The sequence below is a fragment of the Hemitrygon akajei genome, chromosome 1 (genome assembly GCF_048418815.1).
Source record: "Hemitrygon akajei chromosome 1, sHemAka1.3, whole genome shotgun sequence".
NCBI classification, from domain to species: domain Eukaryota; kingdom Metazoa; phylum Chordata; class Chondrichthyes; order Myliobatiformes; family Dasyatidae; genus Hemitrygon; species Hemitrygon akajei.
The window spans coordinates 201570521-201642609 of NC_133124.1; the positions used below are offsets into that span (position 1 = coordinate 201570521).

Sequence of the window (72089 nt, forward strand, 5' to 3'; positions counted from 1 at the left end):
AGGAGGGTCCCAGCATTTGGAGGGTCCCCGACTCTCCATTTCCACGGATGCTGCCCGACCTGCTGCATTCCTCCAGCATTTTGTGCTTTGTCTCTTTGTTTAACTTGTCTCTTAGATGAAGGAATTTCAAGAGCATTAAACAAAGCAAAACAGTGTGAAAGCACTGAGTGAGCTCCCAAACAAATGACGCTCCATCACGCCAGTCACATTGTTGTTAATTTATGAAGATTTTATTCAACTGCATTCTTTTAAAAATAGCTAACATGTTTCAGCTACTGAAATGTGTGTGAAACGGCAGTGACAGAAAAATATAGACTTTTCTATTTACAATTGTTTGCAGCGTAGGTAGAATTGATGACCGGGAATGTGTTAGCACCGAGACCAGGGCAACTGGGCGATGAATTGTTCGCCCAAGATTCAGAATGACCCTACTTCAGACAAGGAGTGCAGCCGATGACCGGGAGGACAGCCAGCGGCAGTGTCCTTGGAAAGGCAGCAGTCTGAAGAAAGAGCAGCTGCAGTGAATTCAACAAGGGTTGCTAGGAACTTGCAGGCTCTACATCGAACTAAGGCCTCGGCTTGATCACTTCTCCCACCTTCTGATCCAGTGACAGACTCCCTTCATCTCAGGAAACGCTTAGGTCATTAACATTTGTGCCTGTCAGGATCAAGGATAACACTCTTTTTTAAAAAAGTGTCTGTCCTGTTAGTCCATACCCTCATTACACCACGTACCATATTTACCACAATCACATTCTGCAGAAACTTACTGCCTTGTTAACATTTAAAAAACTCTAAATATACCTTGCAAAATACATCCTTCCAAAGCAAAAAATGTGATTTGTAACAAGTGAAAACCATCTTCCTCCAAGAGGACCATAATCTCATCATAGTGTTTGGCGGCTTGTGTGCCTCAGTGACCTGGAGAGTTACACTGGCTGGAGTCAGGGCCTTGTGCTTTGGCTCTTGATAGGGTCAGCCATGCCAAACAGATCAAAGAGTAGAGGTCAGACCACTGGTCCTCCAGACTCGGGGGTTAACGTCAGGGCTAATGACCCTGACTAGTCAAAAAAACAATTGCTACAAAAATAGCAATGAAGAATTCTCTTATACAGAGATGGAGGACCTTCACCGCTGCCCTAAATGCCAGCAGCATAACAGACAGCAAGAAAGAAAACTTACTGCCTGTTAAACTGGTCTTGTTTCTGCAAGCCAGTTTAAAACTGGAGAACCTGAATAAAGTCAAGTACCGGTATATAGCCGAATTTTACCTCCAAAATTGTATTACATACATCGAAAGTGCAATTATTTTCTGAATGAGACATTGTGTGCTTTCTGCATAAGTGAGATAGCCAGTGGTCAAAATCTTAATGTTCATATTCTTGACCAAAATGTAGGTTATTTCTGTTACACATTGTGCTAAGTGCCAGTGGCAATGTCGTCCATTTATTACACCCCTGCATCTTTAATAATATGACTATATGGCAACCAAGGAGTATGCACTATACTGGTCAGCAGAAGGAAGGTTTTCTCAGGTAGCTATTTTAGACCTTGTTGCAATGTGATAAAACAATTATGTACAAAAAGGGTTTTGTTAAAAGGATTAAAGACATCAAAACCAGTAGGGCATTGAGTTCCGATGGAAGAACTCATCCCAGGAGGGGTTTGTGAACTTTCCTGGAAGCCGTTTGGAAGTAGTGTGGACAAGCCTATGTCAGTAATCGTTGAGACAGTGGTAGATTGTTCTGGAAGGGAAGGCAATTAGTCTCTTTCATGTAGAGCTGTTTACATTAACACATCAAGTTCAGTCAAAGCTTGAGTCAAGGAAAATACCCATTCCTTCCAGTTTACTCTGACAAGGTACGATACCTTTAGGTAGGAAAGATTGATGGCAGCCAGCTTTCTCACCAGGAGCCAGCAGTGCTCCAGGTTCACCCAGGAACTCAAGAGAAGATGAAAGATCCACATGATCCTGTCACCTGAAGATCCCCCTCGTGTAACAAGTAGTGCTTCAAACATGGCCGGTGTGAGAAACAAGCCAGGGGACAAAATATCTTCAGCATGTTGAAGGGTTACTATGTGGGAAGACTGAGCAGTTTGATTCAAGGGAACAGGTGTTCTAATATGTGACATGCAAAACTGCGTGCATTTGGAATCACCGGTTCATTTCTATATCATAACGTCCACATGATAGGAAAGTCTACATGTTTAAACATAAACTTGGCTCCACGAAAGCCTACCAGTGAGCTGCAATCCCCAACAAGTTGGGCCAGATGTGCTCTTGAGAAGTGGTTGGGTAATGGGATAACATCTTGTGCATTACAGCCAAGGGGACATAGTGTCCATGGAGGTGGTAGTGTGTTGGGAACCGTGCACTAAAGTCCTTGAAATGACCCATGCAAGATGACTAAACACCATCAGAGATGGAGAGCCAGGTTCCCACTTCAGCCCAGTTACAGAGCAGCTCCTGACACACACACACACACACACACACACACACACACACACACACACACACACACACACACACACACACACACACACACACACACACACACACACACACACACACACACACACACACACACACACACACACACACACACACACACACACACACACACACACACCCTTCAACCTTTGGCTTTCTTCCTCGAATGTTCATGTTACTAGCTTTATAAATGTGACAGTCACTGTGTGATTGCCATCTAAGCCCTGCACAACTGCATCTTAACCTCAGAAGGTTGAATCAGTGTTTCCTAGAACAGTGTTGCGTTTATCTGTAAACTTTTACCGAAGAATTTCATCTGAAACAATCCCTTCGTGCTCACATCCAATCAAGCCCAATGATCTTAGACCATAAAACCATAAGACATAAGAGCAGAATTGATGCATTTGACCAATCAAGTATGCTTTCACATCCAAATTCAATGCAGATGAGAGGGATAAAAATCAGCCAGGATTTAAAGATTAGATCCTGTCTGATTTTTTTTAAAACCCTCTAACCACATTCTCCTGCCTTCTCCCCATAACCGTTGATACCCGTACTTAAAAATAACCCATCAACCTCTGCTTTAAATATACCCAATGATTTGGTTCCCACAGCTGTCTGTGGCAACGAATTCACCACCCTCTGGCTGAAGAAAGTCTACCTCATCTGTTGTAAGTGACATGTTTGTATTCTGAGGCTGTGCCCTCTGATCCTTCAGAAACTGTGCTGGATAAACGTGGTAAGCAATCTTCAGCAGCCAGTCTACCTTTGGGGAAATCTATGTGCAATGGTGAGGACTACACTGGTGCTTCATACAGTGGATCAACTGTGGCCAACAGGTTGTTGGAACCCCTAACTGGTTTTAACAGGGTATAGGAGATTTGTAACTGTCACAACCTTGAGCTATCACTAACCAGTTGTATACAGTTGAATACAGAAACAAACTGTACTGAAATGCAATGAAATCCATGTTGGTGACCTTGAGTGAGGGGTAAGCACTGATCTCAGATGCAAGAGAACACCTTTGGCAGAGTTGTGGATAGTGTGGAGGGTGGCGGTAGTTTGCAATGTGACATAGACAGGATGCCGAACTGGACTGAAAACTTGCGGATGGAGTTCAGCCCAGGAAAGTGTGAAGTTGTTCATTTTGCAAGGTAATATTGAAAGGCAGAATAAAGAGTTAATGGGAGGATTCTTAACAGTGTAGAGTAACAGAGTGATCTACGTCCATAATAGATCCCTCTAAGTTGCCATGCAAGTTGATAAAGGTGTTAAGGTGTGTTGTATGCTGGCCGTCATTAATCAGGGGACTGAGTTGAAGAGCCACAAGGTAATATTTATGTTGCAGCCTGGTTAGTTCACACTTAGAGTATTCTGTTCAGCTCTAGTGACCTCATTATATGAGGGACATGGAAACTTTAGAGAGGGTGCAGAGGAGATTTACTAGTATGTTGCTGATCTAGAGGGTGTGTCTTATGAAGATGGGTTACGTGAGCTGGAGCTTTTCTCTTTGGAGTGAAGGATAATGAGAAGTAACTTGACAGAGCTTTATAAGATGAGGCATAGATATATATTAGCTAGCCGGCGACTTTTCCCCAGGGTGGAAATGGTTAATATCAGGGAGCATAATTTTAAGGTGATTAGAGGGAAGTATCTGGGGGTTGCAGGGGAACATCAGAGTTCCTTACACAGAGTGGTGGGTGCATGGAATGCCCTGCTAGTGATGGTGCAAATACTTTAGGGGCATTTAAGAAACTCAAATCGGCACATGAATGATAGAAAAGGAGGGTTATGCAAAAGAGAAAAGTTAGATTGATCTTATAATAGGGTAAAAGGACAGCACAACATTGTGGGCCAAAGGGCCTGTACTGTGCTGTAATCTACTATGTTCACAACCATACCATCCAATCTTTTACATCTTCCCAAGAGCAGTGTTCTTCCATCTAGCAGCATCATCTGCTATCTAGTCTGCGAAAAGTCCATGGCCTGAACAAAGGTCAACTGGACAACAGGGAGTCCTAGGAATGAAGAGAGCGTGAAGGACTGAGAAGCCAACTAAACTTTTCAACAACAGACTTACAAGCTCCAAGGCAAAGCCAAGAGCATCATGTCATGACCGCATGTGCTGTTGCTGTAAAGGATTCCTCAATCCTGTCTGTGCTTCTGTTTAATAAAACACCTTGCATTCCTGTTGCAATAAAACACTCCTCACGTGTGAGTCACAATTGGCTGTGCTCCAAGGAACCGCAGGCATCTAGTCTTCCCCAGGTCACCACAAGTCAATCAGCAGCTGTATTCCTCAGAAGTAAAATCTGGGAAGTTTCAGAGTTGCCAGTGACTGGGATGTCTCACTGGATGTTCCATCACAATGGAGGTGAAGAGTTTGAATTGTCCTGCACTTTACTCAATATGTCCATCCTCCTAGCTCCCTACACGCCAAGAGCAACTTCAAATCAGGACTTAATTTGTTTCAGTCTTTTCTCAACAGCCCACAACTTCTATGCTTCTTTGCCTAATAAAAAGTGTTTTAAAAAAACCGGAAAAAAAATATTTTCTTAAAAAAATGTCCATGATTAGTTCTGTTGCTTTCCTGGGTCTCACTCACAGCAGAGTCTCGTAGCTTGATCCAATTGCAGGAGACTCCAAGGCAGTCCAGGATGATTAGCAATGTCATTCAGGAACCCTCAATGTATTGTGGCAAGGGCGATTCAGAATGGTGCAGGGACACGTTACTCAAGGGCAAGCACAGGAAAGCATCGTCTCTGCATGATCATCCAGGTGCCAACAGCAACAAACATCTTCCCAAAGCTATTTTGTAGCAGTCACTCCATCAGTTAGAATGAATCTCACATCTGTGCCCAGGACTCTGTCAGTTCCTGTACGCGGGTCTCGATAATGGCTCGCATCACTGAGTATCTGTGAAGAAAAGTATCATCTTAAATCTCAATTTTACTCAAAGACCAGTGTTGGGGGGGGGGGGTAGGAAAGACTCTAGCATAGGAGGAATGTTTAACTGAATACTCATGATTCTGGAGTCATATACCCAAACATCACAACTATTTGGATTGTTTTCTGTGAAGAGGATTTATACTTCTACCCCACTTTTTTTTTTATTAAAGGGAGCTCCTGACCTCTACCACACATCCCGTATGGGTGAAAAATAAAATTCTCACTTTCCTTCTACCAATTGCTTCAAATCCCAGACTTTTGGATTTTGACTCCCACCGCTAAGGGAAATAATCTGTCATTAACTCCAAGATTCTTAAATGTTATATAGTTCAATTAATTTTCTTGCCGGCATCTCCTCTTCCAAAAACCCATCTCCTGTTTTAGTCTTTCCTTAACCCTTACAGCTTTTCCATTCTGAGGACATATATATCTCCTCTCCCACCTTAAATGAATGCAAACTTAATGGCAGATCAGCATGCACAAACCTAGGGACTATCAACTTATTCACAAGGTGTAAATGACAGATAGATGGCACTTATTGACCATCACAAATCCATTGATTTGGGGGACATGCTAGACCATTTCACTCAACCATATCACAGTGGTTCTGGAGCTGCAGAGACCAGACCAGGCAAACATGTCTGAGCAACACGTTCAACACGCTGGAGGAACTCAGCAGGTCGGACAGCATCCGTGGAAATGAGCAGTCAACGTTTCAGGCCGAGACCCTTCATCAGGACTGAAGAGGGAGGGGGCAGGGGCCCTATAAAGAAGGTAGGGGGAGGTTGGGAAGGAGAAGGCTGGTAGGTGCCAGGTGAAAAACCAGTCAGATGAAAGAGCAAGGGGTGGGGGAAGGGAAGCAGGGAGGGGATGGGCAGGAAAGGTGAAGAATGAATGTAAGGGGAAAGCACTGTGTAGTAGAAAAAGGCAGAATCATGAGAGAGGTGATAGACAGCTGGAGGAGGAGGCAGAGTGAAACTGGGATGGGGGAAGGGAGAGGGAGGGAATTACCAGAAGTTGGAGAATTCAATGTTCAAACATGACTGATTTCCTTCCCTGAAAGAGATGGACTTAAAAAAAAAAAGATGCCAACAATCCGGTAATCAAATGTGACCCACATCTGCTTCTTACATTGCAGATTTAGTTAATTGTACAAGTACACACAGTTTGGATTTGAGCTCTTGCCTCATTTAATTTCTCCAGAGCTCAACATTATCAGCTTGTCATCAATCACCATAGATTGATATGTGAAAACAACCAGGTAACTTTGATGAGGCTATACAAAAAGACATATGGGTTTCTGGGTTCATAATTGTGTCATTGCTTACAAAAGCAAGAATGTCCATCTTTAATATTTAGGAAACATGGCAGATAGGAGAATGGTGGAGCAGACTTCAGGGTACATGTAGCCTTCTGCATTTCATCATCAAACTGTTCCAGCTGGTCGGGAAAGAACTATCCCCAGCCCAGTGAAACAAATGTTGTCCAAAATCCATAAATTTATTTTGGCTCAACGAGTCCACATCAAACTTGAGCACCCAGTTACACAAATCTTAAAATAGTTCCATTTTTTTCTCCCAACTTTCCCAACAACTCTCCCCAGGTTACATGATTCGTCTACACACGAGGGCAATAAACTAATCAACCTACGGAAAAAGAGAGCAGTCAAGCACAAACCATTTTGGTCACAGGAAGAACATGCAAACTCCACACCGACAGCACTGGAGGGCAGAATTGAGGCAGCAGCTCTTCTCACTGCACCACCCACTAGCTATCCCTCTAAATTATTCAGTGAATATCAACCTGCAGTTCAAACCAGCCTTCTTTCACTAATCCTTTGTTTTAATTTCATGTATAATATTTCCTGTGTCAATATGCCACACTAGTGGTGCTTACAACTTAATAACATTTAGCCAATTTATTATCAGTTTTAAAATATTATCAACTACTTCAAATTCTTCAGCACCCGTAGAATGAAATTATCTTTAAAAAAAAGCATGCATTCATTTCTCCATTTCTAGAATACCATCTCCATCGCTTAGAAAAGTAATATTAATAGTTTCTACAGGAACTTACTTGCGTGTTAACTTTTTCACTTCGCGATCTTCCTCTTCTTTCAACTTTACAATAAAACTTTGAAGCACTGGCATCTCAAACTTGATGTACTGGGCAACCTAAACAAGGATGGAGAAAAGAAATATCTAAAACCACCTCCAATGAATTAGCAATATTTCCAGAACGTTGGTGGCAATATCACCGAATGCAGTCAACCAGCCTTAAGGAGAGACAGAAGAGATTCTGCAGGCGCCGGAGGTCTGGAGCAGGACACGCACAAAGATTCAGGAGGAACTCAGCAGGTCAGGCGATCTTTGGAGGAAAATAAGCAGTTCAGGTTTTTGGGTCAAGTCCTGATAAATGGTCTCGACCCAAGATGTCAATGTATAGACCCCTTCATAGATGCTGCCTAAGCTGCCTGAACCTACTAAGTTATGAACATAGGCCCTTCAGCCTATGACGTTACACTGACCCTTTCACCTATTTAAAGATCAATCCAAACCTTCCATCGCACATAACCCTCCATTTTTCTTTCATCTATGTGCTTATCTAAGAGTCTCTTAAATGTCCCCAATTTATCTACCTCTATCACCACCCCCAGCAGGCACTCTATGCAGTTCCTCCAGCATCCTGTCTGCCTCACTCAATGAGGTCAGGACTTACACTGAGGTACAAGTACTTGTCCCACTTCAGAGACTTGAGCACAAAATTCATTGATTGAGTTGTAGAATAATAATAAAAAACTATATACATACATCGTAAGTGACTTCTTCTCCCAGGTCCTTCTCCATGAGGAAGATTTTGGCTATGGCCTCACAAGGTCCCTGAAGAATCCGGGTGATGAGAGGGTAGTCCGAATCCTTCAGTTTTGTTCTCTCTGTGAAATTTGTGGAAATGAGTTGCGAAACTGACTGGGGCTTTGAGATTTTCTTTTCAAAATTATGCTAGTCATGAAAATGTATACTGGAACTACAAAACAATTAGTGCATTTTTTACATTCCTTCTGCCATCAACACAATACAAAGCAAAGCCAGTCATGTTTCCCCTTTCAGCCATATATCACAAAGTGGGTCAGCTGCTTTTGTACAGAGCACAGCCTCCCAGCATTCAGTGGCAGCAAGACCTTAACCATTGTGCTTACAATGCCCAGGGCCATACAGCATGGGAGCAAGCCCTTCAGCCAACTGGCTTCATGCCAACCAAGTACCCATTTAAAATAATTCCACTTCAATCACCCAGCAGTTCCATTAACCACTCACCCACACACTTAGGGCAACTTTCAGCTGCTAATTCACCTACCAACATGTCGGTATTTGGGTTAAAAGAGGAAATTGGAGCATTTGAAGGGAAATCCAGGCAGTCACAGGAAGAGGGGTGGCACTGTAGCATAGTGGTTAGTGCAATCGCATTACGGTGCCGGCAACCGTGCTCTGTTGGCACAGGAAGCATGGCGACAGCTGTGGGCTGCCTCCAGTGCAATCCTTTGACTTGCGTTGGTCGTTGATGCAAAATGACGAATTTCACTCTGTGTTTTGATGTACATTGAAACAGTGTGAAACATAGGGAGGAAGGTAGCATAGTGGTTAGCGCAACACTTGCCAGTACTGGCGACACAGGTTCAATTCCTGCCACTGCCTGTACGGACTCTGTATGTTCTCCCCATGACCATGTGGGTTTCCTCCCACAGTGCAAAGACGTGCAAAGGTAGGTTAATTGGTCATTGTAAATTGTCCCGTGGTTCGGGAGTTTGCGAGGCAGCATGGCTTGAAGGGGTGGAAGGGCCTATTCCAAATGGTATCTCAATAAATAAATAAACATTTGACAAATAAAGCTAATATTTAAAATCTTGCAGTCTCCACACAGACAGCACCTGTGGTCAGGGTTGAACCGGAGTCTTGAGCTGCAACCCTGTGGTCTTACCAGCTGCACCACTGGGCAATGTGTTGAGAGTTATCCACCTGCTTTACTCCAAACTTGTGACATCAGCTGCAAAGGGGCTGAAACTGTACAGTTTGTAGCAATTTCTTCTGAGGGTAATGAACCTTCGGAATTCTCAGTGCCTGGTGAGTTGGACCCCAGATATTTCAATATTTAAGGAGACCAGAATCCAGAGGGTTTGGGGACAAAGGTTCAGAAGTGTTCTTGTGGCCAGCATGGAGCAGCCATGAAATAAAGAACACAGCGGGTGTGAGGACACAGAGGGTTCCTCCTGCTTCTTCTTTCTTTGCTCTTGTGATTCATTTTACACTTGATTGTCCTTGGACTCGTTTACTGGCATAACCATATGTTGCAAAGTCAAAATCTTTGTTCAGTCTGAGCAACCACTCACCTCCACTGGTGTGGACAATGTAAAGTGCAAACTCATCTGAGCTGTTTTCAATCTGGAAGGGAATAGAGAAACCTTTAGTTCCAAGTGAAAGAGTTACTCTTGACCCATTTCCTTGTTTACTGAAAGACTTGCATTGTGTAGGGACTTAGTAAGACAGCACTTGGGCTTTTTCCATCTCCTTGCTTAAAAGTACAATCCAGACTCCCAACTTGCAGGTTTTGCAGCGGAGAACAGAATAGGCAAGGCCAGTTTTCCCAGAATTTGAAGACTGAGAAATACCCACTTGAAGTTTATAAATTGGCTTGCAAGAAAGAAAAGACCCAACCGGACTGGAGCAGGAAAGATGGTTCCCTGGCTTGGAAGTCCAGATCTGGAGGATCAATTTCAAAATAAGGGGCAGGCCATTTAAGAAGGATGTCAAGTCACACAGTTATCAGACAGAAACAGGCCATTTGGCCCAAAGTATGCATGCTGACTCTCTAGTATCTAACTATACTCATCCCATTTATCAACATTCAGACTGCAGCTTCCTCTGCACTGATGATTTAAGTGCTCATCTTACAGTGAAGAAGAAGAAAGCCCTTAACTCCGAGTGGAGTCATCGGGACGCCGTCGTGACGGCATTTTTTTTTAAGCAGGCTTTCTTGTTTTTAATGAGGCCAAGTTGCTAGCTTGACGCTCAACCCAGCATGGATGGAAAGCGTGCAAGGGAGCCGGCTGGATTTGAACTCAGGAGCCTTCGCTCAGAAGTCTGGCGCTGATGCCACTCTGTCATCAGCCGGCCATCTTACAGTAAATACTTTAATTATTCTGAGAGTACCTTCCTCCAGAACATTCTCAGATGGTACATTCCAGGTTACAGCTTCCCCTGGAGTGAATTTTCCACCCTCACCCATCAACAACAATTTCCTCCAACTCTTTCTCCTCATCTTAAGCCTACACCCTGTTACGTACCCCGTAACTGGGTCACTTACCAGCAAAGATAGAGAGGTCCGTTGAAGTCTGATGGTACTATTTTTAACAGTATTTATTGATAAAAATACACAAAAATAATATCAATGCAAACACACAGATATGTTGTCAATACTAAATCTAAAAGCGCGGGTATAATAATAATCAATAAGAAATAGCTCTATCGTTGTTTAGGGGATAATGTATTGTCCGATGGAAATATAAAAGTCACTTTAGTTCATTCCAGCTGCAGCTCTTTGGTTGGAGAGAAAGACGGGTTAAAACTTGCCCATTCCTTTTATGATGTCAATCCTTCAAGAGTCGTTGGGAGTTGATTTCCCCATTGTTAGCTGAAAACCGTTCTTCCGTGGTAAAGGCCACCGATTCCGGGGCAAATGGAAACAGACGCACGTGGCCCTCCCACTGGCTTTTGCTATTACGGGATCGCTAGCGTTTCTTCTGGTGCGTCTGAGGGGCTGTTTCCACAGACCCTCTTTTTATCCTGACTCACAGGGTCTCAGATGTCAATCAGGTTGGGATGATGCAATCCCTCCACCAACCTCCCCCTCGGTTCATTGTCTGGGGCTTTGATGCATCGTACAGGATGCAATACACAAGTCCGTCTCCAAGAGACCATAGCCGGTATCAATGGGTCCGCCTTTCGGAGGCCAGGACGCATTCCAACTCTTTGTGGATTCTGCATGTCTTTCTCTCATTTCCTGGGTCTCCCGAACTGACATAATAGTGATCTTGCGATTCTCACAAAGGAGGGGGCTCCCCTGCACCCTTCGGCCCCTCAGAGCTGTGGCACATTCGTAACAACCCTCTGGTGTCAGATATCTCTCTCTCTCTCATGGGAGATAAAGTTTCTCACACTCCACTCTACTGTGCCCCACAAACTTTGTCTCTCATCCTAATGCAGGTTTATTGTCCACAGTAAACTGCTACAGTATAGGTGAGGGTTAGAATCTAGAGGATGAGCAGAGAGGTTTGACAATTCATTGATCTGGAACGTTGACTCTGTTTCCTCCCCACAGATGCAATCTGATCTGCTGAGTGTTTCTAGCAATCGAAACCCAGGAATCAAACCCAGTGTCCTTCTCTCAGTCACGTCCCTATAACGACTCAGTGGGCCTGTGTTCATGCTGTACGATTGCACGTTTCATTTAACGTAACGGAAGAAGGGTCAAAAACATGACTGGGGAAAGAGTTTAAAGAAAGGCAGCAAGCTTGGGAGGGAACAGCAGACCACAGCGTTTAGTTGACTGATGTATCAGCATTTCAAATGGGAAGAGCTTTAGAAGTGACTGGTGCAGGCAGCTTTAGGAGAGCAGATGGGATGGATACAGACAGTGGCATTCTGAATAGACTGGAGCTGAAGGAGGATGGAGGCAGGTGGTGTCCCGTAGCCAACAATGCCCTCATGAGTAGGCAGAAGATGAGGGGAGTGGGTCTTGCCAATCCAGAAAAGAGTTGTGGGACTTACCAATGCAGAGGGAAGTGCAATCGAGTCAGGTCAATAGGAGTGAGAAAAATAATTACAGCAGCTACCAAGCAGTAACGTCATGCATCTCACACAGAGGCCAGAAACAGTGACGGTGGAGAGATGTGACAAGTGCCTTCCCAGAGCAGCTCCAATCCGAGTGCCCTCAGAGTGACTGGGCAGATTGAAGTGTCATGCACATCCAAGGACACGTTCCCCAACATCAGCCCCTTGGGACATCAGTTGCTTACCTTAAACTTGTTGAGGAGCAGGTTGAGAACCTGAATAGTGCTCATGGTGCTGTTTACTCGGACGTTCGTGATGGAGCCAAAGGCTGGAGTGAAGACGGACGTCTGCAAAAGAAAGTTACAAAGCTTTTTGTGCAAAAGGTATGGAGGGAAATCAAACATCGCAAAGCCCCCAGCTCCATCTTACCATCAGCTACCACGGTCACACAAAGCACCCAGTCACCGACGAGTCTCTGGAAATATCACAAACTATGTGGAAGCAGGTAGTCTTCCTAAAGGCAATGCAGAAGAACCCCATTTACATTGACAAGTAAAACCCGAGGATGCTGGACTTCTGAAATGAAATGGCCACTTTATTAGCTACTGCTGCTCATTAATGCAAATACCTAATCAGCCAATCATGCGGCAGCAACTTACTGCATGAAAGCATGCAGGGATGGTCAAGAGGTTAGGTTGTTGTTCAAACCAAACATCAGAATGGGGAAGGAATGTGATCTAAGTGACTTTGACTGTGGAATGATTGTTGGTGCCTGATGGGGTTGTTTGAGTATCTCAGAAACTGTCTAGAATTTAGAGAGAATGATGTGAGAAATAAAAAAAAACATCCAGCAAGTGGCAGTTTTGTGGACAAAAAAAACACCTTGTTAATGAGAGAGCTCAGAGGAGAATTGCCAGACTGATTCAAGCTGACAGGAAGGCAACAGTTACTTAAATAACCATACACTACAACAGTGGTGTGCAGAAGAGCATCTCTGAACACACCACGGGTCAGACGAAGTCAATGTGCTACAGCAGCAGAAGGCCAGAAACATACACTTGGTAACTACTTTGTTAGGTATAGGAGGTACCTATTAAAGTGGCCAATGAGCATCTGCAGAGAGGAATCCAGTTAACATTTCAAGTCAGTGATTTCAAAAACTGGAAACTTTAACCAAGCTTCTCTCTCCAAAGATGCTGCTTGTCCTGCAAAGTATTTACAGCTTCTGTTTTCACATGTTTTAATGGAATATCTTTGTTGGAACAAGACATCCCAAAAGCCCTATAGGACACTGGTAAAACAAAACTTAATCATCATGGCCATAGTTCACAGAGCATAGTTCAACAACACCCAACCTGAAGCCATATCAGTTATCAAGCATCCATTTTAAACTAAACCACTTTAATTCATCCTACCAGCTAACCCCAGAGTCTGTTTACCCACACACCAGGGCCAATTTACAATAGCTATTTAGCCTACCAACCCACGTCTTTGAAATGTGGGAGGACAGCCAAGTGTCCAGGGTTAACCCATACGTTCACAGGGAGTATATGCAAACTCCATGTTGACAGCACTGGAGACCAGGATCGAATCTTGGTCACTGTAGTCACAACTGAGCAGAGCCCAGCAAGAAGGGTAGGTTTGAGGATGGAGAGGTACAGGGAATGGCAACACTCAGAAGTTTCAGCAGCTGAAGGGTTAATGGCAGGACCATCAAAGTACAGCACAGGCAAGATGCCAGATTTGAAGGAATGTAAAATTGCAGGGCTGGAGGAGTTTACTAATGAGGAAGGGAACGAACATGAGGCATTTGCAAACAGAGAATGGATTTTTCTTTTTTTTAAAAAAAAGCTTAAATGAAGAGTTGCATCACAGATCATAAACAGAAAGGTTATCACGATTAGGCCAGTGCTGTTTAGGATGCAGGCAGTATTAGTGCATGGTCACAGTTTATTGTGTGTTAGGGAGGGAAGGAGAAGGCAACTGTCATGAATAAAAATTTCCACCTGACTGAAGCAGGGGAGGGTCCAGCATTATTAATGAGGTGAAAATAGCCCCTAATTTTAGTGATGCCACATTGAGATAAGGGGCTGCAAACCCTCTGGTTCAGTGACAGGCAGTCTCTGGGGACAAGGGTGGAGTCAAAATCTGGGCAAAAGTTTATCATGGAAGAAAGAGCATGCACTCATTATGCTGTTGGTGAAAATTTCCTTCTCAGCTTGTGCAGAGCGAGGGAGGGGAGAGCAAGAGAGGTGAGGGGGTGGGGCCAGGGAAACAAACAGCTGGAGGAACCCAGCAGGACAGGCAGCATCTGTAGAGACAGATGTGGGTTCAGTCCAGACCCTCACTGGGGCACAGAACAGGAAGAACAGAAGATCTGGAGCTGGATGACCTTCGAACTTGCTCTGCCATTCATCAACCGCAAGGTTAACCTATCTATCACAGTATTATTTTCCGTCTATCCCTCTGTTCTCTTAAATGACAAAAATCTACCCAGGTTTTCAATGAACACAAGAGTTGAACCTCAGCAGTTCTATTGTGGAGAGAATTCCAAAGGTTCATTGACCTGTGAAGAAATTTATCCTCATTTCATTCCTCAGTCCCATTATTCTCACCCAGTGCCCCCAGTCCTGGAAGACACAGTTTCCATCTGGCCTGTCAAACCTTGACAAATTTTGTAAATGAGTGACAGTTGCTGAGCGCAGAGCAACAGGGCAAAGGCAGGAAACCTGTATCCACCCTGCAGACTCCGCTGAGGGAGCTAATACATCATCTGTGGTGTCAAGGTCTGACTGAGTCTTATAAAGGGTAATAGAGAAAAAAAAGGAGCTGTACTGTTCCCAGTTAAAACAAAAAATGGTTGATTGAAAAGGCAAAGATAAGACTCCAAGTGCTGGAATCTGAAATAAAAAGATTCTAACCATAGTGTAGTGGATGGTATAATGCCATTACAGCACCAGCAATCCCACTTCAGTGGTCACTGCTGTCTGTAAGGAGTTTGTATATTCTCCCTGTGACTGTGTGAGTTTCCTCCAACTGTCCAAAGAGGTACGGGTGAGCATGTTAATCGTTCGTGTGGGTGTGATTTTCATTGTGCCAGTAGGGTCTGTTATCCTGTTGTGTCTCTAAGTAAAACCCGGAGATAATAAATGCTGCCTGGCCTGCTGAGATTCTGTTCATTATGAGATTGGCTACTACTTTTGAGCAATTACGTTCCCCACATCAAATCCCAAATCAAAAATTGTGTTTCAGAACCGGAAAACAGTTCCGGCATTGATGCTTTCCAGAAGCATGGCCACAGTTGTTGTACCAGCTTCCACATGAAGGTGCAAGCACTTCCCAGGAATACCATCCCCATCAGTGAACCACATGCCCTCAACCTATTGACATTGACTCAGTGACAGAAGCTTTCCCCATTGGTTAGCACCAGAACAAGACAGCACAGTAGAAAATGAAGTGCAACACAGCTGGTTAGGAAATGGAGGATGATGGAAATCTTGAACACTTTCACAACTAGAAATGATGGCAAAACTTGAATGGATCGAGTTTGGTTAACCAAGGACGTTGGGTGATATGGGACAAAGAAAAGCATGCTGGGTAGAACGGCTTGGAGGGGGACAAATAGCATCATCCTGTTCTAGTATCAACACACTGACTGAACATCCTTCTAGGTGAACTTTCCACAATGAGCACTGATCAGGAATACAAGCCCAGGTACGATTTTACCTTCTAAAGAACTTAACCTCCAAGCCTTTCCCATTAGGGATGGCAGAGGCATAGTGTGTAGCATAACACTTTTACAATGACAGTGACCCAGGTTCAATTCCTGCTCTTTGTGGGTTTCCTCCTGGTGCTCCAGTTTCCTCCCACATTCCAAAGACATGCAGGTTAATTAGTCATGTGGGTGTTATTGGTGGCACATGGTTCCGAGCTAGATCTCTAAATTTAAAAAAAACCGATGTCCTGAAACACTGAGCTGAGGAGACCTACACTGAGAAATTGTCCGGGAATTTCCAGAAACTGAAGTTTCTGTACACTACATTTTGGGAAAAAAAATCTTGTTAAATGATAACCCCAAGAGATTCTGCAGATGCTGAAATTTTATTTACGTATTTATTTATTGAGCTGCGGTACAGAATAGGTCCTTGCCCTTTGAGTCTCACCACCCAGTAATCCCCTGATTTTACCTGAGCCTAATAATGGGACAATTTACAATGACCAATTAATCTAGGAAACTGGTGTACTCTGGGGAAACCCATAAGGTTACAGGGAGAACGTACAAAATTTTACAGGCAGTGATGAGAATTGAACCCGAGTTGTCTGCACCACAAATCGCTGTACTAACCACTGCACTACCATGCCGTCATCTTGATGCAACACTCACAAAATGCTGGAGGAAGTTAGCAAATCAGGCAGCATCTATGCGGGGTGGGGAGAAGGGAAGGAACAGTCGATGTTCATCAGGACTGTTCAGACCCTTCATCAGGACCTGATCAGAATAACTTAATCTGTCCTAAAGAAGGGTCTCGGCCTGAAATATCAACTGTTTATTCCCCTCCGTAGATGCTGCCTGACTTTGAGTTCCTCCAACATTTTGTGTGCGTTGCTTCCTGTTTCACTAAGCAGGGAGAGAGGGTTAAAAAAAAAGCAGAAAATCCTGAGTTCAGGCAACACCTGTAGAAAGGCAAATTAATATTGCAGTTTAAAGACCATTTTGCTCGACAATCAAAGGGACACAGGAGGTTGTATGATAAAAGCTCTAGAAAACGTGTCACACCAGCCCAGGAAATCCAAGGGTTAGCTCAGCTGAGGGTGGATTCCTGCTCAGCCAACACGTGTGCTGAATTACAGCCTTAACTTTTCATGGAGCTGCACTCTTACCTTGTGGTTGTAGAAGTGACCATTGATGGAGAAGCGGTGGCGTCTGATTCGCCGCTGGTCGCTTGGCGACCGCAACTTGTCTCTGCGAAGAACTCCAGCGTCACTCTTTGTCCGCATTAGCTGTGAGCTGCCCGGGTCAGTGGAGCCACCATCCTGTGCCTCTGGAGGAACACCAGAGCAGGCCACAATGTCACTTTCTTATCACTGACTGTGCCAACTTCCCTATCCAAGGAGGATTTGAGGCCCTCCACCCACTCCTCCAATGGCCACTGTACATGTGCAAGCCCAACCTAGACCACCATTGGTAGAAACCCACGCTTTCTCCCCATTGCTGCCACAGCAGAGATACTGCGTGTGTATTGGAACTCCAAATCATAGAGAGTAAAGCTGCTGCCTCACTCCAATGATTTGGGTTCAAACCTGACCTCCACTGTTGTCTATGTTGACTTTCATATACTTCTCACCATACAAGTTTCCCTCGGGTGCTCTGATTTCCAGCCAACATCCCAAAGACTAAAAGATCAATTGGCCCCATGGTGTGGGTGAGTGGTAGAATCCAGGGAAAATTGATGGGAATGTTGGGAGAATAAAAATAGGAAAGGGTAAGATTAACATAAATGGGTGCTGGATGATTAGTACAGCTTTGTTGGGTTGCTGGCCTTCTTTCTATGCTGTACAACTTTGGCTAACCATTGAGCTATTCCTCCATGGATGGCATTCCTCTCAACAGGTGCCCTTTCCAAAAGGAGTGCAAATTCCCTTCTTCCCCTACACACCAGCAGCAGTAGCCAAGTAAGCATTTCAGGGATCAGTTCAAATCTAACCACAACAGCTAGGCTATTTAAAATGTTAGTGAGATAAATCAGGATTCAAAAGTTAGGATTGGTGAATTATAGGATTAAGAAAGCAACCTTCTGACCCACCTATGCCACCAGACCATGGCAGGGTCATTGACTCTCATCTGTCCCCTGAAATGATCCCTGTTCAAGCAGAGCCAACAGTTAGTTTGCCAGTGAAGTGACACAGTTTACAAATTAACAGGATCCTTTTAAAGGCTGCCTCAGCATTTACTGCCCTTTATGACCATTGGACAAAGCTAAGCCTCCCCTAAGCAGTGCCAACTGACCAGAGCCACACAAGAGACCACAAGAGAGGGGACATTGACAGAAAGCCCTGCTCATGGCCTCGTGCTTCTCTGAGACAGATGTGAGCTCTGGTCTGAACTCAGATCACCCTCTCATCAACAAAGTCAGTACCTGCAGTTGGATTTGATGAAGGCACAGGGCCAGGGTATCCCAGCCTATCCAACCCCAGTTTGTAGGACTTTGGAGATAATTGGATTCCTAACTATTGTCCAAGACCACTCAGTTTTGGTTTTCATAACCAGTGACCCAGTTACATTCAAGTCAAGGAGACCTTCATAAATTCAGGGATGTCTTGGTCAAGGTGACAGGATACATGTCATCACACCTAGCTGATGAACATGGCATCTTGCTCACAGAACAATGGTATAAAATGGCAGGTATGGTTCAAGGCAGGGATTTAAAGCTGATCTGGACCATGGCAATTGTTCTACCATTGACAGAGCAGTTTTATCAGATAAAACCAAATAAAATATGAAAGCACCATTCTCTTGCAGAATCTGTTAATTCCGTTTTGTAAGTTAATGAGGCAAGGCCGCTAGCAAAGTTGGGAACGACATGCAAATTAGCTGTGATGCCCAAGAGCAGGCAGACATCATAGAAGGGATCCTCCTCTAAACATTAAGGTGACCCCGTAAGTCCATTATGTGTTGAGAGTAGCCTTACTAGTGTCACTGGGAGCGGCTGAAGCACTGGTCTCAGGTGGACTCTCTGACTCTTCCACCTTGATGTCTGGCAGCACCCACGTCAGTTTAGACGGCCTGAGGAAGAGGAAGTCATTGGAAAGCAACAATGAAGACAGCAGTTACACCAACATAGAACAGTACAGCACAGGAACAGGCCCTTCAGCCCACAATGCCTGTGACAAATACTAAACTAAATTAAACTAAAGCTCTTCTGCGTGATCAATATCTCTCCATTCCCTGCTTGCTCATGTCTATCTACCATTCCATATAGCAGAACATTCCAGGGACCCACCAGTATGTGGGGGGAAATATTCAAAACTTACCCTGGACGTCTTTAAAGTTTCCCCCACCCCTTGCTGTAAATGCACGCCCTCTGGTATTTGACATTTCCAACCTGGAAAAAGGATTCTGACTGTCTACTCAATTTATGACTCAATTTAAAAATCTTTTATCAGGTCTCCCCTCAATCTTTGATGCTTCAGAGAAATCTAACCCAAGTTTGTCCAACCTCTCCATTTAGCTCATACCCAGGCAACAGCTTGGTCATCTTCTTCTGCACTCTCTCCAAAGCGTCCTGCAATAGGACAACTAGAACTGCAAACTAAACAGTTAACCAAGACATTCAACTCAAAGATGGATTACGTTATGATAACCATATATTATTTCAACAAGCCCACCACTCCCATTTCCTGTTGCCGCCCTCTCAGGTCTAGGAGGGATGGCCAGCCCCTTACCTCTGTGCTTCCACACTGCATCCGGAGTGCCAGGAGGTTGAAGAGGGAGGCGGCCGGATACGCTCGTTGTCATCCTGCATCTGTAACCGGATTGGTCGTCGCAGCCCCCAGGAGATGTTCAGGAGACCTTCGATGATCAGCTCCTCCTCCTCCTGCAGTGGAAGAGCACGTGTTCTCAGCCAGTGAGGAGGGAGATTCGGGCTACACAGCGCACACTCAGCGAAAGTGGGAGGGAGCAAATACAAGCCAAATCAGGAGTGAATCCTTCAGCCACTTCCACCAGCTCCACCACTCAGCACGTTCTCAGTTGATCCTTCACTTCAATAACATCTCCTTGCACCAACACACTTCCATTGAATCCCTCAACATCGGAAGCTATCAAACTGTCTTGAAAACACTTGGCAGCTGAGTTTCCACAACTCTGGGCAGATAATTCCAAATAGCTACTTCCCCAGTGAAGAAATTTCTGCCTCGTTGTAGATGACCAATTCCTCATTCTGAGGCTGAGAGAAACAGGCCAAGGCAACCCATCCCCATATCAATCTTGTCAAGCCTCCCTCGAACTTTGCAAGCTCAAGCAAGATCACTTCTCTTTTTCCTAAACTCAGAGCACAAGTGCAGTTGAAGTGAAAATCTGACTATCTCAACTAGCAAATTGTGATAGAGGTGTGGGGGTAAGGACATAGATGGGAGGTTGAGGAGATGCAGAGAGGTAACTGATACTGGTGCCAGGTAAGCAAGAGGTGATTGATGCTCGTGGCGGGTGAAGCTGTATGGATTCAATTTGGGCAAAATTGTCTGTGCTTGGAACAGCTTGTTCTGCTTTTAACCACATGCGATAAAAGCTTAAAATAGAAACCACCAAACTTACAGCAAAATGTGTCAGCAACAAAGTGAGGAACAGGAAGCTTTTTTATTGCTCAGTTCACCAGCTGTCAATGCTCTGTAACCCTTCCTTTGGACCCTTGCTCAACACTGAAGGCATGCCAGCTCAGTGCAAGAGTTAAGCCAGCTTAGTCCACATGTTCACCACAGTTCTGCAGTCTTTCAAGTGTCAATTTGGCTTTTGAAAGGCAAAATTAAAATTGCTTTCACGGCCATTGTCCTAACCCCTGACTGTCTGCTGAATTCTAACCATTTACCATGTAAAGAGCTTTTGCAAATTGTATTTCTTTGATATCTGCTGCAATCAGTAACAACACATCAAATGCTGAGCTCCTCCAGTGTTTTTTGTGTCATTACAAGGTAGTCATGACTTGTGCAATCAAAGACTAGTTGCAACTTCCTTGCTCTTGCCTCTATTCTTAAAGACCAGGATGCTTTTACTTCTTAAAACTATTTCAATAATCAATTTACATATACACCCTTCTATCATATTTAGAACTGAGCCCTCTAGTTTCTCCCCTACCCATTCCTCCCACAGAAATACCATATTTATATCTCCACCTCAACCAATCCCAACTGCCATTCCACCAGTATGCCAATACAGGTCCTTCCCAGCTTCCAAACACATGACTTATGTACACATAAACTAATACTTGGGAGACCAATGAGATGGGTTTTCCAGCTGCCAAGGGGTGACAGACATCTTCTGCCATGTGGCAACTCAGTATTTGGCTGCCTTTCCAACTGATAATGAACTGTTATGAACAGATCACATAAACTGAATCCTGTTGTATCATGAGAAGGACGCGTACTCTGTCCTTTATCCATTCCCATGCACTGGCAATGTCCATCCAAAGGTGCTTCTGGACTGAAGAGACAATTAAAATGCACCATTGGTGGGTCATGAGTTGTACATGAAGCAAAAAGGATAAGGGTAGCAAATTTCCTTCTCTAAATGAAACAATCCAGCAATTATGTATTTAAAAACAATGCAGGATTTATTCAATTACTGTAACATTTGCAGCTACCATGCGGGATTTGAACTCCTCTCTGAACCAATAGCCCTAATCCTACTTTCCAGTAACTTAACCAATGCATCAGAGTTCCCGTAACTACTGTTAATCCTTAGAGTTCACTGACAAGTTTTGCAGTGCCTTCAGATTTGAAATTTGAGCTTTGTACATTCAAGTCATTGATGTAGACAGCAGGAAAAGTCCGTTGTTATAGTAAGCCCTTGGAAAACCACTGCACGTCTCTCCAGTCCAAAAACTACAGTTCACCATGCTCCATTTCCTCTCACTTATCTATCCACAAGTTAAAATACTGCATTAAATCAAACAGCCTTCAACAGGCTCACTGCACTTAGCTTGTCAGTTTCTTGCCTCAAAAAAAAAAGCAACTGGCATTTGTGCAAACTCTAATCAGATATCCCACAGCCACAATCTAGCAAAATCCATACCCAGTCACACAAGAAGGTAATCAGACAATATGAGCAAAGCTTGGCCACTCATGTCTGTTTTAAGAAGTTCCCAAAGGGTAGGAGGGGAGCAGTATTTCTAGGAGGGATTTCCACTGGATATAGTCCAGACAATATTCCGGCATTGGCTATTGAACGATGAGCAACAAACCCAGCCCAGGCATGACCATCTGCGACAAGAGTTAGATCAGGACAGATGACAAAAAACACTGATGCCGTAATCTACAAGGGCAGAACAAAACACTGGAAGAACTCAGCAGGTCACACGGGATCTGTAGAGGCAAAAGGTGCAGGCTGTTGAGACCTTGCATCAGTATAGAAGCAACTGGAGAGATTGCCAGAACACAGCAGAACATAGGGAGGTGGAACAAAGTCTGGAAGATAACCAGTGGAGCTACATGGGGACAGAATGATGGGCAGAAGGATCTAAGTGGTGGGGGGTGGGGTAAGGGTGAACAAAGGAAGCTGTAGTTTAGACGGGCAGGGGAAATTAGTATGTGCAGGAGAACACCAGGATTTAAATCACATACCCTTAACATTTAATGGCATTATCACATATACAGAGTTCCCACCTAAATCCTGGTAGTCACCATTACTAGGAACATATCTAGATAAGGATAAATATTTTGGCTACAAGCAGTGAATAGCTGGGTATGCTTTGACATGTGACTGGTCTTCTGACATTGCAAGGCCCTTCATTATCTACAAAAGTAGATGTTTAGAACATGACACTGTCCTCACTCACCTGGAGAAGAAGGATGCTTATGTTAGAATGCTGTTCTTGGGCTACAGATCAGCATTCAACACCATAACAACCCTCAGGCTCAACAAGAAGCTCAGAGATCTTGGCCTGTATGTCCTCCCCCCTTGTACGGCTATATCCTGGACTTACTGTCAGATCACCAGCAGGTGGTAAGGACGGGCACCCCCACCTTTGCCCCTCAACACAGGAGCCCTTTCCTTTACTCCTTGTACACCCATCACTGTGTAGCCATGCACAGCTCCAATCTGCTGATCAAATTTGCGGATGATGCGACTTTGATAGGCCTTATATCCAACAATGGCGAGAAAGCTTGCAGAGGGGAAGTCAATGCCCTGACAGTGGTGCCAAGAAAGCAACCTCTCCTTCAATGTCAAAAAAACGATGGAGCTGATCATGGATTACAGGAGGAACGGAGACAGGCTAACCCCTACTGACATCAATGGGACTGTAGCTGAGAGGGTGAGTAGTTTCAAGTTCCTTGGTATACATATCACTGAGGATCTCACTTGGACTGTACACACAGGCTGTGTGGTGAAAAAAGCGCAACAGAGCCTCTTTCACCTCAGATGACTGAAGAAGTTTGGCACGAGTCCCCATACCCTCGCGCGAGGGAATATGCAAATGCTGGAAATTCAAGCAACACACACAAAATGCTGGTGGAACGTAGCAGGCCAGGCAGCATCTATAGGAAGAAGTGCAGTCAATGTTTCGGGTCGAGACCCTTCGTCAGGACTCCATATCCTCAGGACTTTCTACAGGGGCACCATCAAGTGCATCCTGCCTGGCTGTGCCTGGCATGGGTACTGTACTACCCTCAATCACAGGGCACTGCAGAAAGTGGTGCGGACAGCCCAGCACATTTGTGGATATGAACTGTCCTCGATTTAGGACATTTACAGCAGCAGGTACTTAAAAAGGGACTCTGGCCACCCCAACCACAAACTGTTTCAACTGCTTCTGTCTGGCAAATTGTATTACAACATTAAGGCCAGGACAACAGCTTCTTTCACCAGGTCAGATTGATCAATACATATTGATCTGATTGCATATCTGACTATACATTGTATTTGACAATTACGTATACAATCTTCGTGTCTGGGCAATATCCTCCCACATTTCCCTACCTTATTGTTTGTACATAGCGATGGAAATGCAACGAAGATTTTTACTCCGTCATGCTGTGGGACGGATGCAAGAAATAAAATTCTAATTCCAGTTCTGATGAAATCCTCTCCACTGGCAAGGACAAATGCAGTTTCAATCCCTCAAGCTGCTCAAACCCATCAAGGAAAATGCAGCATGTTCTGCTTGCACCTTATCCACTACTTCTGATATTTATTACCCCCACCTCAGTGTACCATTTACAAAACACACTGCAATTATTTGTCCGGCTACTCCATCAGCATCACACAAAGCCGTGACCTCTACTACAAAGAACATAAAGTGGAACACCACCACCTGCAGATTCCCCAGGTACACACAGTCACAAATGGAAGGAGAGTACTATTCCAACACTGACAACATTAGAACAAGGGGGCTATCTCTGCCAGAAGAACTCAAGGCATCTACTAACCATAATCTTCAAGAGAAATTGGGGATGGGAAATAATGCCTTGCCGGTAACCTCAGAAAATGAATAAAAGTTATAGCAAATGTGCATCTGCAGATTATCTGCCATTCTTCACTGAAAGCAGTTGAGCCATTCTGCTGTAGGCTGGCTAAAGGATAGCTTACCTCCCTGTGTCGGAGCTGTGCTGTCTGTCCTTCATAATAGTAGTTGTAGGTCTTCAAGTGCCCCAGGAGCTCCTTCCTAAAAATGAAAAGAAAGCATTCTTAACATTTCCTCCCTACCACATTCGCACAATCTTCTCAGTTGTGAGTTATGTCACTCAGAGGCATGGTGTGAACAATGCAGAACTGATGGAGCATTACCTTTCACCTTGAGAGGCTAAAACAGCCCAACAGTCATCACACACCAAAATAAATTAAATCATACATCTTCCATGGAACGTGCCTGGAATCGTTCCTGGCACCGTGGCCAAGATTACCATTGGGGATTTGATTCACACTGGGTCTCATTTCCCCATGATCACATGAGTTTCCTCCAATTTACTCCCACATTCCAAAGATGTATGGGTAGTAAATTATGGGCATGCATTGTTGACTCCCAAATCATGGCAACACATATGGGCTGCATATCATAATCCTCACTTATATTTGGACAGATAAGAGGCCAATTCACTGGTTATATTTAAAGTAGATATTGATCGGTTCTTGATTAGTAAGGGTGTCAAAGTTTGCAAGGAGAAGGGAGGAGAGGGTTAATAAATTAGCCATGATAGAATGATAGACTCCACTGAAGTGCTTTATGTAATAAACACACAAGCTGCCCCACCTCTACGCCCATGCCAACTAAAGACCTAGGGCAAGGTGGCATAGCATTCGTTTTCTCAAGCATACTGACAAGAGTTTGAATCCCATCATAGAACTAAATTCAGTCTGTAGTCAGGCAACTGCTTGGCTTTAAAATACAGAGGTAAATTTGTCCCTGGATTATTGCCTTCAAGGGTGAGCCTCTCAGACATGTCATTATCAAGGGAAAAAGGTCAACCAAGATTTTATTTCATAAAACAGGAGTTCTTTCAGTTTTATAACAATTAAGATTGATACCAATTCTCAGACTAATCCCATTTCTTCAGTTTCCTATAACCTATTCTCTCACTTGCCATTGATTATATCCAAATTCCCCTACCAGCTATCTACAATCTGTCTACACAGGGAAATTTTATTTCCATAATCAGGCACATCAACATCAAATTGCACTTATGTAGCATGTTTAATGCAGCAAGATCAACCAAATAGGTCTTTTAATGACAACTGACTCAACATAAGGAATTAAGAATAGTAGGCTATAGTCCCCTCAAACCTTCCCTATGATGATGGCTCATTTACCCCAAGCCTCAACTTTTCCTCTCTGCCAGATCCCACTTCCCTCAATCTCCACACCTTTCAAATGCACCTAGCTGCACTTTCAGTACAGTACTTCGAAAGATTTGGCTGTCCGTGACAGTTTTAAGATACATTCTCTTGAAGAAATCTCTAAGAATCTTTATCCCTTAGCTCTAATCAGAGGAAGGTGGCAGAGTCTTGGGTCTTGCTCGAGGTTTGATCAGCTCAATTTGTGGATTGGACTCATTTTAGAGGGCTCCGAACATACTCATGTTATGTATGTTTCTAGTTACTTTTTCTCTTTTCCATTTTCTGTGATTTTGATCGGGGTGGACTCGTTCTGTGGCCTGCGGTCAACGTATGCCACTGCAGTAAATTGAACTGAACATTCTATAGACTGTTTCAGGGATTCTGCAGTTTGATGTTTATATTCTATGTGTTTCTTACTCAATTGTTTGCTGTTTGTACATTTTTTATTTGCACATTGGATGTTTGATGTTTTCTTTGAACAGGTTCCAGGTTTCTTTGTTTCGTAGAGTTTAGCTGGGGGATTGAATTCTGAGATGGTATCTCTGTTGATTCGCAGCTCAGACTTAGTTATGTTTTTAACTGATTTTAGGTAAGGATTGTTTGGGAAATGGAGAGGAGTTAGGGCTTAGGAACAGGGAATGTGGAGGAATTAAGGGGCAAGCCACAGTCCAAGTTTCTGTTGCATGTTTGAAAACAACGTGGATGTGCGACATCTATGGTCAGGCTGGTAGAGAGTGGATGAGGGCACCCCTCCCAAACCCTTCCCCCAAGGTCAGAGAGTTATAAAAGGGTTCTGGAGTCAGAGATCCACCCAAGCAGGAGGAGCGGGCTCTGCTGACCCTGTGGGTTCATGATTGGTGACACTGGAGTTCAGGGTCACATCATCGATGTGTTTGAGGCCTAATGTTTGCTGATCGGCGTACCCAGCAATCACTGCCAAATATTGAAGCCTGAAGGTTGACTTGGAAGTCCAGAAGTAGAGGCCTGTTGGCCAGTGTGGAATCTGCTCATCTCTGGGAGTCTGCTGAGCAGGTCGAGGCCCAATGGCTACAGGCCTGAGTCAGAGTCTGCTGGAGGCTGGAAGCCTATCCTGGGGTTAAAGGACTATATGCTCGGGCAAGAGGGAGGAATGGGGCTTCTTTATGCTATGGCTATTGTTTGATGCCTGTATTCAGTGTTGTTCTACTGAGCAGCAGGAAATGTAGTGACAGTTGCAGGCTGCCCCCTCAGGTGTGATGGTTAATAATGTAAACAATGCATTTCTCTGTGTGGCAATGTACACATGACAAATAAACATGAACGAGGCTGGGATCTACTCTCTCAATGCCTATACACTTTACTGATCAGACAGCCCATGTGTTAAACACCCATGCTAGCAGTGTGCCGGAAGTTCGTGAGTGTCAGGGAACAGGAGTGAGTGCATTTACTATTACAAAGGAAAAAGGTCCAGGCAAACTCAAAGGTTTTAAGGTGGATAAGTCACCTGGACCAGATAGACTACATCCCAGAGTCCTGAGAGAGGTTGCTGAGGAGATAATGGATATATTGGTCATGATCTTTCACTAATCACTTGATTCTGGCATGGTCCCAGAGGACTGGAGAATTGAAAATGCCACTCCACTCTTTAAGAAAAGGGTGGGGGGCAGTAAAAGTTAAAGAAAGGAAATTAAAGGCCAGTTAGCCTATCCTGAGCGATTGGGAAAATGTTGGAATCTTATTAAGGATGAGGTTTCAATGTACTAGAAGGCTATTCATAAAGTAAATCAAAGTCAGCATGGTTTCTGTAAAGGAAAACCTTGCCTGACAAATCTATTAGAGTTCTTCAAGGAAGTAACAAGCAGGGTGGACAAAGGAGAGGCAGAAAATTTCATTTACTTGGATTTTCAGAAGGTGTCTGATAAGTCGCCACGGATCAGGCTGCTTACAAGATGAAATCCTATGGTGTTACAGAAAGATACTGGCATGGATAGAGGAATGGCTGACAGGCAGGAGGCAGAGAATGGGACCACAGGAGGCCTTTTCTGGTTGGCTGCCAGTGATTAGTGGTGTTCCTCAAGGGTCAGTATTGGGACCACCACTTTCCACATTGTTTATCAATGATTTAGATAATGGAATTGATGGCTTTGTGGCAAAGTTTGTGAATGATAAGAATATGGTTCCTGAGGAAGCAAAGCGATTACAGCAGGACTTAGACAAATTGGAAGAATGGGCAAAAAAGTGGCAGATGGAATAGTGTTGGGAAATATAAGATAATGTATTTTGGTAAAAGGAACAATAATGCGGATTGTTACCTAAACAGGGAAAAGGTTCAAACATCAGAGGTGAAGAGGGACTTTGTGAAAGACTCCCAGAAGGATAATTCACAGGTTGAGTCCGTGGTAAAGACAGCAAATGCAATGTTGGCATTTATTTCAATTGGAATAGAATACAAAAGCACAGAGATAGTGCTGAGTATTTATAAGACACTACTCAGGTTGCATTTGGAGTACAGTCAAAAGTCTTAAGCCCCATATCTCAGAAAGGATGTGTTGTCACTGGAGGGAGTCCAAAGGAGGTTTATGAGGATGATTCCAGGAATAAGGGGTTAACATATGAGGAACATTTGCTCCTCTTCCTCCATTCCCCACACCAATTTTTTGCTTCCTCTCACCTGCCTATTTCTTCCCCCTCAGTCCCCTCCTCCTTTCCTTTCTCCTATTGTCCACTCTCCTTTCCTATGAGATTTCTTCTTCTCCAGCCCTTGAGCTTTCTCATCCAGCTGGCTGCACCCATCACCTTCCAGTTAACCTCTTTCCCCTGCCCCCACCTTTAAATTCAACCATCTCCCCCCGCTTCCCCCAGTCCTGAAGAAGGGTCTCAGACTGAAACGACAACTGTTCACTCTTTACCAGACCTTCTGAGTACGCAAGTGTATGTATAGTATATGCATATATACGAAGCTGCTGAACATTATAGATATTTGATTTTGTCTGGCCACAGACATTGAGTTCATCCATCCATTCCTGTGCACCATTGTGCCTATTCCCACTACTTGCTCTTGTCCTATGCTGAAAGATATTTATCATGAACACCCGCATCACGCTCAAACACCAAAACGCATTTAGACAGCAATACATCCAAGCACTTCATCAGAACACCGTCCGATTCAGGAAATGTTAGAAAGTGGTATGGTATGCGGGTTGTGGGGCGGGGGTTGTGCAGTTCTCAGGCTGGGAGCCCCAGACTGTGAAGACACGGCTGCTGACGGTGGAGCAATTAAAACTGGGGATGCAATAGGTCAGGATTATGGGGTATGAAAATCAAATGGCCCCTGGCTTTGAGACCTTGTTACAAAAGAAATGGGCAGTGATGTCAGCTGTTGCCCGGGAGCTGGGGAGCAGACAAAGAGCAGCTGACGGAGTTGCTCGATCAGTTTTCAGGGCTGTGCTTTCCTAAGGCTCATCCCACAGAGCAGGTGGTTCAGAAGCACAGGCCTCTGAATACAGACGCCTGTGTGAGCTCAGTACAACAACTAAAAAAAAGGGGAACTCTGATCTCTGATTTAAGGAACTGCTGTGTACTTTCATGGGTAAAATCCCAGAATAGAGGTGGTTCATCAGTAACATTAGTTGTTTTAAGAAAACACAACTCCCTGGCCAGACAGCTGCCCCCCAACCCCCTCAGTTTTCACTGCCTGGAACGAGGCCACTCTCCACTGGGGCCTAACTCCTCCCCCCCCCCCCCCCGCAATCACCATGCTTCTCCTGGACAGTTGTTGCCGGCAGGTTATTCCACTCCAAAGACCAACAGGCTCCTGGCCTAATCCTTACCCGACTCAAAATCCATATACAGTGAATTCCAGTTCATTGGGACACATCAGGACCAGTCTTTTCAGCCCAATTAATTGGGCTGTCCCAATTAACATGGAAATAGTTAAAAACTTAATAAAGACAAATTGAGTAATAAATTATGTATTTAAAGAAATGCAGAACAAAGAACAGAAACAATACTACTACAGTCCTACAAAACTGTAGTTCCTGATCATTACTGATGGCAGGATTCATCCGACGTGTACCATGAAATTTTCTTTTCATTGAATATAAATGAACAAAATCAGCACAGAGGCCTGCTGCAAGATGATGGTCTGCCTACATGCAATTCTTTTGACAATTGCATCCTCCAAATCTCCAGTTTTATTTCAACATCCAAGCTGATTCTTGATACCTTCAAATTCTTCACAGTTCTTTGAAGTAGTGAACTCGTTTCATTTTCACTCCTGGCTGTTTCTGGCATCTCCAAGCCTGAATACTGAAACTGTTGCGAGCAAAACAGTTGTCTTACTGCTCATTTCTCACCAACTATCAGTGACAAAAGTCACTGCTTTTTAAACACAAACACATGACTGGTGGTATTTTAAAAAAGTGTTCGCTCTAGGCACAGTGTTAAATAGCCACACAAATCCATGCCACTGATGCTAGTTAGAAGCTGTTCAGCAACAGTCTCCTGTACCAGTTAAGCTGCATAGTATCCCAAATAAATGAAGGCGATCCCAGCTATTATCTCAATTAGCTTTTGCTCTTTAAGAGTTGTCCCAAGTAAGCAACTACCCAGATTAACTGATGGCCCTGTTAACCAGTATCCACTGTATTGGAAACTTACATCCCGAGAGACGACCGTTCAGCCCCTCAGTTGTTGATCGATAGAATGTATATCTGAAGCTTGAAAAGCAATTTCTCACCCTGTCCTGCCTCACACATTTGAATAAACTGCTCCTAAACAAAATTCTTCCCCAATACTATTACAAGAAATGAAAACAAATGGACATAATAAAGAGACCAAATAATTAATTCCCATCCACTAGAATCCAAAGATCAGCAATTTCTTGAATGTCCTGGATGGCCCTACAGAGTAAACAGCCCCTGCCTGATACATGCTGAGGCAAAGTGGATCCCCAAGTTCTAGGCTCTGTGACATGTCCGTACTGTCCTCTGCAGAAAGCAACTCTTTCTTTGCCCGAACAGAGAACATTAATTGGCAGTCCACTGAAGTGGTGGTTGCTGTTCAATCAACCATTTCACAACTCTGAAATCTACTACCATGGCTTCTAGCGTTTAAATTGAATGGGGCTCTGGGGCCAGAACCTTGGTGTTTCCTAGTAACCCACTGGGTAAGATGTCACAAATTGGGCAATGATCCCAGATCTTGTGACCTTTGCCAAGGTGACCAGTAGGATTTAAGTAGAGGTGGTGGAGGAAGGGTTCCTTAAGGTTGATATAGCTGGGGGTGGCAAAGGAGATAAGCTCCCACTACCTATTAAATGTGCCCAATGACATGCGCCTCAAATAGCCTCTCACAACAAGTCCAGCTTGTGGTCTCCACTACTAAGCCAGGTGGAACTGCTCCTACTGACAGGAGAAAGGGCAAAGCTTGATTACTGGCTCCTTAAAAACAGTCGCTTCGGGCAGATGGGGCTCATCAGCCAGGGTTGGCAGTTCAGTGTTTTCCTTCTCCTAGATGATCTCGAACCTCCACTGCCTGGAGGCTACACCCACATGTGGAGAAGGCTTCTGGAGTAAACCCAGAGGGAAAGATCCAGAGCTGGAGTCCCTAAGGCAGTCAAGTTCAACACTGACTGGCAACTCCTGTAACACTACCGGTGTCAAACTGTACCAGTCTCTGCCATTCCTTTGTGTTCATTAGATGCATAAAGAGGGCGAGCTCACTACATGAGCAATAGCTTACACTCCATATTGTACTGCCCTGGCTGGCATATCTAGACAGCTAGGACACAGTATCTATGGTCAACCCTGACCAATAGAGGCCTCAGAAAGCGGAAGAAGTGTGAGGAGTCAATCCTAGCTCTTAATCCACATTAAATATCAAGGATTCGGAAAATGAAACAACTCCAGTCCACAGTATTGCAACATAAACTAGAAAGCAATTGGGTACCAAACAGTGACCACCTACAAGACAGAGTCTAGCCACCTACATTCACCAAGCCCCACCATCAACATCCTGGGGGGTCACCACTGACCAGACATTCAGCAGGACACCAATATAAATGTCTCAAATACAAGAGTAGGTCAGATCTTGGTGCCCCTTGGTGAGCGACTCATCTTCTGACAGCCAAGGCCTTTCCACCATTTACAAGGCACAAGCCAGGAGTGTGAAGGAACACGCTCCACTTGCCTGGATGAGTGACTTGACGACACATCTCTGGACGTACATGTCATTCAGGGAAAGCAGTGGCTGGATTGGCACCCCATCCACCATTCATTCCCTTCACCACTGACAGTGCTGCACAATGAGCTGCAGTTATGCACAACAATTTATTGCATACACGCCTTCCAAACCGACTATTTGGAAAGATGAAGACTTCACAGGTAAGAGAGTACCACCATCTGCAGTTTCCCCTGTAGCTCACACCATGCTGACTAGAAGACATACAAAATATCTTTATTATAAATTCAGTGTTATTTATACAAAACAGTGACTAACACAATTACTTCACTATAAATAGACTATACACAGTAAACCAAAATGTTTCCATCTTTATCAATGATGGCAATTGCCCCCGCGGAGCCCAGTGGTCCCAGAACACCTCTAAGGTCACCATAGACTGCGCATGTTCCTTTTCAATATTTACCCGGGCACGAACATACCCCCTAAACATCACCAGGCAGTCCACCTGGGCAGATCCTCCCACCACCCGTTTCCAAGACCCACAGATGGCTGTTTTTGCCAGCCCCAGGAGCAAGCTGACAAGGGCATCTTCATCCCTCCACACCCGTCTCCTTACTGGATGACCGTATACAAATAGGGAGGGGTTAAAATGCAACCAGAAGGTGAGAAGAAGCCTATGCAGATACTTAAAAGGGGCTGCAGCCTCACACACTCCATGTACATGTGGTACATGGTCTCCTCCAGCCCGCAGAAGTGACATGCAGGTGGGTGATCCATGTACAGACTGCTCTACGCAGTAGCCTCCACCCCAGATCCCCAAGGTGCATGGGAAGAACTCCCTCATCAAGGGACTTCCAGTGGGGAGCCCCCTCACCTCCAGGTGGAAAGACAGATCACCAAGGCATGTCGGGACAGTGGACAAGGTCTAGGAAGTGGAGGGTGTGGAGCAGCAGCCCACAGAGGTACCTCCTACTTGCATCCCTGAATGGGATTGTGGTTGTCAAGGAGAGACGGCTCAAGTTGTGTGGACTTGGCTCTCGGATAAGATTGCGGGGCCTGGGCCCAACAGGCAGCTCAGCCTGAGTCGGTCCACACACCTGAGCTGCACCAACATCCGTTGAGGTAGGGCAAGGGTTGGCCACGAATCTGCCCTCTGCCAGAGGAGGGTACTCCCAGCCTGAGGCAACCGTGCTCCAGACTCAGTAGGTCCTGATAGAAGCTGGGCAGACTCCGCAAGGCAGCACATCCAAGGTAGTAGCCGCATCTCTTCGTGAAGACAGCAGCCCCTCCGGAAGAAGAATGTCACCTGGGAGGGTGCTTGGCATATGGGAATCTCTGCAGGGTCCAGAGGCAGACAGCCACCAGTCACGTACGTACGCACACCATTGACTGTCAGCCCTCTCCCACTGGGAGACTCAAGACCGCTGCAGAGGCCCAGTGTTTCCTGTTACCCCAGAAGTCGCCAACCAACTTCCTCAGCATTCTCGTGACAAAGGGGGTGGGAGGGGGGCCAAGGTGACCATCAAGTACCAAAACACGGAGGCCACCAGCTGATTTACGACCACCACATTACCTCTTCACCGCCTGATGCCCAACCAGAATATCTGAAAGAAGTGACTCGCATGGACCCCATCTCTCATGCAACATCCTCTTCCCATACAACAATGCATGCTGGGCCATCTACAAGACATGAGCTTGGAGTCCGATGGAACACTCTCCACTTGCTGAATGAGTGCAAAAGTTTCAACTCTTCAGAAACTCAGTAGCACTCAGGGTAAACAGCCCTCTTAACTGATACTCCAACTACAACCTTAAACAATCGTTCCCCTTCACCAGCCTCACACATAAAGCCCACAGTCCATGTTCAGAGCCTCCTTTCTGCCTGATCCACTCACTTGGAAATATATTTATCCTCCCCAATGCGAACAGGATCTTCCATCATGGGCGGTACAGTCATCACAGGCCGGTTCTGAAGAGAAAGACAGAAAAATGATGGCATTTAGTGAAGGTAGTAACAACAGTGGGCACCATGCTCCGAGTGTCTGCTGACCTCTCTCAAGATTCGGCACGGACTAGAAGGGCCGAGATGGCCTGTTTCCGTGCTGTAATTGTTATATGGTTATAAGATTTCAACTCTGAATGTGGCTTCTAGGAATGGACAACACCATTGACGATTCCACTTCAGTAAGCATCAACAATCCTTCTTACTTAGCCCGTGTTATACCATACATCTCTGTCTGCCTTGGGCTCCACATCGAGCTGCTCAGTGGGCAATGGCACTTTTGGTAGAGTTTACAGACCAAGTGCTAAATGAATTCATCATAGCACTCAACATCACACGCTCCTCCAAAACCATTTACTGGTGCTGTGACATGGCACCAAGCTTGTGCCAAGAGATGGGAATAAGAGGTAGAGGACAAATGAGAGGAGAAGGGGATGAAGTAAGAGGGGTGTACTTGCAAAGAGCAAGGAAACATGGAAAGGGGGGGTGTGAGTAAGGAGGTTGGAGAGGAGAGTAATTGCCTGCAGATAACGAACATGGAGCTGAACGGTACTGAGATATGGCTCACACGAGGAAATCTGCAGATGCTGGAAATTCAAACAACAACACACACAAAATGCTGGTGGAACACAGACCCTGACGAAGGGTCTCGGCCCGAAACGTTGACAGCCCTGAGATATGGCTTATGATTTTGTGTTTTTATTCTGTACTTTTGCTCATTCTTTTTGTTGATATTTGCATGATTTTTTTTTTGCAAAGGGGCTGGAAGGTTTGACATTTTGCTTTTCTTTGGGTGAGTTGGTCCCATGGACCTTGTCTCACGACTGTCTGTAAGGAACACAAACTTCAGGGTGGTATACTGCATACATACTTGGATAATAAATGTACTTTTAACTTTAAATAAAGGGATAAGCACCTATACAACCCCAGAACTGTTATAGCACAAGGGGAATGACATGGCATTGTCTACATCCACCAGAAAACAGTCTCTGACAGGGTACCCCCTCATTCCACTGCCCAGTTTTGGGTGCTCACGTGTTGGGTTGGAAGCAAGAAATTAACGCTGATACCACGGCTAAGCAGAACGGTGGCAGGGTTCAGCATGGCAGGCAGCACCTGTGAAGACAGAAACACGGGAGATGTTTCCAAACAAGTGCCTTCCAGTGGAAATATTAACCCAACCCCTCTTTCCACAAAAGGTTGCCGGGTTTACCATTCTTCAGCCACTTGCCTGTCTCCACTCCTCCCTTCCCCCTCTGCTACCAGGCTCAACCCGCCCTTCCACAACTCACCAATCACTATTCACTAAACCCCCCCCCCCCCCCATACTGGCCACCACCCCTCTCCGCACAGTTCCGAAACAACGCTTCAACACAGAACAACCATTCCTGCCACCTCTACAGATGCTCCTCGACCCATTGAGCCATTGCTTGTTGCTGCCATTGCTAATTTTGGTTTCAGATTTCCAGTATCTGCAGTTTTTGCTTTTTGACAACAAGATGAAACCCACATATCTTACAATTTTAAAAAAAAAACAGATTTCTGGTCAGTGGTCCCTCCGTAGTGGGGTCATGCCTTTGCACGTACCGCTGCCAAGGGATCCTTAACAAAGAGTGTGGCCAGCATTACACCGCAAGTCCTGTCCCTCGTTAGGTCAAGGAAAGTTCTCCGAGTGTTGCGAAACTGGGTTGCTGAGCTGATACAGCACATGACAAAGTCACCCTGTGACACAACAAATCGATTCAGGGAAACAGGCCAACCCATTGACAGTTGTACATGGGCAGAAGTAGACATCACTAGCATGCCCAACATTTATTGACATCCTCAAGTGCCCTTGAACCAAGTGGCTTACCAGGGGTAGCTTGGGGTCAGTTATATTACTGTGGGCCTGGAACCACATGAAAGCAGCAATTTTCCTTCCCCAAGGACATATGCAAGCCAGATGTGTTTTTAAGATGATTTGGTTGTCTCACAGCCACTCTCACTGATACTTAAATTCCAGATTTGTTTTTTTGCAGAAAAAAGTTGATTAACCAAATGTTAGCTTCCCAGCTGTTGTGGGGAGATTTAAACTGTGGATCATTTGTGCAACCGTCTGGGTTTCCAACCCGCTAACAGAGACACTTTGCTTCCATATGCTCTGGCTGGAAGAGTTATCCAGACCACCAACACCAGGATAAAGGGAACAGAAGTGAGTTCAAAAGAACAAAAGGCAAGGAGCAGAGAGACCCCATCAAACATAATGACAGATATGCAGTTGGTCTGAGATGGGCAAACGCACACAGCTTTCGGATCCTCATTTACTGAATGTTTTCCTGTATTTTAAGGAAGTGATCAGCTGACTTTGCACCACTCTACAATTGCACGGCTGCTGCTGTAGTCATTCATCCCAGCTGTGTCTGGTACTCAAGCCAAGTCACGTCCTCCGCAGACTCAGCAGTGCCGATCGATTCTGAGCCCCAGCCTGCCAGGCACTTGCAGTGGATATCCGCTCAGCTCTTATAACAAAATCCAAAACAGTAAAAACTCCTGCTCAAATCAGCTCAGTGGAACCAAATGAATTAACTGAACCCTGTTCATCAGACAACACTGAAATGAGAAGGCAAGGATCGTGGGGTGGGACCGACTGACGGCTGGGATCGCCCAAAGCCATTTGTCATCTTTTTCCTGACGTTGAATCACATTGAAATCCTGGCACAAGTATAAAGCAGCATTATATACTATAGGCAGCCTGTTATTTCTGGCATTTGGCCCTATTGATTAGTGTGAATTTGTATTCAGTCAGTGGTCAGTGCTTTTATTATTTCAGTGTATGTGATTGCAAACCACTAACTCTTTGAACTAACCTTAATAAACCACATTAACCTTCCTGCTTTAAAAAAAAAACAATCACTTTCAGAATGAGCAAGACTAACATTTACCACCTACCCATCATTGCTCTTAAGACGAGACATGAACTCCTGGCTAGAACTGAGCCTGCGCACTGGTGCTGCAACAGCACTGTGCTAACCACTCTGCTACTGTGCCACACTTCCTCCAGCATTTAGTGTGTTGCTCTGAATTTCCGGCATCTGCGGAATCTCTTGCATTTATCATAATGATAATATTGGTGAGGGATAAATATAGGCGGTGGAGAAGCGTCTCACCCGGAATTTGTATGAATTATCATCACACTATTGCCGTGCTTTACAAGAAACAACTTTTAAAAATTGATAGCGAAGCACATTGTGATGTCTTGAAAGGGGAGACAATAGAAGCCTTATGGGTTTTTTTTTTCAGTCTTAGGGACAGATTACTCCACAGTGCATGTCAAACATAACCCAAGTGTCAATGTATTAACACCACTTGAGAACCAAAGGTCTGGGCATCAAGATGGCTTTGCAGCCAAGACCCAAAGTACATTACAATGTTGTGCTAAGAGTTGAGACTATGGTGGGTTCCAGAGAGAGATGAACACCAGTAAACATAGGCTCAATCAGGACCTGCTCCATGGCTGGAGGAGAGTGTTCAGCATTTTTGGAGACATCTGGGTGCAAACAGAAGAAAGCAAGGCAAGTTAGCATCTTAGCTGATTGGGTTCCCAATCCAGTATTGTCAGGGGATGATTTGGCTGTCCCAGGATCCAAGTAAGTTTGCCCCAGGGCAACCAGATCTAGGTTCACTTACACCATCCCGAAATGAATGTGCACCTCTGACACAGAAAATTAAGCTAGGTACAAGGAAATGCTGTCAAATTTCAGAAGAGACATTATACAACTTGGAAATGGTTGATATAATATTTCCATCGGGGAAATACATTTTCAAATGTTAAAAATAGGATGCAATTGAATTATGTGACTCACAGCAGAAAAGAGGGCTGTTTAGACTGCCAAAGACATGCCAGAAATGGTTTTGTTAAAATCAGATTGCTACGATTGAAGTCACTCCCTGGTTGAGGCCCAGAAACTGACTGTGGGACTGGGTGGCGAACCACTCATTGCTTCATACTATGAACAAAAATTCCAACCCCTGGCAACTGGTAACTCCATTCAAACAGTCTTTGTTGGGGTTTACACTGTTCATGCAATGGTACCAATCTACATTACCCCATCCCCTACGCAATCACTACTTTCCTGAACTGCTTTTAAAGAACAGACAGGTCTTCATGCTAATGCTAATCCTGGTTCCACAGCCTCAGTCCTGGGAGGAAAAGTATTCCCTACTCTGTCCCGAACCTCTTCCATTTAGTTATGCACCAATATCCCCAGTTGTTGCTTCATACCACCCCCCAATAGATCTGTGCAGGACAGAAACAGGCCTTTCAGCCAGAACATGAGGCAAAATGCAGATGCTGGAAATTCAAACAACAACACACACAAAATGCTGGTGGAACGCAGCAGGCCGGGCAGCATCTATAGGGAGAAACGCTGTTGAGACCCTTCGTCAGGACAGAAGTTTCAGCCAGAAGTTGTGTTGATGCTGACTACCTACACAAAGCTCACTTACCAGGTTTTGGTCCATAGCCTTCTACTGCATGGTAACTCAGTGCTTACCTGGCTAAGTAACTATCAAGAGAGTACCCGCTTCCACCACCCACCTATGCACCAGTCCATCATTTAAGCATGATCATCTGTCAATTTCCTCTGTAAAATCATCTAATTTCACAAAGCAAATGTATTTTGGAAAATTCAGCCATCTCTGCAGGGTAGGTCTGCACTGGACAAACTCCATGGCTCAATGCTGCCCAAAGAGAGATGCAGCATCTACCTACACTCCAGGTCAACTAGGAGAACTTGTCTTTAAGTAAGCAACGCTAAGTTATCATCAGTGTACAATATCCATCAATGGTTGAAGGACGATCACAATTTCTCTCTCTCTGAACCAGTCTACAAAGCAAGGCAGCTGTTGCTGAGGGTCAGGAACTACACTTGTCAGAAAGTGTGTGTGTGTGGGGGGGGGGGGGGGGGAGGTTCTGGGTCCAATCATTCCCAAAAGGGGCAAGGAGGACAGCGGATGATCCGGTAAAGCAAAAGGCAGATTGGGTCGAGGAATCAAACAAGTTGTAACACCGAGTCGAGGCAGAATCAAGGGCGACCCCCGCAGCAGAGAAATGGGGACCCCGCGTTACAGAGGTAGTTAGTTGGGGGAACACAATGGAAAGTGTGGCGCGGCGGATGGGTTCTTGTTTTCGTAATCGAGACCAGAGTACACGCGTTGGGCTATCAGTTTAGAAAATCGGGCTTCCAAACCCCCTGGAAGCCAGTTCAGTAAGCTAGTCAGCAGTCCCACCCGCGCCTTGCAAGGGCGCAGTGGAGTAGTCCACTAGATGTCTGGAGACCCCCCCCCCCCACCGTTCCCCATGGAAACACCAGAGGCCCGTCTGTGTCCGGAGGACCGGTGCTTCATCCCAAGAACTGCTGCTCGGCTGACAGCGGCGTCCGAACCACAATGTGCTCCCTCGCCGCGGAGTCGAAAGAAACAGCTGTTTTTTTGAGGTGGTTACATTTCACAGCTTAACCAACGAACGCAGTTAGTTCATTTCTGATTTTATATTAAAAGCTGACATTTAAAAAACTGGGACGATGCCAACACATGCAGCACTGGCGCGCTCGGAGAATTTTCCCTTAAACGGTCCACGCTAGCTCTTGCCTCAAAACACTGCAAGGGGCAGGGACGCCCCAGAAGCCCTGGATAACCTCCGGTAACCTCAGCTACAAGATCCCCGAGAAGAGGAGAGACAAGACAGTGCAAGAGCTGTGAGGGCAAAGGTTAACCCTTCTCCCGAAACCAAGACCAGCTTTGGTACTTACTGCAGAACGAGTCCTGGCAGAACGCCACTTGCATTGATTAAAAAAAAGGCGTGTGAATTTAACAGAGCAATCGGTACATTTACACGAGGATCTCGTCCCTTTCTGAAGGAGCAGGGAAGTGCCCGGGCGCAGCAATGCTCAGAAATACAGACATGTTAATTTTACAGGGAAATCCTGACCTTACGGCACTCGTTAATTTTCCTAAATGAGTCGAGACTTTGGTCAAAGAGGAATCCATCTATAACTTAATTCTAAACACGAGCAGGGAGATTTCCATTTTTTATTACCTTGTTCGAAGCCTCTTTATTCTAGCGATGTGGTGAGTCAGCAGTTGGACCCCGATTGACAAGCTGCTTGAAGAAGTCCCAAGCCATAGCATCGACTCCTTTTAAAGGAACTGTGGGGATGGCCGCGTTTTGGATGACTGATGCGCCAAACGACCAATCAGTGACTGGCGACGTTTGGCAATATTGCCTATAGCGGTGACGACAAAGGACCAATGAACGTGAACTTGTGCGTGTGCAGCCAGCGAGCCAATGCGTCAGCTGGTAGTTAAAGACACACTGTGTCTTTAATGATGAATTATTATACACACTTAAATAGGAATCTATAATACATATACTAATTCATACATGTATAATACATACTTCTATAATATATTTTGCTGAGTACTGTGGTCACCTCATTGGACAAGACCTGCCTCAGGGAATCCCAGTTGTATGTAGAATGAACAACAGTCATTTCATCATCAAACGGTTCAAGGCCAAGGTCAAGGTGAGTACCACCACTATAATTAAGTTTATGTATCTGGATAACAACGCCATCGCAGCACTCTGAAGAAAAGCCCTGATTCATCTTGAATGTCTTTGCCAACGTATATGGGGCTCTGGGTCTTGTTTTAAATATTTAAAAAAATATAAAAATAGGTCTTAGATCAGCCACGGCCCAACCAGCCGTTTATCTAGCCGACCATTAATGGTGACGACATCGTCCTTGAAAATGCAGACCACATGCCCGACCTTGACAGCATTTTCTCCTCAAAATGAGACATAGACTCCGAGATCAACCACCGCTCGAGTAGTGCCAGTGGAGCCTATGGAAGATTAAAGAGTCTTTGAAGACCAAGCGATCCAAACAAACCTTCCGTCTATAGAGCAGTTGCCCTTCACGCATCACTGTATGGAGCTGACTTGTGGACCATCTACAGTAAGCACTTAAAATATCACCAAAGAGCCTTGCAAAAGATTCTGAGGATCAACTGGAAAGATAGGTGCACTCACACCAACGTACTGGAGTAGGCCAACAGCATCTCCACTACGATAAAGCAACAACACTCCGACGGAAAGGTCAGGTCACCCGGGTGCCTAACTCATGCCGACCCTTTACTCCCAGTTGAAAGAAGGCGAGCCGCTGGAAGGTAAAGGGAACGCTTCGAAAATAACAGCAAAGTCGGTCTGAAGAAATTCAACGTTACAACTAAAAACTGGGAAAATATTGCACTCAACAGGGACCTCTGGCCGAAATCTGTTCAAGAGGGAGCTGCGCTAAATGAGAGCGATCTTTGCTGTGCGGCAGCTCCGGAAGGAGAGACTGGATAACGGAAAGACCCAAACACTGGCCACAGCTACCACTTACACTGCACCAGAATACTGGGATCTCGGATCGCCCTCTACGGTCACCTAAGCACCCACCAATAGACGACCACTTAGGAGAACGTCTTACCCGACTCGAGTGATTGCACACTACTGTTACATATAGAGTCATAGAGCTACGCAGCAGAGAAATGGGCCTATCGGCCCATCTTGTCCATTCCGACCAAATTGCTTAACTGAGCTAGCCCACAGCACATCTACCTACTATCTATACATTTTTCCTACTGAAGTCTAGGTCTGCAGCGTCATATCAGGTGATCCTAATCTTTACAAGAAATTGAGATAGGACATCATATCAGAGATGCCAAGAAACTACTAAGGGGCGGTACCAATCCAAAATTGAGTCTTAAACCAGCCGTCAATTTTGGCAGGGCTTACATGCTAGACCGGGCGTGCAGCTTCACCAAAAGTGTCACCTCCCGTTCCAAGTGAGTTTAACGCGACCTATGCACATTTTGATCAGAGCGAATGGGTATGTCACCACCCATCCCAACAGTCTCCGGTGCGCCGCTGCGAACATAAGATCACTCTTAAGTGTGAGAGTGAGGGCGATTGGTTTACGTGACCGTGTCCTTCGATCTTGTGCAGATCAGCTGGTGGGAGTGTTTGCAGATATTTTTAACCTCTTCCTGATTCAATCTGTGGTTCCTGCCCGCTTTAAGACCGTGATCATCCCGGTATTTAAGAAAAATAAGTTAACGTAATGTACCTTAAGGACTGCCGCCCAATAGCTCTGACATCCACCTTCATGAAGCGCTTCCAGAGACAAGTCATGGCACAAATCAACTCCAGCCTCCCAGTCAGCCGCGGTCCATTGCAATTCGCCTTCTGCTGAAACAGGTTTACATCGGACTCCATCTCTCTGGCCCTACACTCATCTCTGGTGCATTTGGACAGTAAAAATACGTACGTCAGTCTATTATTGGCCTTAACTCTGTCTTCAATACTATGATTTCAAGGAAACTCAGTCCCAAACTCCGAGCCCTAGGAGTTACGCCTCCCTCTGCAAATTGGATCTTTGACTTCCTCACCAACAGTCTGTAAGGATGGACGACAAAACCGGCGCCAGGAAAATACTAAACACTGGCACTCCACAAAAGTGCGTCCTCGTCCCCTGCTCCACTCCCTGTTCAATGATGATCAGATTCAGCTTTAACTCCATCTGCAAGTCTGCAGATGGTTTCCGGAATGGGGCAGATAATGATGAGTCGGCGAACAGGACAACAACGTGACAGAGAGCTTACAGCATGTGCCAGGACAACAACCCCTCCCTCAATGTCAGCGAAGCAACAAGAACAAAAAAAGCTGGTCATTGCTTTCAGGAAGGGAGTGGTGCAAAGGCTCCTGTCTCCAGTGTTGAGGTTGGGAAGGTTGGTGGCTTCAAGTTCCTAGGAGAGAACATTATCAATAGCATGCCTTTGTCCAACCACGTGGATGCCACCGCCAAGAAAGTCCGTTAAAGCCCCCACCTCCCCAAGAGGCTAAAGGAATCTGGCATGTCCCCCTGGACCCTTACCAATTTTTATCAATCCTCTGTGTAAAGCACATAGCCGCAAGTAACTGCGGGGAGTTATGGGAGCAGCTCGGCACATCATGGAACTGGCTTCCCCTCCTTGGACTCTGTCCCTACTTCTCCCTGCCTGAGTAAAGCAGCCAACATATTCAAAGACGCCATCCAACATGGACATTGTCTCTTTTCCCTGCGCCCATTGGGCAGAAGATAAAGAAGCCTAGAAGCACATACTCCAAGGCTCAAGGACAGTTTTCACCCACCCTGCTGTATTAAGGCAACTAAGTAGTTTCCTGGTACAATAAATTGGAATCTTGACCCCATGATCTACCTCATTATGATCTTGCCCCTTATTATTTACCTGCACTGCACTTTCTCTGTAGTTGTCACACTTTACGTTGCATAAACATGGCTCCTACATTATTGTTTTACTTTGTTCTACCTCAGTGCATTGTTTAATGATGTGATCTGTATGAACAGTATGCAAGGCAAGCTTTTCACATGTGATAATAATAATACTGTAAAGCAATCCACATAACTGCTCAAATCCCTCTTAAATGTCATAATTGATCTTACCTCTACCACTTCTTTTGGCAGCCCATGCTATTTACTTACAACCCTCTGAGGTTTCTTTTATATTCTCCCCTGTCACTTTAAATATATACCCTCTAGTTTTGGGCACCCTATCCACTTTTGCTATTTATCTATGTCCTGATTGATTTTATAAACCTCCATTAGGTCACACTCTCACTCTTCCATGCTCCAAGGGGGAAAGCCCAGCCTATCCACTCTCTCTTAACAACACAAGCCCATCACTACTAAAACTATCCTTATATATCATTTTGCACCTGCTTCAGCATAATGACATCCTTTGTATAGTAGGATGGAACAGACTGCAGCATTACTCCATATGTGCCCTTCCCAACAGCTTGTACAGCTGTAACATGGCATCCAACTTCTGACCATTGAAGGGAAGCATGCCGAATAATTTCTTCACAGGCTGTCTACCTGAATAACCATGTTCAAGGAATTATGAATCCACACCTCTTTAGAAAGAGGTGACATAAGGCCAGACAACTTCAAAACTTTGTGAGTGGAGTTAAGGAATTGCAAGGATAAAAACAACATTATGGGTATCATATCTAGGCCCCCAAATAGTAGCCAAGATGCGGGGTTGAGATTGCAAAGGGTGATGTCACAATCGTAATGTGCGAGTTCAATATGCAAGGGAATTAGGAAAATTAAGTTGGTGTCAGAAAACAAGAGAGGGAATTTGTTGAATGCCTATGAAATGGCTTTTTATAGCAGGTTGTGCTCGAGCCTACTAGGGTAAAAAGCTATCTTAGATTGGGTGTTGTGTAATAACACAGATTTTATAGTTAGCTTAAGGTAAAGGAACCCTTAGGAGGCAGTGATCATTATATGATTGAATTTGTACTGCAATTTGAGAGGGAAAAGCATAAGTCAGATGCATCAGTTTTGGAATGGAATAAAGAGAATCACAGAGGCATGAGAGAGGAGCTTGCCTAGGTGAGTTGAAGGGGAACACTGGAGGGGATAATGGCAGAACCGAGGTGGCTGAAATTTCTAGGAATAGTTTGCAAGGTGCAGGGTAGATAACGTCCCACAGAAGTAGTAGCTCTCAAATGGCAGGGGTAGGCAACCGTGGCTGACAAGGGATGTTAAGGACTACATAAAAGCCAAGGAGATGGCATATAAGGTAGCAAAAGTGAGTGGGAAGTTTGATGATTGGGAAGCTTTTCAAATCCAACAAAAGGCAACTAAGATAGCTATAAGAAGGGAAAAGTTGAAATATGAGGGCAAACTAGTCAATAATATAAAGCAGGATACTACAGTACAAGTTTTTTTCAGTTATATAAAGTGTAAAAGGGAGGTGAAAGTTGATATTGGACCACTGGATAATGAGTCTGATGAGGTAGTAACGGGGGACAAAGAAATGGCAGCCTAACTTAATAAGTACTTTGCTTCAGTCTTTACTGTGGAAAATACTAGCTATATGCCAAAGGCCCATGCGTGTCAGGGTGCAGGAGTAAGTGCCATTTGCCAAAGGAAAAAGTGCTATGCAAATCCAAAGGTCTTAAGGTGGGTAAGTCACCTGGACCAGATGGACTACACCCCAGAGTTCTAAAAGAGGTTGCTGAAGAGATAACGGATGCATTGGTCATGATTTTTCAGAAATCATTTGATTCTGGTATGGTCCCAGAGGACGGGAAGATTGCAAAGGTCACTCCACTCTTTAATAAGAGAGGAAAGCAAAAGAAAGGAAATGATGGGCCATTCAACCTAACCTCAGTGGCTGGGAAAGTATTGGAGGCTATTATTAAAGATGAGGTTGCGGGGCACTTAGAGAAAAATGATAAAATGAGTCAAAGTCAGTATGGTTTCTGTGAATGGAAATATTGCCTGATAAATCTGTTAGAATTCTTTGAGGAAGTAATATGCAGGGTGGACAGAGGAGTGGCAGTGGATGTCATGTACTTGGATTTATATAAAGAATTTGATAAGGTGCCTCACATGAGGCTGCTTATCAAGATAAAATCCTATGGTGTTACAGGAAAGATATTGGCATGAATAGAGGAATGGATGACAGGCAGGAGGCAGTGAGTGGGAATAAATGAGGCCTTTTCCGGTTGGCTGCCAGTGACTAGTCGTGTTTCTCAGGGGTCATTATTGGGACTGTTACTTTTCACATTATTTGTCAGTGATGTGGATAATGGAATTGATGGCTTTGTGGCAAAGTTTGTGGATGCTATGAAGATAGGTGGAGGGGTAGCTAGTGTTGAGGAAGCAATGCGATTGCAGCCGGACTTGGACAAATTGGAAGTATGGGCAAAAAAATGGCAGATGGAATACAGTGTTGGAAAATATACAATAACACATTTTGGTAAATAGTGCAGACTATTATCTAACTGGAGAGATGGTTCAAACACAGAGGTACAGAGGGACTTGGGAGTCCTCACGCAAGACTCCCAGAAGGTTAGTTTACAGGTCAAGTCTGTGGTAAAGAAAGCAAATGCAAAGTTGGCATTTACTATATTTCAAGGAGAATAGAATATAAAAACAAGGAGACAATGCTGAAGCTTTATAAGACACTAGTCAGGCTGCGTTTGGAGTATCATCGACAGTTTTGGGCCCCATATTTCAGAAAGGATGTGTAGTCATTGGAGAGACAATGGGAGAGGAGTTGCACAAGGAAGATTCTGGGAATGAAGGGGTTAATTTATTAAGAGCATTTGGCAGCTTTGAGCCTGTATTCAGTGGAATTTAGAAGAATGCATGGGGATCTCAATGAAACCTACCAAATGTTGAAAGGACTAGATAAGGTGTCTTTGGAGAGGATGTTTCCTCTGGTGGGTGTATTCAGAACTAAAGGGCACAGCCTCAAAATTCTGGAACACAAGTAATGAGGAATTGTTTTTAGCCAAAGAGTTGGGAATCTGTGGAATTCTATGCCACAGAATGTGGTGGAGACCAAGTCCATGGGTATACTTAAAGTGGAGTCGATAGATTCCAGATTGGTCGAGGCATCAAAGGTTATGGTGAGAAGCCAGGTGTATGGGGTTGAATGGGATCCGGGATCAGCCATGATGAAATGACGGAGTGGACGCAATGGGCTGAATGTCCTAATTCTGCTCCTATGTCTTGTGGTGTTATGGTCTTTCCGATCTACAACACTTCCCAGGGACCTAACATTTACTGTGTATACCTTGCCATGGTTTGCAGTTGTCTGAACTAAGTTCTATCGGCCACATTTTGGTCTGCTTTGCATTCATCTGGACCCTGTTGTAATCTCAGATAACCATCTTCACTGCCCACTATTCCACCAATTTTAGTGTCACCCACAATCTTACTAACTATAACACCTTCATTCTCATCTAAATCATTGATAAAAATAATTAATAATAGTGAATCCAGCACTGATGCCTGTGGTACTTAGCTGGTTAAAGGCCTCCAGTTTGAAAATCAGGCTTCTGCCTCTACTATCAAGCTAATTCTGTAAACAATTATCTGTTTCCTTGGATCCAAAGTGATCTAAATTTCCACACTATGCACAAACATGTATTTACACACATGCATATATTTATATTGTAAATATATTATTATTTATTTTATATAGATATAAAATTATTTATGCTCACAAATAGAAAAGTCTACAAAAATGATGGATACCCCCAGTTCATCACAGGAAAAGTCCTTCCACCATTGAGCACATCTACAAGGAGTACTGCCACAGAAAAGTATCGTCATCAAGGACTTGCACCAGCCAGGCCATATTCTCTTCACACCACTGCCATCAAGAAGGAAGTGCAGCCAACTTAGGTCCCACACCACCAGGTCCAGGAGCAGTTTTTACCCTTCAACCATCAGGTTCCTGATCTCACTCAGCTCAACAGTGAAATGATCCCACAAACTATGGACTCAAAGATTCTACAACTCATGTTCTCGAGGTTATTTATTTACTTATTTATAATTTTTTTTTACTTGGACTGTTCGTCAGTCTTTGTTTGAGTGTAATATTTTATTGGTTCTATTGAATTTCTTTGTTTTACTGTACATTATACCACTGGTGTTTAGTGCAGCACTCCATCTCTGCTGGTGATCAGAACTTCCTTCATTGTGTCAGTAGCTTCCTCTTGGTTTTCACTACTGTCGGTCATGCAAGTCCCAAGCGGTGACTCAGGAATACCGTCATACTCAGATGTAGAAGGAATCATCAGTGCTGTTTCCATAACAGTTTTGTTTTACCAGTCAAGGCTGTTGACCATGTGCTGAACCCCTGAACCGCTATTGGAGTCACCCTTTGATCTGTTTGGCATGGGTGACCCTACCAAAGAGCCAAAGCATAAAGCCCTGACTCTAGCCAACATAGCTCTTCTTTGAGGTAGGCAAGCCTCCAAACCCTATGGCAAAGTTGTGGTCCTCTTAGAGATTTACTGTGAATGTCTGCGAGAAAATGAATATCAAGATAGTATTTGGTGCCATATATGAACTTCCATAATAAATTTACTTTGAACTTGTAACATATACATAAGCTCATGTACATAGACATATTGTAAAATTATCCATGAATCTTCTGGAATCAAATGGAGTGTACAAATAAACACAAATCATCATTTAAGATTTTTTTAAAGTATAATTTGGCTCATTGGAAGTTTATAAATGTAGCCGGAATATTTTTGCACAAGATTTAGCTCCCCAACTTTACTTTCAGCAGTTATTGTAAATGCTGTGTTACAAACAGCTCAAATCAATTGCAAAAGTCAGTAGAACGAGCCATTAGTCACTTTCAGAAGTGTGGAGGCAAGCAAACTTTAAGACTGCCAAGGAATTATTTCATACTGGAGAGGATGCAAGGGGTTAACAACAAACCCAGAATGTGCCCCACTGAAAATACTGTTTAAACCGAGTTCAGTGTTTAAACACAAAGCAACATGTCAACTTCACAGCCCCAGGGGAGCACATGGATTATTCAGGGAATCCTGTCCATCTGTCTGCCCATCTGTATCAGTTCCAGAGTGGCACAGGAGATAAAATCTCTCCTGATTGGTTTAGCAGAACTTCCCAAGATCTCACAGGCACACTAAAAAGGGGCGGTGATCTCCTCTGAGGAACAAACAGTAGGGGCTGTCCTTGTTGCTGCCCTCTGGTGTTGTAAGCCATCATGTCTCTTTAAAAAGATTGATTTGTGTAATTACAATTTTATCTCCTTGAGAATATTTCCATAACTTTCAAATTATTACATAGTATTCCAATCCTGAATGCACCTAACCACTGTGATACTCACAAGACTCAGCAGGTTTTCAGAAAGCCAGAAGATACCAAATTCTCCTTGGCAATGCATGAGGAACTCAGCAGGCCAGGTAGTGTCTATGGAAAAGAGATTTCAGGCTAAGACACTTCATTAGGAGTGGAGAGGAAGGAGAGATGCTCCTTCTCCATGAGCACCCAGGCAAGGGCCTATCCTCAGAAGACAGACTGTCAGCTCAGATACAGCCTTCTGTGACCCACCACTTGGATCTGCGAAGGGGAACTTTGGCCAGGCCTTGTCAGTCAGCTCCGAGGAGACCCATGACCAACTTGTCCACCCTCTCTGCACCAGATGCCCAAAGGTTAGATGAGAAAGGAAAGTCAATTGCTGTGCCAGGAGCACACTCCAGTTGCAGCTGAGGAACTAAAGGGAGATCCAAGGAAATGTGTGACCTGGGAGAGTGTGGTGTCTGGAACTAAGGAAAGGCCCATTGTAACAGCAACAGAAGGTAATGTGACCTCTCTCTAGATCTCATCTATTCTAAGAGTGTACAGTATTTTGCAAATACTTTACATTAAGGCTCAGTACTATCACAGAAGTTTGTCAAGATCTCAAGAATATAGAAGATTGAGGGGAAGTTTGATAGAGGTATACAAATTATGAAGTGTATACTATAGGTAGGTAAGTGCAAGCAAGCTTTTTGCACTGAGTTTGGGTGGATCTACAGCTAGAGGTCAAGGGTTAAGGGTGAAAAGTTAAATATTTAAGGGCAACATGAGAGGCAACTTCTTCACTCAGAGGATCATGAGAGTGTGGAATCAGCTGCCAGCACAAGCGGTGCACACGACCTCAGTTTCAACAGTTAAGAGAAGTTTGGATAGGTACATAGATGGCAGGGGTAGGGAAGGCTATGGTCATGGTGCATGTCGATGGGACTTGGCAGTTTATATGGTTCAGCACAGATTAGAAGGGCTGTCTGTGCTGTACTTTTCTATGACTAATAAGCAATAGCAGAAATGTGCAAGATTTGTTTGCCACGAAAGATTCAACTAATTTTGATCAGTACTGCACCAGCGTTAAAAGGAAACCAGGCAATTATATCCTGTTCCACCAGCAAAGTCATTTGAAGCTCCCACGAAGGAGCAGCAGAGAAGCCCATTTCATCCTTAACGATCCAGTACACTGTAAAAATTCACTGCTGAAATTAAATATCATTTACATGAAAATTAAATGTGCTCCTCTCATTACAAATGCTGCCTGACCTGCTGAACACTTTGGTTTCTGTTTATTTCAGTTTGTCAGCATCTGCAATATATTCAGATGATAAAACTCCACAAAGACCTTTAGTTAAACTTTCTCTCATTTTGCATGCATTCTTTTCCCCAGGATCTGAGATGTCGTAATTAATTGATCTGTAAATGAACAACATCCTGTCTCCACTCCAGGTTCCAGCCTCCAGACCCCAGCTTTGGCTATTGGGCCTTGATGTCTGTACTTAGAAAGAAACATAGAAACACAGGAAGAAACATAGAAAACCTACAGCACAACACCGGCCCTTCAGCCCACAATGCTGTGCCGAACATGGACTTACTTTAGAAATTACCTAGGGTTACCCACAGCCCTGCATTTTTCTAAGCTCCATGTACCTATTTAAGAGTCTCTTGAAAGACCCGATTGTATCCGCCTCCACCACCATCCCCAGCAGCCCATTCCACGCACTCACCACTCTCTGCGACAAAAACTTACCCCTGACATCTCTTCTGTACTTACTTCCAAGCACCTTAAAACTGTGCCCCCTCATGTTAGCCATTTGAGCCCTGGGATAAAAACCTCTGACTATCCACACGATCAATGCATCTCGCCATCTTATACACCTATATCAGGTCACCTCTCATCCTCCGTCGCTCCAAGGAGAAAAGGCTAAGTTCACTCAACCTATTCTCATAAGGCATGCTCTCCAATCCAGGCAACATCCTTGTAAATCTCCTTTATACCCTTCCTATAGTTTCCACATCCTTCCTGTAGTGAGGTGACCAGAACTGAGCACAGTACTCCATGTAGGGTCTGACTAGGGTCTCATATAGCTGTAACATTACTTCCCGGCTCTTGAACTCAATCCTATGGTTGATGAAAGCCAATACACTGTGTGCCTTCTTAATCACACAGTCAACCTGTGCAGCAGACTTGAGTGTCCTATCGACTCGGACACCAAGATCCCTCTAACCCTCCACACAGCCAACAGTATTAGCTTTAATTCTATATTCTGTCATCATATTTGACCTACCAAATTGAACCACCTTACACTTATCTGGGCTAAACTCCACCTGCCACTTCTCAGCCCAGATTTGCATCCTATTGATGTCTTGCTGTAGCCTCCGACAGCCATCCACACTATCCATAACACCCCCAACCCTTTGTGTCATCAGCAAATTTACTAACCAGTCCCTCCACTTCCTCATCCAGGTCATTTATAAAAATCACGGAGAAGGGGTTCCAGAACAGATCCCTGAGGCATACCACTGGTCACTGAACTCCATGCAGAATATGACCCATCTACAACCACTCTTTGCCTTCTGTGGGCAAGTCAATTCTGGATCTGCAAAGCAAGGTCCCCTTGGATCCCATGCCTCCTTACTTTTTCAATAAGCCTGGCATTGGTACCTTATCAAATGCCTTGCTGAAATCCATATACACTACATCTACTGCTCTGCCTTCAATGTGTTTAGTCACATCATCAAAAACATTCAATCAGACTCATAAGGCACAACCCACCTTTGACAAAGCCATGCTGACTATTCTTAATCATATTGTGCCTTTCCAAATGTTCATAAATCCTGCATCTCAGGATCTTCTCCATCAGCTTACCAACCATTGAAGTAAGACTCACTAGTCTATAATTTCCTGGGCTTTCTGTACTCCCTTTCTTGTATAAGGAAACAACATCTGCAACCCTCCAATCCTCCGGAACCTCTCCCATCCCCAATGATGATGCAAAGGCTCAGCAATCTCCTCCCTTGGCCTTCCACAGTAGCCTGGGATATATCTCATCTGGTCCTGGTAACTTACCCACCATGATGCTTTCTAAAAGCTCTAGCACATCCTCTTTCTTAATGTCTATACGCTCAAGCTTTTCAGTCATGTAAAGTAATCCCTACAATTGCCAAGGTCCTTTTCCATAGTGAATACTGAAGCAAAGTATTCATTAAGTACCTCTGCTATCTCTTCCGGTTCTATACACACTTCTCCACTGTCACACTTGGTTTGTTCTACTCTCTTACGTCGTATCCTCTTGCTCTTCACATACTTGTGGAATGCCTTGGGGTTTTCCTTAATCCTGCTCACCAGGACCTTCTCATGGCCCCTTCTGGCTCTCCTAATTTCATTCTTAAGCATCTTCCTGCTAGCCTTACAATTTTCTAGATCTCTGTCATGACCTCTGTAAGGGTTCACTACCAAAGTAATGTTTTCTCTATAAGGTTTTGCTCCTAATGTAATGGGTTTTCTGTAGCAGCAGTGTTTGGGATAGACATAATGGGGGCTTTGGAGTGTGCGCCACCCAATGAGGGGAGTGTTGTTTCTTTCTTGTGTGTCTGAGAGTAGGTATTCACAGTCATTTGCCGGCGAGAGATGAAGAGAGAAGACGTGAGAGGAGCAAGCTGGTAGACTGCAGGGCAGAGTGGACTTGGAGTGAGGGTCCGGGAGTCGACGACACTCGCAGGAAATTGATGGGGAATTCAAGGACTGAAAACTGTGAGCTCCAACGTGCACAACGGACTCTTTCAGTACAATGGGCCCTTTTGCTTTTTGATTTCTGTACTAACCCTATAGCCAACTTAAGAATTATAAAGCTCAATCATTTAATTGCATATGGTGTACCGTCTGATCTTTTGTGCTACTGAGTTTATCAGGGGAACACATCACGCAGCATCCACACAAACGAGATTTCATCAGTTTGGTGGGGGCGGCGACTATTTTCCCCTAGATTTATACAGCCCACCGAACCTGGTTTTTGAACCTTTCATAAGCTTTTCTTTTCTTCTTGACTAGATTCCACCATGGTTCCTGTACCCTACTATCTTTTCCCTGTCTCACTGGAACATACCTATGCAGAACTCCACACAAATGTCCCTTGAACATTTGCCACATTTCAGCTGTACATTTCCCTGAGAGCAGCTGCTCCCAGTTTATGCTTCCAAGTTCCTGCCTGATAGCTTCATATTTCCCCTTAATCCAACTAGATGCTTTCCTAATTTTTCCGTTCCTATCCTTCTCCAATGCTATGGTAAAGGAGATAGAGTTGTGATCACTATCTCTAAAATGCTCTCCTACTGAGAGACCTGACACTTGACCAGGTTCATTTCCCAATACCACATCAAGTGCAGCCTCTCCTCTTGTAGGCTTATCTACATATTATATCAGAAAACCTTCCTGAATGCACCTAACAAATTCCACCCCATCTAAACTCCTTGCTCTAGGAAGATCCCAATCAATATTGGGAAATTAAAATCTCCCATTATGACAACCCTGATATTATTTCACCATTCCAGAATCTGTCTCCCTATCTGCTCCCCAATGTCCCTGTTACTATAAAAAACAGAGTAGAGTTATTGACCCCTTCCAGTTTCTAACTTCCACCCACAGACCCAATAGACAATCTCTCCATGACTTCCTCCTCTTCTGCAGCCGTGACACCATCTTTGAGCAACAGTGCCACGCCCCCACCTCTTTTGCACCCCCCCCCCGTCTTTTCTGAAACATCTAAAGCCTGGCACTCTAAGTAGCCATTCCAGACCTTGAGCAATCCAAGACTCTATAATGGCCACAACATCATAACTCAAAGGTCTGATCCATGCTCTAAGCTCATCCGCTTTGTTTGTGATACTCCTTGCATTAAAATAGACACATCTCAAACCATCGGTCTGAGTGCATCCCTTCTCTATCACCCGCCTATCCTCCCTCTCACACAAGCTTTCTCTATTTGTGAACCAACCACCCCTTCCTCCGTCTCTTCAGTTTGGTTCCCACCTCTTGCAAATCTAGTTTAAATTCTCCCCAAAAGCATTAGCAAACCTCCCTGCCAGGATATTGATCCCCCTCAGATTCAAGTGCAACCCATTCTTATTGTACTAGTCATCCCTGCCCCAAAAGAGGTCCCAATGATCCAGAAATCTGAATCCCTACCCCCACTCCAATCTGTCAGCCACACATTTGTCCTCCACCACATTCTATTCCTGTAGTCACTGTTGCAAGGCACAGGCAGTAATCCTGAGATTACTACCCTTGCAGTCAACATGTACAACACGCTGGAGGAACTCAGCAGGTCGGACAGCATCCGTGGAAATGAGCAGTCAACGTTTCAGGCCGAGACCCTTTGTCAGGACTGAAGAAGGAGGGGGCAGGGGCCCTATAAAGAAGGAGGGGGAGGGTGGGAAGGAGAAGGCTGGTAGGTGCCTGGTGAAAAACCAGTAAGCGGAAAGATCAAAGGGTGGGGGAGGGGGTGGGGATAGGCAGGAAAGGTGAAGAAGGAATGTAAGGGGAAAGCAGTATGGGTAGTAGAAGGCAGAATCATGAGAGAGGTGATAGGCAGCTGGAAGAGGAGGCAGAGTGAAACTGGGATGGGGGAAGGGAGGGGGAGGGAATTACCAGAAGTTGGAGAATTCGATGTTCATACCAAGGGGCTGGAGACTACCCAGACGGTATATGAGGTGTTGCTCCTCCAACCTGAGTTTGACCTCATCATGGCAGTAGAGGAGGCCATGTATGGACATATCCGAATGCGAGTGTGAAACAGAGTTGAAGTGGGTGGCAACAGGGAGATCCTGTCTGTTGTGGCGGACGGAGTGTAGGTGCTCGACGAAGCGGTCCCCCAACCTGTGTCGGGTCTCACCGATGTAGAGGAGGCCGCACCGGGAGCACCGGATGCAATAGGTGACCCTAACAGACTCACAAGTGAAGTGTTGCCTCACCTGGAAGGACTGTTTGGGGCCCCGAATGATGGTAAGAGAGGAGGTGTAGGGACAGGTGTAGCATTTACACTTGCAGGAATAAGTACCAGGTTGGAGATCTGTGGGGAGGGACGTGTGGACCAGGCAGTCGCGGAGGGAATGATCCCTGCGAAAAGCGGAGAGGGGTAGAGAGGGAAAGATGTCCTTAGTTGTGGGGTCCTGTTGAAGGTGGCGGAAGTTGCGGAGGATAATATGTTGGATCTGGAGGCTGGTGGGGTGGTAGGTGAGGACAAGGGGAACACGGTCCCTGTTGTGGTGACGGGAGGATGGGATGAGGGCCGAAGTGCGGGAAATAGAGGAGATGCGGGTGAGGGCATCATTGATGACGGCAGAATGGAAACCACGATCCTTAAAGAAAGAGGACGTTTGAGATGTCCTGGAATGGAAAGCCTCATCCTGGGAGCAGATGCTGCGGAGATGGAGGAACTGGGAATAGGGAATAGCATTTTTTCATTTGGCAGGTTGGGAAGAGATATTGTCGAGGTAGCTATGAGAGTCAGTGGGTTTATAGAAGATGTCAGTGTACAGTCTGTCTCCAGAGATGGAGACCGAGAGATCGAGAAAGGGGAGAGAAGTGTCCGAGATAGACCAAGTGAATTTGAGGGCTGGGTGAAAGTTAGAGGCAAAGTTGATGAAATTGATGAGCTCGGCATGGGTGCAGGAAGCAGTGAAGGGTCTCAGCCCGAAACGTTAACTGCTCATTTCCACACATGCTGTCCGACCTGCTGAGTTCCTCCAGCATGTTGTGCGTGTTGATTGGACCACAGCATCTGCAGTGTACTTTGTTTTTACTACCCTTGTGGTCCTGCTTCTCAGCTTCTGTCCTAACTCCCTGTCGTCTGTTTTCAGGACCTCCTCCCTTTTCCTACCTATGTCGTTGGTACCAATATGTACCACGACCTCTGGCTGTTTACCTTCCCACTTCAGAAACATCCCGGACCGTCTCACTCGGGAGTCAAACTACCATCTGTGCTTCGTTTCTACATGCACAGAATCGCCCTTCTGACCCCTTAATTATAGAGTCCCCTATCACTGCTGCCATTCTCTTCCTTTCCCTACCCTTCTGAGCCACAGGGCCAGACTCTATTTCAGAGGTACGGCCACCATTGCTTCCTCCAGGTAGGTCGTCCCCCTCAACAGTACTTAAACAGGAATATTTACTGTTAAGGGGTTCAGCCACAGGAGTACTCTCTAATATCTGACCCTTGTCCTTCCGTCTCCTTACTGTTACCCACTTATTTATCTCCCGCGGCCCCGGTGTGACTACTTGCCTGTACCTCCTCACTTTCCCTGAGCAGATGGAGGTCATCGACTGACCTTCAATCTTTAGTGTCAACGCCCAGACTAGCTGATGACAGACCCTATGCTCCAAACCCAAACTCTAGGCCAGTGCTCTTGTGTCCCCCAAATCATCCCTTTTACAAAAGAAAACTTAATTGGTTATAAGAAACAATTAAGTCAGAGCTGTGATCTCAGTGGAGATGGCAGCTCAGCACGATCTTGACCGGAAGTGTTTGTTGCTCCATATTCCAACATCTGTAGTCACTTGTAATCTCAGCAGAGCGTGTTAGGGCAGGCAGGGAGATAATGCATGTGACACTAACGTAACACTAACTTGAGCAAACTGACAACAAAAGAAGGCCTGTATATTGTGAAAGAGAAACAGGCTACTCCGTCAACTCACAAACAACACTTGCTTTTTAAACTAAATCAATAACATCCTTGACAAACCAAAACTAGCACAAAAAGCAGCCTGTTTAGAGGGCCTCTCCAAAATCAGGAACATCCTATGCAGAATTAGAACAGATTTAGCTGTATATAATAGGGATCCTCATCCAAACTAACAATAACACACACTCATAGCAGTCATCTAACTTCAAAGGGGCTTTGTCAATGTAACGTGATGTCAACACCAAGAAGCAAATTTTTGGATGAAGGACTGAATGCTTTGTCAAAGAAATAAGGACCATTTTAAGGGAGGAGAGGGCCCAATATATTATTCTATCAATGGAATATGGTAGGGTAGTGGTTAAGCCATGGAGCTGGTTCCATGTTCCTTATTTCCTTCCAACAGAGGAGTACTTTCACACCATTAAGTCCATGCCAGCTGACAGAGCAAATTCATTCATAAGAACATAAGAGATAGGAGCAAGAGTAGGCCATCTGGCCCATCAAGCCTGCACTGCCATTCAATAAGATCATGGCTGATCTGGCCATGGACTCATCTCCACTTACCCGCCGTTTCCCCATAACCTTTAATTCCCCTACTATGCAAAAATCTATCCAACTTTGTCTTAAGTATATTTACATGAGGTAATCTCCACTGCTTCATTAGAAAGGGAAGTCCACAGATTCACCACACTCTGGGAAAAACATTTTCTCCTCATCTCCATCCTAAATCTACTCTACTGAATCTGGAAGCTATGTTCCCCAGTTCTAGTCTCATCTGCCAGTGGAAACAACTTCCGGCCTCTATCTTATCTATCTCTTTCATAATTTTATATGTTTCTATAAGATCTCCTCTCATTCTCCTGAATTCTAGTGAGTACAGTCCCATGCGACTCAATTGTCTAACTCCCTCATCTCTGGAATCAACCCAGTGAACCTCCTGTGCACCACCTCCAAATCCAGCATATCCTTCCTCAAGTAAGGAGACCAGAACTGCACGCAGTACTCCAGGTGTGGCCTTACCAATACCCTGTACAGTTACCGCATAACTTCCTTGCTCTTAATTCAATCCCTTTAGCAATGAAGGCCAGCATTACATATTCCTTCTTGATAGCCTGCTGCACCTGCAAACCAACCTTTTGTGATTCATGCACAAGCACTCTTCAAGTCCCTCTGCACAGCAGCAAGCTGCAATTTTTCACTATTTGAATAATAAAATGATCTTCTATTTTTTCTTCCAAAGTGGATGACCTTGCATTTACCAACATTGTACTCCATCTGCCAGACCCTTGCCCTCTCACTTAACCCATCTATATTTCTCTGCATACTCTCCATATCTTCTGCACAATTTGCTTTTCCACTCAGTTTAGCATCATCAGCAAACTTAGATACACTACACTTGGTCCCCTCTTCCAGATCATAAATGTATATTGTGAACAGAATGGCACACCGCTCACCACTGAATGCCAACCAGAGTAATACCCATGGATCCCAACTCTCCGCTTTCTATAAATTAACCAATCCTCTATCCATGCTGAGACAGACAGACAGACATACAGACGTACTTTATTGATCCCGAGGGAAATTGGGTTTTGTTACAGTTGCACCAACCAAGAATAGTGTAGAAATATAGCAATATAAAACCAGAAATAATTAAATAATAATAAATAAATTATGCCAAGTGGAAATAAGTCCAGGACCAGCCTATTGGCTCAGAGGGTCTGACAATCCAAGGGAGGAATTGTAAAGTTTGATGGCCACAGGCAGGAATGACTTCCTATGACGCTCAGTGTTGCATCTCGGTGGAATAAGTCTCTGGCTGAATGTACTCCTGTGGCTAACCAGTACATTATGGAGTGGATGGGAGACTAATACATCACTCCCAATTCTATGCATCCTTATCTTATGGATAAGACTTTTATGTGGCACCTTATTGAATGTCTTCTGGAAATCCAAGTAAATAATGCCCGTCTGATCCCCTCTACCCACTGCACTCATTATATCCTCAAAGAACTCCAGTAAGTTTGTAAAACAGGACCTGCCTTTGTTGAATCCATGCTGCGTCTGCCTGATGGATCCATTTCTTTCTAGAAGCCTCGCTGTTTCTTCTTTAATGTTTGCTTCAAGCATTTTCCCAACAACAGATTTTAAACTAACTAGCCTATAGTTAAACAACACACACAAAATGCTGGTGGAATGCAGCAGTTCAGGCAGCATCTACAGGAAGAAGTACAGTTGGCGTTTCAGGCCGTGACCCTTCATTAGTCCTGACAGCATGTTGAAATCACCCTGTGAAAGTGTTGGTATCAGAACAAGTACTTGGTGGTCAATGTGGAGTCAATGGACTGAAGGTCCTGCCTCTATATTGCATCTCTATACCAATGTGTAAGTATTGTCTGCATCTTCAAACCCAATCACAGGATCACACAGAGACTCGGAAGAGTTAAACAAAACTAGGAGTTTTATTAACAAAACAGAACAGTTGAACTTAGAAGGTGTTGGACAGAAACACAGAAAACCTACAGCACAATAACAGGCCCTTTGCCCCACAATGCTGTGCCGAACACGTACTTACTTTAGAAATTACTTAGGGTTACCCATAGCCCTCTATTTTTCTAAGCTCCAAAGTTAGATAACTTGGGATAACTCAGCCAGAACTACTCTACGCAAGAATCAAGATGACCAAGTAAATGAGGGGTTAGCACTGTCCCTTAAAAATACACGCCAAGACACGAAAGAATCTGTGCGCAGTTGATAAAACCCCAGACTAATTACAGACCAACTTTAACTTTTTGAACTTTTGATAGTGGTTGTCAGTCCAAATTAAAGGTGCATTACTGCCACCAACTGGACTGGAGTGTGGTGTGGAGAATTGGTAAAATAAAACTTTTACCACTTCTTTTTCAAATGAAAGCTAAATGACCCCAAAAAGCCCTATAGGTTGTAAGTAATGAAAGACACTCTGTGGATTAAATTAAAGAATAAAGATTTTAAAATGAAAATTATCAACCACCAAAGATTGTAAAGAAGCCTGCATTTAATTACTTTCAACTTTATGTGCCGCATTCTGTAACAGTATGTTTTCAACTGTTTTCATAATGATGACAAAACCTAGACAAACCAGAATGATGTTTTTCAACAAGACATAAGGAATAATTAACCATAGTATGCCCAATTCTAAGTTGAGTCAATATAGTTCCTTCCCTTCTTGCCTTACCCCCTTCCCCCATCAACCCAACAGTTTTATGTATTCTGTAAAGGTGTCTCCCCTTATGCCAATTATCTCACAGGTCTTGAAACAACCCCTCAGCTTCTGATTTACTAAGTGGAAGGTCTATATCCACAGCTGAAGTTTTAACAGTTTCTGTAAGCTAAACAGTCAACCCGCTCATTCCCATCATCTGTGCCAGGACCCATAAGAAGTGGACTTGAAACCAATATATTGAATATTAAATGAAGTTTGTCCAACAAACTTCAAAGTCCAACAATCGACCTACTGTTCCAATGAATTGTTTTAACACTCAACAGAGCCAACAAGGAATCTGAACAAATTTCAATTTTGCAAGGACAAATTTCCTCCACCCAGTGTAAGCCCACAATAATGGCTACCAATTCTGCTGTACATGCTGATCAATGGTTAGAAAGACACTTCTTTATTGTTGTAATTCAGGCACAAAAACAGTCACACCAACATTCCCAGTTAAATTACCTTTTGAACCAGCTGTAAAAATGGTCAACATATCATAGTAATTTCCTTAAAATAGAACATAGAACATACAATAGTACAGCACATTACAGGGCCTTTGGCCCACAATGTTGTGCCGACCCTCAAACCCTGCCTCCCATATAACCCCCCACCTTAAATTCCTCCATATACCTGTCTAGTAGTCTCTTAAATTTCACTAGTGTATCTGCCTCCACCACTGACTCAGGCAGTGCATTCCACGCACCAACCACTCTCTGAGTGAAAAACCTTCCTCTAATATCCCCCTTGAAATCCCCTCCCCTTACCTTAGAGCCATGTCCTCTTGTACTGAGCAGTGGTGCCCTGGGGAAGAGGCACTGGCTGTCCACTCTATCTATTCCTCTTAATATCTTGTACACTTCTATCATGTCTCCTCTCATCCTTCTTCTCTCCAAAGAGTAAAGCCCTAGCTCCCTTAATCTCTGATCATAATCCATACTCTCTAAAACAGGCAGCATCCTGGTAAATCTCCTCTGTACCCTTTCCAATGCTTCCACATCCTTCCTGTAATGAGGTGACCAGAACTGGACACAGCACTCCAAGTGTGGCCTAACTAGAGTTTTATAGAGCTGCATCATTACATCGCGTCTCTTAAACTCTATCCCTCGACTTATGAAAGCTAACACCCCATAAGCTTTCTTAACTACCCTATCTACCTGTGAGGCAACTTTCAGGGATCTGTGGACATGTACCCCCAGATCCCTCTGATCCTCCACACTACCAAGTATCCTGCCATTTACTTTGTACTCTGCCTTGGAGTTTGTCCTTCCAAAGTGTGCCACCTTACAAGATATTGGTGAACTAACAGACTCTCAGGCGTAACAGAGTCTGTAAACTTTATTAAATCATGTAACCAGAAATCAACTAAAGTCAATAGGAAAAAAATAAGGTAGGGTTACCTAGAAAACTCTGGTGGGACATATTGCATAATCCAACAAACCCATATTCCTAGCATAGTAAGAACCTAGCCACGCAAAACTAGAAACACTCTTGTGATGGTCCCAACAGTTCTGCCATACACCTTTAATAAGATAATAACTTCTTTACCCATTCAAATTAATCCAGTCTGTTAACAGCAACTTTAACCTCCACCATTGCAGGGCTAATTGCCCATTTGAACCTGTATTGCAGAAACAGGGAGCTACCTTATTGTACCATAACACCATCTTAAAGGCTGTGCTTGTATCACATCTATAAGCTGATTTATAAGCTACACAGCCACAATCAAGAACAGAACTAATTAAACAAATATAAATGGTCAAATATTTTAGTGTAGCATCCTAAGAATACCCAGAGAGACACTAGAGAACTTAATACTTTTTTACATTTATCAATTATTTTACTAATATGGCACTTCCATGTCAGCTTTTTATCCATTCACATGACTAGAAATCTTACCACTGACTCTTCAAGAATTTGGCCATGTAATTTCAAATCAAGTTCAGGTGTATTAATCATTTTTATAAAACATATAACTTGTGTTTCAGCTACCGAAAGCTTAGATCCCCATTTATATGCCCACTGTTCAACTTCAGTATTGCTAGTTGCATCATATATACAACAAAATTTAAATTTTTACTTCTAATCTACAAAGCTCCATCATCTGCATGTACTAATTAATCCATTCCAGTACCTATCTCAGAGAAAATATCATTAATCATACTATTAAAAAATAAAGGGCTACAAATACTGTCTTGTGGGGTCCCAATCTCAATCTCATGGAAATCTGAATATACCTTGCGCATCCTTAAGTGCATAGACCATCCAAATAAAACCAAAAAAATACAATCTCCCTATCACTCCTAATTTTCATAATTTAATTAGAAATAATTCCTTCCATAACATATGCATTTTTGATAGCAAAAAATACTGCTATTACAACATCTTTACCAGTGCTTTCCTAACTTCATCCTCCAAACATAAAATTGAATCCAATGTCATTCACTCTTCTGAAATGCACTCCGATAAATGCTATATCACCTCTTTTTTTACACAATATAATTAATATGTTCTATTACCGTATGTTTAATATATGAGACATTAGCAATATTGTCCTATAATTAGAAGAATCTGATGGAGATCTCCCCGGTTTTGGAATAGGCACTACTACAGCCATTTTCCATGAAGGAGGAAAATGGCCTAACCCCCAAATACATGCCTAATCATACAGTAACATATCATCGTTTCCTGGAGAAGTCTGACCTGTACTAATAACATCCTTCTTAAATTCGCACAAAGAAAACTCTACGTCACTAACACTATCATTTCTACAGCTATCTTCCAAAACATAGGTGGTATTTACTTAGAACCTTGTCTCTACGTTATTTAACCTCTTCACTTGAACTATCTTCATAGATAGATAGATAGATAGATAGATACTTTATTCATCCCCATGGGGAAATTCAACTTTTTTTCCAATGTCCCATACACTTGTTGTAGCAAAACTAATTACATACAATACTTAACTCAGTAAAAAATATGATATGCATCTAAATCACTATCTCAAAAAGCATTAATAATAGCTTTTAAAAAGTTCTTAAGTCCTGGCGGTAGAATTGTAAAGCCTAATGGCATTGGGGAGTATTGACCTCTTCATCCTGTCTGAGGAGCATTGTATCGATAGTAACCTGTCGCTGAAACTGCTTCTCTGTCTCTGGATGGTGCTATGTAGAGGATGTTCAGAGTTATCCATAATTGACCGTAGCCTACTCAGCGCCCTTCGCTCAGCTACCGATGTTAAACTCTCCAGTACTTTGCCCACGACAGAGCCCGCCTTCCTTACCAGCTTATTAAGACGTGAGGCGTCCCTCTTCTTAATGCTTCCTCCCCAACACGCCACCACAAAGAAGAGGGCGCTCTCCACAACTGACCTATAGAACATCTTCAGCATCTCACTACAGACATTGAATGACGCCAACCTTCTTAGGAAGTACAGTCGACTCTGTGCCTTCCTGCACAAGGCATCTGTGTTGGCAGTCCAGTCTAGCTTCTCGTCTAACTACTCCCAGATACTTGTAGGTCTTAACCTGCTCCACACATTCTCCATTAATGATCACTGGCTCCATATGAGGCCTAGATCTCCTAAAGTCCACCACCATCTCCTTGGTCTTGGTGATATTGAGACGCAGGTAGTTTGAGTTGCACCATATCACAAAGTCCTGTATCAGTTTCCTATACTCCTCCTCCTGTCCATTCCTGACACACCCCACTATGGCCGTGTCATCAGCGAACTTCTGCACATGGCAGGACTCCGAGTTATATTGGAAGTCTGATGTGTACAGGGTGAACAGGACCGGAGAGAGTACGGTTCCCTGCGGCGCTCCTGTGCTGCTGACTACCGTGTCAGCAGCAAATGACCTAGCCAGTAACAAAACTTTCCCTATTTCAATAACAATCATTTTACCTTTTATAGATACTGGAATATTATTAGCCCTACAAATCCTACTCCATTTTCTTAATCATTCCCCAAACATCTCCAAGTTTAATATCCCTTGAAATACGATCAAATTATGATCTCCATTTTGTAATCTTCGTTATAGCTTGTGCTCTTTTCTACTTAATAAGGTCACTTGTAGAAAAATACTTAATGCCTAACTTGTGCTAAATGCCTTATTTCTCTCTCTAATTGCCTCTGCACACTCCTTGGTCCACCATGGTACAACCTTTCTCCTATTAATGCCCTTTTTTAATAGAATCCCTTCCAATGCAGTTTGATGAATAATGTGAGATAACATTTCATTACAAAAATCCACATCATCTTCAATGTTCAGCCCTGACAGACATTCATCACGTAAAACCTTAAACTTCTCCCAGTTTGCTTTATCAAAATTCCAACTTCCTAAAAGTGTCTCCTAAATAAATCCAAACTCAATTATAATTATATTATAATTATAGGAAAATGATTATTCCTCAATGCTTCATCACCTGTCACATCCCACACACTCACTTCAGCCCGAATGTTTGAAACTAAAGTTAAACCTATAGCAGTTTCAAAATTATTATGAACATCAATCTTGTACCCCTCCCATCATTAAGACACACACGCATTAGCGGCGGACCAATCAATTCGAAGAGAGAGAGAGCTTCACACAGGTCAGAGAGAAGAGTTTAAAGAAGGAATGTTTTGTGGGGGTAGGCGCATTAGAATGCTGGGTATGACTGTGAGGCCAGTTTTCTATTCTGGGTGTCAGATGTGGGACGTCTGGGAGACTTCCAGCCTCCCCAATGGCCATATTATGCCAGGTGCATGGAGCTGCAAATCCTTAGAGACCGAGTTAAGGAACTGGAGCTGGAGTTTGATGAGCTTCAGCTTGTTAGGCAGAGTGAGGAGGTGATAGACAGGAGCTACAGGCTGGTAGTCACCCTGGGGTCACAGGAGACAGATAAGTGGGTGACTGTCAGGGGAGAGAAGAGTGTCAGATAGTGGAGAGCACCACTGTGGCTGTCCCCATTAACAATAAATACTCCACTTTGAGTTCTGCTGGCGGGGGGGGGGGGGTGGGTGGTGACCTACCTGGGGGAAGCAACAGTGGCCGTGCCTCTGGCACTGACCCTGGCCCTGTGGCTCAGAAGGGTAGGGAAAGGGAGAGGAGGACAGCGGTTATAGGGGATTCTATAGTTAGGGGGACAGATAGGGTTCCGTGGGCACGAAGAAGAAACAAGGAGGATAGCTTATCTTCCAGGTGCCAGGGTTCGTGAAGTTTCTGAACACGTCACAATATCCTATAATGGGAGGGTGAGCAGCCAGAGGTCATGGTACATATTGATACCAACAACATGGGTAGAAAAAGGGTGGAGGTCCTGAAAGCAGGATACAGGGCATTAGGAAGGAAGCTGAGAAGCAGGACCTTAAAGGTAGTATTCTCAGGATTACTGCCTGTGCCACATGACAGTGAGAGTAGGAATGGAATGAGGTGGAGGATAAATGCGTGGCTGAAGGATTGGAGCAGAGGGCAGGGATTCAGATGTTTGGATCATTGGGACCTCTTCTGGGGCAGGAGTGACCTGTACAAAAAGGATGGGTTGCACTTGAATCCAAGGGGGATCAAACCCCTGCTATTGGGGAGGGTTTAAACTAGATATGCAGAGGGGTGGGAACCGAAGTGAAGAGGCAGAGGATGGGGAGGTTGGAGCACAAGTAGAGACAGCTTGTGGGGAGTTTGTGAGGAAGGATAGGCAAATGTTAGAGCAAAGATGTACTCAGCCTGATGGTTTGAGATGTGTCTACAAGGAGTGTCATAAACAAGGCGGATGAACTTAGAGCATGGATCAATACGTGGAACTGTGACATTGAGGCCATTACAGAGACTTGGATGTCTCAGGAGCAAGAATGGCTGCTGAGTGTGCCAAGCTTTAGATGTTTCAAAAAGAACAGAGAGGGAAGCAAAAGAGGTGAGAGAGTGGCATTGCTAATTAGGAATAGTGTCACGGCTTCAGAAAAGGAGAAAATCATGGAGGGCTGGTCTACTGGGTCAGTGTGGGTGGAAGTCAGAAACAGGAAAGGATCAATAACACTACTGGGTGGGAGATTTTAACTTTCCTAATATTGATTGGCATCTGTTTAGTGCAAGGGGTTTAGATGGGGTGGAGTTTGTTAGGTGAGTTCAGGAAGGTTTCCTGACACAATATGTAGATAAGCCAATTAGAGGAGAGGTTGTACATGATGTGGTACTGGGAAATGAACCTGGTCAGGTGTCAGATCTCTCGGTAGGAGAGCATTTTAGAGATAGTGACCACAACTCTAGCTCCTTCACCATAGCGCTGGAGAAGAATAGGAGCAGACAATTTGGGAAAACATTTAATTGGGGTAGGGGAAAACATGATGCTATTAGGCAGAAACTTAGGAGCATAAATTGGGAGCAGATGTTCTCAGGGAAATGCATGGCAGTATTGTGGCAAATGTTCAGGGAACATTTGCATGGAGTTCTGCATAGGTATGTTCCAATGAAACAGGGAAAGGATGGTGAGGTTGAAGAACCATGGTGTACAAAGTATGTAGAACATCTAGTTAAGAAGAAAAGCTTATGAAAGCCTCAAAAAACTAAGTTCTGTTAGAGCTCTAGAAAATTACAAGGTTGCTAGGAAGCAGCTTAAGAATGGAATTAGGAGAACCAGAAGGGGCCATGAGAAGGCCTAGGTGAGCAGGAGTAAGGAAAACCCCAAGGCATTCTACAAGTATGTGAAGAGCAAGAGGATGAGCCGTATGAGAATAGGGCCAATCAGGTGTGATAGTGGAAATGTGTGCATGGAGTCAGAGGAGGTAGCAGAGGTACTTAATGAATACTTTGCTTCAGTATTTACCAGGGAAAAATACTTTGGCAATTGTGGGGATGATTTACAGTGGACTGAAACACTTGAGCACATAGACATTAAGAAAGAGGATGTGCTGGAGCTTTTGAAAAGCACTAAGTTAGATAGTTACTGGGACCGGATGAGATATACCCCAGGCTTCTGTGAGAAGCAAGGGAGGAGATTGCTGAGCCTCTTGCAATGATCTTTGCATCATCAGTAGGGACCAGGAAAGTACCAGGGGATTGGAGGATTGCAAATGTTGTTCCCTTGTTCAAGAAAGGGAGAAGAGATAACACAGGAAATTAAAGATCAGTGTGTCTGGCTTCAGTGGTGGGCAAGTTGTTGGAGGAGATCCTGAGAGGCAGGATTTCTGAGCATTTGGAGAGACATAACTACAGCTGTGAAGATCCTTGCTGCACTTGATGACCCAGTGATCTCTGCCTCAGTAGCTGCTGTTAGGCTATCTTTAAAGAGAGTGAACCCTCACAAGGCAGAAGGCCCCGATGCAATATCTGGTAAGGCTTTGAAAACCTGTGCCAACCAACTAGCGGGAGTATTCAAGGACATTTTCAATCTCTCACTGCTATGGGAAGAAGTTCCCACTTGCTTCAAAAAGGGAACAATTATACCAGTGCCTAAGAAGAATAATGTGGGCTGCCTTAATGACCATCACCCAGTAGCACTCACATCGATAGTGACGAAATGCTTTAAGAGGTTGGTTATGACTAGACTGAACTCCTGCCTCAGGAAGGTCCTGGACTTTATGTAATTTGCCTATCGCCACAATAGGTCAATGGTGACACTGTCTCAATGGCTCTCCGCACGGCTTTAGATCACATAGACAACACAAACACCTATGTCAGGATGCTGTTCGTCGACTATGGCTCAGCATTTAATACCATCATTCCCACAATCCTAATTGAGAAGTTGCAGAACCTGGGCTTCTGTACCGCCCTCTGCAAATGGATCATCAACTTCCTAACTAGAAGACCACAGTCTGTGCGGATTGGTGATAACATATCCTCTTCGCTGACAATCAACACTGGTGCACCTCAGGAGTGTGTGCTTAGCCCACTGCTCTACTCTCTGTATACACATGACTGTGTGGCTCAAATATGATCTATAAATTTGCTGATGATACAACCATTGTTGGTAGAATCTTAGGTGGAGATGAGAGGGGGTACAGGAGTGAGATATGCCAACTAGTGGAGTGGTGCCGCACCAACAACTTGGCACTCAACGCCAGTAAGATGAAAGAGCTGATTGTGGACTTCAGGAAGGGTAAGACAAAGGAACACATACCAATCCTCATAGAGGGATCAGAAGTGGAGAGAGTGAGCTGCTTTAAGTTTCTAGGTGTCAAGATCTCTGAGGATCTAACCTGGTTCTAACATATCAATGTCGTTATAAAGAAGGCAAGACAGCGGCTATACTTTATTAGGAGTTTGAAGAGATTTGATATGTCAACATATACACTCAGGAACTTCTATAGTTGTACTGTGGAGAGCATTCTGACAGGCTGCATCACTGTCTGGTATGGAGGGGCTACTGCACAGGATCAAAAGAAGCTGCAGAATGTTGTAAATCTAGTCAGCTCCATCTTGGGTACTAGCCTACAAAGTACCCAGGACATCTTTAGGGGGCGGTGTCTCAGAAAGGCTGCGTCTATTATTAAGGGCCTCCAGCACCCAGGGCATGCCCTTTTCTCACTGTTACCATCAGGTAGGAGATACAGAAGCCTGAAGGCACACACTCAGCGATTCAGTAGGAGCTTCTTCTGCCATCTGCCATCTGATTCCTAAATGGATATTGAAGCTTAGCACAATACCTCACGTTTTTTAATACACAATATTTCTGTTTTTGCACATTTAGAAAATCTAATCAATATACATAATTGATTTACTTGTTTATTTATTATTATTTTTTATTTTATTTATCGTTATTATTATTTTCTCTCTCTCTGCTAGATTATATATTACATTGAACTGCTGCTGCTAAGTTAACAAATTTCACGTCACATGCTGGTAATAAGAAACCTGATTCTGATTCTGATCATCTGATTAGGGATCGTCAGCATGGCTTTGTCAAGGGCAGCTCATGCCTTGTGAGCCTGATTGAATTCTTTGAGGATATAACATAACACATTGATGAAAGAAGAGCAGTGGATGTACTGTATATGAATTTAAATTAAGGCATTTGATAAAGTTCCCCATGCAAGGCTCCTTCAGAATGTAAGAAGGCATGGGATCCAAGGAGGCCTTGCTTCGTGGATCCAGAATTGGCTTGCCCACAGTAGGGAAAGGGTGGTTGTAGATGGTTCGTATTCTGTATGGAGGACGGTGACCAGTGGTGTTCTGCAGGGATCTGTTCGGGTCCCATCCTCTTTGTGATTTTTATAAAATGACCTGAATGAAAAAGCAGAAAGGTGGGTTAGTAAGCTTGCTGTTGACACAGTGTGTTGGGAGTGTTGTTGATAGTCTGGAGGGTTGTCAGAGCTTACAATGGGACATTGATAGAATGCAGAACTGGGCTGAGAAGTGGCAGCTGGACTTCAACCCAGATAAGTGTGAAGTGGTTCATTTTGGTAGGTCCATTTTGAAAACGGAATATAATATAAATGGTAAGACTCTTGACATCGTGGAGATCTGAGAGATCTTGGGGTCCGTGTCGATAGGGCACTCAAAGTTGCTGCGCAGGTTGACAGATTTGTTAAGAAGGTGTATGGTGTGTTGGCATTCATCAACCATGGGACTGAGTTCAAGAGCTGTGAGTTAGTGTTACAGCTATAAGAGACCTTGGTCAGACCCCACTTGGAGAACTGTGTTCAGCTCTGGTCACCTCACTACAGGAAGGATGTGGATACTACAGAGAGAGTGCAGAGGAGGTTTACAAGGATGTTGCCTGGATTGGAGGTCATACCTTAAGAGAATAGTTGTATGTACTTGGCCTTTTCTCCTTGGAGCGATGGAGGATAAGAGGTGACCTGTGTGGTGAACTACATATACTTGTCTGGACACGACCCCCCTGCTGACTGCTCCTGTGGCTCCTCCCACAGACCCCGGTATAAAGGCGATTGGAGACACAGCCCCGGCCTCAGTCTCCAGGATGTAGTGTGGTGGTCATTTGCTGCTTGTTCTTTCTTCCAGCCAATAAAATCCTATAACTCACCTTATGTCTCCGAGAGTTATTGATGGTGCAGCAACCTGATGGAGTTGTATAAGGTGATGAGAGGCATTGATCATAGCCAGAGCCTTTTTCCCAGGGCTGAAATGGCAAACACTGGGGGGGGGGTGGGGGGAATGGTTTTATAGTGCTTTGAAGTAGGTACTGAGGGGATGTCATAGGTAAGTTTTTCCACACAGAGAGTGCTGGGTGCACGGAATGCACAGCCGGTGTTGGCGGTGGAAGCGGATACAACAGGGTCTTTTAAGAGCCTCTTAGATAAGTACATGAAGCTTAGAAAAATAGAGGGCTATGCAGTAGGGAAATTCTAGGCAGTCTCTAGAGTAGTTTTCATGGTTGGCACAACATTATAGACTGAAGGGCCTGTAATGAGCTGTAAATTTCAATGTTCTATGAGAAATATCTAAAAATTCATGAACAATCAAATATTACTATCATTCTACAAACAACCCCACAGTGAACTATTGTTACGTACCCTGTAACTGGGTGTCAAACCAGCAAAGATAGAAGTATCCTTTGGAGTCTGGTGGTACTATATTCAAAAGTGTTTATTAGTAAAGTAAACAAAACAATACCAATAATGCAAATAGACATATAACACAAGTTAGCAATAATAAACCTAAAAGTGTGGGAATAATAATAAGCAATAATAAACAAACTCTATCGATGTCTAGGGGTATATGAGTTGTCATAGAAAAGTCTAAAGTTCAGTTCAGTTCATGCGTGCTGAGGTAGTTATGCTTGTTGGGTTGTAATCGTTGGAGAGAGAGAGAGCGAGAGATTAAGCAGCTGCTGTCAGCAAACCTTCCTGTTGCATTTTGATTCCGTTGCACTGTTGTTGTGGTGGTCATTCAGCTATGACCCCTCCATCCTTCAGCTAGACTGTTCTTCTGTGGTGGACTCGTCACTCTGGCATGAGTGGACACACACACAGGTCCCCACCGGTCCTGCCGTTACACTGAGAGCTTTACTGGCCGATCTCCTGGTTCGGTCTCCGAAGCCTCCACCTTCCTTGTGGGTTCACAACCCTCAGTCAGGGTCCACTGGTGTGTCTGAAGGGTGTCTCTCCAGACCTGTCTGTTATCCCTACTAACGGGGTCTCAACTATCAATCAATTCTGAATGACTGTGTCCATCAAATCAGGCCACTCCTGCAGTCTCCTGAGGAATGTTAACGAGCAAAATAATGTCCTTGTAGTGAAAAGGTAAATAATCCATGGTCACAATAAATCAACAGTCTCTCTCTCTTATCTGTAGCAAATGTTCATGCCTGTGTTTCATCTCTCTCTATCATGAGCAGCACAGCAACAGCAATAGTTCATGGTTCTCGGGGGGGGGGGGATGGTTAACTCTGCACCCCATTGTCCATCAGGTCTGTTCATCACTCATAACACCCCCATCCTTCCAGGAATTTTCACCAAGGTGAAAATTAACTAATGAAGCATATTACAGAATTACAGAGTTTAACAAAATACAGAAGTTGTCTTAACTACAAAAATAATACAGATACACGTTCAAATTAACATCTGGATAAACAATCAGCAATTACATTGTCACTCCCCTTTACATGTTGTATTTTAATATCGAATTCCTGTAACAACAGACTCCAACTTAATAACTGCCTATTTTTATTCTTCATGTTAGCCAAAAATACCAAGGGGTTGTGATCAGTATAAACAATTAAGGGTCTCTGTGCTGAACAAATGTAGACCTCAAAATGCTGTATCACCAGGATAAGTGCCAACAATTCTTTTTCCGCAGTGAAGTAATTTCTCTGATGCACATTAAACTTTCGAGAGAAATACGCCACTGGGTGTTCCACTCCATCCCCTGCTTTCTGCAATAGGACTGCCCCTGCAGCCTCATCACTTGCATCAGTCGCCAGGGAGAAAGGTTTCGAGAAGTCAGGTGCTTTTAACTCAGGGTGGTGGCACAGTATGGTTTTCAACTTCTCAAAATCTTCCTGGCAAGAATTGCTCCACACAAACTTTTCATCCTTCCGTAGGAGCTTTGTAAGTGGGAGGGCAATATCCGCAAAGTTCTTACAGAATTTTCGATAGTACCCCACCATGCCCAAAAACCTTCTCAATGCCCTCTTATTTGTTGGGACAGGAACCTCGGAAATAGCCTGTACTTTAGCCTGCACAGGAGCCAACTGCCCCTGTCCTACCACATACCCCAGGTACGTGATCGTGGCATGGCCAGACTCACTCTTTGCAAGGTTCACTGTGAGATGGGCTGCAGACATTCATTTAAACAGCTTCTCCACAGCCTCAAGGTGCTCATCCCATGTATCACTCCAGACCACTACATTGTCAATATAAGCCTTCATGTTTGTTAACTCTCTAATCACTGCATCAATCATTCTTTGAAATGTCCCTGGAGCATTTTTCATCCCAAACAGCAAAACATTGTATTCATAGAACCCTGATGGTGTGACAAATACTGAAATTCTCGAGCCCTGTCAGTTAAAGGAACACACCAGTATCCTTTGAGTAAGTCA

General features: G+C 44.3%; 1 protein-coding gene across 1 annotated transcript; it reads right to left on the reverse strand.

The window, feature by feature from the left end:
- Nucleotides 1-208: 208 nt before the first annotated feature.
- rassf2a (Ras association domain family member 2a) lies at nucleotides 209-40190 on the reverse strand. Its single transcript, XM_073058851.1, has 11 exons — nucleotides 40051-40190; nucleotides 33868-33941; nucleotides 24566-24641; nucleotides 19708-19859; nucleotides 18954-19048; nucleotides 17146-17306; nucleotides 12510-12611; nucleotides 9825-9876; nucleotides 8251-8372; nucleotides 7517-7614; nucleotides 209-5407 (listed from the first exon to the last, which is right to left on the reverse strand). The coding sequence occupies exons 2-11, from the start codon at nucleotides 33927-33929 to the stop codon at nucleotides 5338-5340; spliced, it is 990 nt and encodes a 329-aa protein (XP_072914952.1). The 5' UTR covers nucleotides 33930-33941; nucleotides 40051-40190; the 3' UTR covers nucleotides 209-5337.
- Nucleotides 40191-72089: the final 31899 nt, after the last annotated feature.

Coding starts and splice junctions, on each gene's coding strand:
- rassf2a (XM_073058851.1), bottom strand. CDS start 33,929: ATGACTGTACCGCCCATGATGGAAGATCCTGTTCGCATTGGGGAGGAT. Junction 24,642..33,867: donor GAGGATAAATATATTTCCAA/GTGAGTGGATCA, acceptor TTTCATTTTTAG/GAAGGAGCTCCTGGGGCACT. Junction 12,612..17,145: donor GTCACTTCTACAACCACAAG/GTAAGAGTGCAG, acceptor TTTCTTTTGCAG/ACGTCCGTCTTCACTCCAGC.